The sequence below is a fragment of the Heptranchias perlo genome, chromosome 2 (genome assembly GCF_035084215.1).
Source record: "Heptranchias perlo isolate sHepPer1 chromosome 2, sHepPer1.hap1, whole genome shotgun sequence".
NCBI classification, from domain to species: domain Eukaryota; kingdom Metazoa; phylum Chordata; class Chondrichthyes; order Hexanchiformes; family Hexanchidae; genus Heptranchias; species Heptranchias perlo.
The window spans coordinates 101,669,608-101,741,696 of NC_090326.1; positions in this window are offsets into that span (position 1 = coordinate 101,669,608).

Genomic DNA, 72,089 nt, shown 5'->3' on the forward strand with positions numbered 1-72,089 from the left:
GCTCCATTCCCTGTAACCCTTTACCTACCTCTTCTTGCCAGTTTATTTGGGGATAGTTGAAATCTCCCATGATTATTATTCTATGTTCTTTACTCATTTGACATATTTGCTTACACATTTCTTCCTCCACCTCCTTTCCACTATTAGGTGGTCTGTAATATATCCCTATTAGTGTGATCGATCCCTTATCTTTTATTTCAATCTACATGGATTCTGTTTCTATCCTTCTGTTAGTTATGTCCCTTTTTCCTACTCCCATTATGTTATCTCTAATTAGTACAGCTACTCCCCACCCCCTTCTTTCTTCCCTATCCTTTCTGATTATGTTATAACCTGAAATATTTAGTTGTCAGTCCTATTCTTTATGTAGCCATGTTTCAGCTATTCCTAGTCCATCTGGTTCTTCACTATGGATTATTGCCTCCAGTCCCCCTGTTTTATTTTAGACACTGTGTACGTTGCTCAACAGGCAGTTTAATTCATCTTTAATAGTTCCTTTTACTTTATTTTTAACAGTCCATTTATACTTCTGTTTTATAACTGCATTTGTTCCATGACCGTCAATGTTATCTTTATTCCTCACTCTGGTCTAACCTTTACACTCATCTCCTGTTTCTTTTATCTTTAAGCTTTTGTTATTGCTACCAGATCCCTCCCCTCCCTAGTTAAAGCCTGCTAGTTTAAAGCCTTAAGCACCGCCCTATTTATCCTTTCCGCTCGGACTCTGGTCCCATTCCAGTTCAGGTGGAGCCAATCCCAGCAGCACCGCTCCTTCCTGTCCCAGAGGTTGTGTATTTTATATTAATATTTCAGTGGCTAATAGAATGCTGAATTTGTCAGTGATACCTTGAATCCAAACTCTAAACTCTTGCTAAACCATCCTGAAATCTTGTACTTTGTATATAATTCAGTAAAGTGTCAGCCTTGGCTTAGTTGTAGCACTCTCATCTCTGAGTCAGAAAGTCGTGCATTCAGGCACCACTTTAGGGCTTGGAATTATAGAATGATACAGCAGAGAAGAAGGCCATTCGGCCCATCATGCCTATGCTGGCTCTTTGAAAGAGCTATCCAATTCGTCCCTTTCCCCAGCTCTTTCCCCATAGCCCTGCAATCCACTTCAAGTTTTTATTCTATTCCCCTTTGAAAGTTACTATTGAATCTGCTTCCACCACCTTTTCAAGCAGTGCATTCCAGATGATAACAACTCACTGCGTAAAAAGATTTTTCCTCATCTCACCTCTGGTTCTTATGCCAATTATCTTAAATCTGTGTCTTCTAGTTACTGACCCTTCTGCCACTAGAAACAGTTTCTCCTTATCTACTCTATGAAAACCGTTCATGATTTTGAGCACCTCTATCAAATCTCCCCTTAACCTTCTCTACTCTAAGGAGAACAACCCCAGATTCTCTAGTCTCTCCACGTAACTGAAGTCTTTCATCCCTGGTACCATTCTAGTAAATCTCCTCTGCAACCTCTCCAAGGCCTTGACATCCTTTCTAAAGAGTATTAAATTTGATTACGCTTATTTCAACTGTGTCCAGAGAGTTTTCTTCTGATGGTACTGGATAAGGTATTAGCAGGTCAAAGGATTGGTATCCATGGTGATTTAGCTACTACAGAGAACAATGTTGGTAAATGTGTATTGGGTCACTGCATTGTGGACAGGATTATTCAGGCACTTCGGTAAAGGTCTTGTCTATGAAAACCTTGTTTGACTCTTCCTGGTTGCAAAATTGTTTCAAAAGGGATGTCTTCTGGATCTTATCAGGTCTTTTGCTGCCCTTGACTGTAGATAGGCCTCCTCCTTCTCTTCTATTACCTCTCTGGATGGTAAAGTTTTACAACATACAGCAGGCAACGATAACCTTGAAGAGCACAGCTTTGTGGAAAACCCAGTGAGCAATGAATGTATTCTCACACTGGGTAGCACGGTGTTGACTCTTGTCTCTGAATGACACATCTTCAATGGATAATGTTAATTTCCCCATATCCATGAAATGAATGGCTTCATCTGTTTTTTAACTATCCTACTCCAACAGGGATGGATGCAATGGAGCGGGCAACATAGCTTATCAGTAAATAAATCAAGGATGTTGTTTCAGTAATGATTCTGGACTAAGTATATACTCTATCCCTCTGCCAATGCAACCCAATATTTTATTTGCCTTTTCTTTCTACACCTAAGCACGGTTATAACAGCCATATAGATTTATCCACTATAATCCCTGGATCTCTTTTCTGATCAACATGCTGTACCATCATTTTATTTAACACATACTCCCTCTTTTGTTTATTTGTTCCTGGACTAACTTTATGCTTACTGACGAACATTTACCTGACGAAGGAGGAAGCCTCCGAAAGCTTGTAGATTTCAAATAAAAATTGTTGGACTATAACTTGGTGTTGTAAAATTGTTTACAATATGCTTACTGATTCACTTTGAGGGATCCTGATGATTCGGTTACCTTAAAAATCTTGCTAGATTTCCTGCACATTCCTAGTCAATAGGTGTAGAATCTTGTCCCTAAATCCTTCTGAATCTAGTAGTGTTGTTTCTAATTATTTTCTGGTCTCCTATTTTGGTAAGATCTGCAAACTTGGAAACTGTGTTTGCTATTCCCTCATCCAAGTCATTCATAGGTTATGAAATTTCTTTCTAGCATGAAAAATTCTGATTTATGTTTCCCCTCTGTTTCTGTTTTCCATTCAAATTTCTATTCAGCACCATATTTTACATCCTATTCTCAGATCCCTTAACTTAGCCATTAATCACTGATGCAGAAATTTATCAAAATCCAAGTATCAACATCGTTTCCCCTGTTCACCATATCAGTAATGTTTATTTTTAAATCTCTTCAGGTTAGAAAAGCAAGATTTTCCTTGAATCATAGCTAACTGTCCGTTAACAGGTAGTGCTTTTCTAAATGTTCACCCCCTAGATCCCTGAAGATCACTTCAAAGTCATTCCCTACAGCGGATATTAATATATTGGTCTATAGTTTGTAGTTATGTCTCTACCCTTTTTTTAAAAGAAAAGTAATGGGCTGTGTTAAACTCTTTGTAATACACGAGACTCTATCCTGAATTTATCCAAATTACAAAAATGTTAGTTAAAGCTTCAATAATTTCCGTCTCCATCTCCTTTAAGATTAATTGGTACAAGTTGGCTGGAGCAGGCACTTTGTCTTATTTAAGAGCGTTGAACATTTTTCATAACTATATGTATTGTTATTTGCATACTGTCAGGACGCTTCTCTGCTATTCCTGTAGCTAAATACCAGAAGATCAAAGCCACCCTTTGTTTCTCACCAGAAACTCTATGCCCTTACCCCCAATGCTTGCTCAGGCTGAACTCAACTGTGTGCACTTTGGTATCCTCTTCAACCCTAAGCTGAACTTCACCACCACATCTACTCCACCACTGTGACCAGATCCAAAATATTATCCACCTTTGTTCCTCCTTCACTCCCACCACTGTTCTTGGAAACCTAAAATCTGACTTAGGCAACTTTACCTCCTCTTCCTGAGTGAAGACAATATCAAGTAACTTATTTCTTTTTGCCCAGATTCCAGCTTTCCACAATCATTTTTCAATGAATCAATGTTTTTTTTCCACCCTTTGCTTACAGTATGTATTTTTTAAATGTTTTATTTTTAGTTAGCATGCTCTCAGCAATCTTATATCCCATGTTTCACTTGCACATTTTCAAAGACTTCTGGTCTTCTCTAATATTCTTTACCTTCCAGGTTAATATTAGGAGTTTGTACTCTGGATGCAAAGCTTCATACACCAGGTATTCGAGCACATGTCCCCATTATTTTCTGTCCATTAATAAATTAAAAATCATATGGGGTGCGCACTCAGATTCCTGGTGGGCAAAAACTCTCACTTCATGATAGCAGCACGTCCACAATTTTCTGATATGCATAGAATCATAGAAAAATTACGGCTCAGAAGGAGATCATTCGGCCCATCGTGTCCGCACTGGCCAAAAATTAGCCACCCAGCCTAATCCCACTTCCCTGCACTTGGTCCACAGCTGTGTAGGTTATGGCACTTAAGAAGCACATCCAGATACTTTTTAAATGAGTTGAGGGTTTCTGCTTCTACCACCCTTCCAGGCAGTGAGTTCCACCACCCTCTGGGTGAAAACATTTTTCCTCAGCTCCCCTCTAATCCTTCTACCAATTACTTTAAATTTATGCCCCCTGGTTGTTGACATCTCTACTAAGGGAAATAGGTCCTTCCTATCCAATCTATCTAGGCCCCTCATAATTTTGTGCACCTCAATTAAATCATCCCTCGGCCTTCTCTGTTCCAAGGAAAACAACCCCAGCCTGTCCAGTCGTCCCACATAGCATCTCCAGTCCTGGCAACATCCTCATAAATCTCCTCTATACCCTCTCTAATGCATTACATCTTTCCTTAATGTGGTGACCAGAACTGTACGCAGAACTGGGTGGAACAGTGGTGGAACAGTGAGTTCCACCACCCTCTGGGTGAAAACATTTTTCCTCAGCTCCCCTCTAATCCTTCTACCAATTACTTTAAATCTATCCCCCCTGGTTGTTGACATCTCTACTAAGGGAAATAGGTCCTTCCTATCCACTCCATCTAGGCCCCTCAGAATTTTGTGCACCTCAATTAAATCATCCCTTGGCCTCCATATCCTCCCATTTATTGTGTATTCCCTTGCCTCGTTTGCCCCCCCCAAATGCATTACCTCACACTTCTCCGGATTGAATTCCATTTGCCATTTTTCTGCCCACCTGACCAGTCCATTGATATCTTCCTGCAGTCTACAGCTTTCCTCCTCACTATCAACCACACGGCCAATTTTTGTATCATCTGCAAACTTCTTAATCATGCCCCCTACACTTAAGTCCTAATCATTAGTATATACTGAAAAAAGCAAGGGACCTAGTACTGAGCCCTGCGGATCCCCACTGGAAACATCCTCCCAGTCACAAAAACATCCATGGACCATTACCCTTTGCTTCCTGCCACTGAGCCAATTTTGGATCCAACTATCCACTTTCCTTTGGATCCCATGGCCTTGTACTTTTTTGACCAGTCTGCCATGTGGGACCTTTTCAAAAGCCTTGCTAAAATCCATGTAGACTACATCAAATGCACTACCCTCATCTACCCTCCTCGTTACCTCCTCAAAACATTCAATCAAGTTCGTCAGACACGACCTTCCCTTTACAAATCCATGCTGACTGTCCTTGATTAATCTGTGCCTTTCTAAGTGACTGTTTATCCTGTCGCTCAGAATTGATTCCAACAATTTGCCCACTACCGATGTTAGACTGACTAGCCTGTAATTACTCGGTCTATCCCTCGCTCCCTTTTTAAACAACGGTACAAAGTTAGCAGTTCTCCAATCCTCCGGCACCAAGCCTGTATCCAGTGAAGATTGGAAAATGATGCTCAGAGCCTCCGCTATTTCCTCCCTTGTTTCTTTTAACAGCTTGGGGTACATTAGCTGACAGTTGGTAGCATACATTTGTAAATTTTTCTTTTTATACTTTTGTGCAGCTTTTCTGTTTTTCAGCTTATAACATATCAGAATTTTGATTTATTACACTTTGAAACTGAATATTGGCATTGTAAGCATCTTGCTGCTTCTGCTGTTCCAGTACATGTGCTATCAGGATGTGTTCCCTGATCTCACCAACCCGCTCTTCATCATGTACCTGACATCTGTTACACCTCTGATCTAACACGTTTCTCTTCAATTCGCATTTATGGTGTTACTTCCTCAATGCCGGGTGAGTGGAAATGATATGTTGTATTGTATAGGTCCAGATGCCTGAATCTGTATAACAGTGTGATGCAAAGTGGTGCTTGGGCTGAGTGACGTGTAATCTATAAAATGTATTGTCACTCCAAATAGCTTAGATTCACCTGTAGAGAGCAGAAGATATATATTAGGACGATGACAAGACCCTCTCAACTTTTATAGCACTTTTCCTGCAAAGGAAGATGTCTCAAAAGCTTTACATTCAGGATAAATTCAGGATAGTCTCAAGATAAGGGGTTGGCCATTTAGGACCGAGATGAGGAAAAATTTCTTCACCTCATCTTGCGAATCTTTGGAATTCTCTACCCCAGAGGGCTGTGGATCTCAGTCACTGAGTATATTCAAGACTGAGATCGATGGATATTTGGACACTAAGGGAATCGATGGATAGGGCAGGAAAGTGGAGTTGAGGTAGAAGATCAGCCATAGTATTGAATGGCAGAGCAGGCTCAAAGGGCCTTATGGCCTACTCCTCCTCCTATTTCTTATGTTCTTATGTTCTTAGGGTGAAAAACAATGGCACTGACAAAGAGGGAATCAGGGAAAATGGAAACGGTTGGGCGCAGTAAAGCACAAACTTGCAGGGTATTGAGGAGGTTTATGAAAGTAGGGACTTAAATGGCACAGCAGAGAGATTCAGTGAGGAAATTCCAGAGAGCTGTGGCTTCCAGTGGTGGAGCAGAAAGTGTGAGGAACAAGAAGTACCTCAGTTTCAGAGAAACTGAGTGTGCATGCAGGGATGGCAGGAGGAGATCGCTAAGGTAGGGTGCGATGGGACCATGGAGGAATTTGAAAACAAGGACAAGGATCTTGAAGTCAGTTCATTGGAGTATAGGAATCTAGTGAATCTTGAAAAGGATGGGAATGTAGGGATTTGTGCAGGTGAGGTTGCACGCCCCAGCATTCGGAATAAATTGTTATTTGTGGTTAATGAAGGCCGCCTTCAGATGAGCACCAAGGTGATAATGGCATAAAGTAGGATTTCAGCAGTGGTGGGAGAAAAGTAGGGCAGAGGCGGGTACTATTACAGAGGTGAATAAAGTGCTCTCAGTAATGAAAGAGATGTGAGGGAGACTGTTCAGCTCAAACAGTATTGGAGCAATTATTCGAGGTGCATCACCTCTTAAATTAGCCTGAATTGGTAGCCAGGGTGTTGGTGGAGTCAAGGCCAGAAGTAATTAAGTACTGGCAGGAGCCAAGAGGACTTTGCATGAATGAAATTAGGTATGCCCACCCTGTGGTACGCCACCTAAAAGCATCTTCCTAACCTCTACAGCTGCATTACATCAACAACAACAATTTGCACTGATATTGCTGCCCCAGGAAGCTGTGGAAGCTACATCATTAAATAAATTTAAAACAGAAATAGACAGTTTCCTAGAAGTAAAGGGAATTAGGGTTTACGGGGAGCGGGCAGGAAATTGGACATGAATTTAGATTTGAGGTTAGGATCAGATCAGCCATGATCTTATTGAATGGCAGAGCAGGCTCGAGGGGCTGATTGGCCTACTCCTGCTCCTATTTCTTATGTTCTTATGTTCTTATATAGCACCTTTAACTTAGTAAAATGTCCCAAGGTGCTACACGGTGTCATAATAATTGTGTTTTTGCACTCGAGTTCTGCATGATTGGTCACTTACATAAGTGGACCTAGTGTCCCCTATGATCCAGAGTGCACCCTTTATTTCTCAGCATCTAGCTGATTGGTAGCATGACCTGACGATTGTAACATAGAACCCTTACTGTGTATAATGGCTACTGTTAATACTGCAGGTGCTACCACGCGCATTCATAGTATCGTAGTAGGTGCCACACAGGAGGAGGCCATTCAGCCATTCGGACAAAGCAGGACAAAGCAGCCCGCTTGAATGGCACCCCATCCACCACCCTAAACATTCACTCCCTTCACCACCGGCGCACAGTGGCTGCACTGTGTACCATCCACAGGATGCACTGCAGCAACTTGCTAAGGATTCTTCAACAGCACCTCCAAAACCCGTGACCTCTACCACCTAGAAGGACAAGGACAGCAGGCACATGCGAACAACACCACCTGCACGTTCCCCTCCAAGTCACACACCATCCTGACTTGGAAATATATCGCCGTTCCTTCATTGTTGCTGGATCAAAATCCTGGAACTCCCTCCCTAACAGCACTGTGGGAGAACCTTCACCACATGATGTGGAGATGCCGGTGATGGACTGGGGTGGACAAATGTAAGGAGTCTTACAACACCAGGATATAGTCCAACAGCTTTATTTAAAATCACAAGCTTTCGGAGGCTTCCTCCTTCGTCACCTGACGAAGGAGGAAGCCTCCGAAAGCTTGTGATTTTAAATAAAGCTGTTGGACTATAACCTGGTGTTGTAAGACTCCTTACATTTCTTCACCACATGGACTACAGCGGCTCAGAAGGCGGCTCACCACCACCTTCTCAAGGGCAATTAGGGATGGGCAATAATTGCTGGCCTTGCCAGTGACGCCCACATCCAATGAACAAATAAAAAAAAAGCCCATTGTGCCTGTGCTGGTTCTTTGAAAGAGCTATCCAATTACTCCTATTCCCCTGCTCTTTCCCCATAGCCCTGTAAATTTTTTCTCTTCAAGTATTTATTCAATTCCTTTTTTAAAGTTACTATTGAACCTGCTTTCACCAGCCTTTCAGGCAGTGCATTCCAAATCATTACCACTTGCTGCGTAAAAAAAAGTTTCCTCATGTCGCCTCTGGCTCTTTTGCCAATCACCTTAAATCTGTGTCCTCTGGTTACCGACCCTTCTGCCACTGGAAACAGCTTCTCCTTATTTTCTCTGTCAAAACCCTGATTTTGAACACCTCTATCAAATCTCCCCTTAACCTTCTATGTTTGAAGGAGAACAACTCCAGCTTCTCCACTCTCTCCACATAACTGAAGTCCCTCATCTCTGGCACCATTGTAGTAAATCTCTTCAGCACCCTCTCTAAGGCTTGACATCCTTCCTAAAGTGTGGTGCCCAGAATGAGCTACAATATGGCCTATTCAATGTTTTATAAAGGTTTGGCATATCTTCCTTGCTTTTGTACTCTATGCCTCTATTAGTAAAACCCAGGATTCCATATGCTTTTTAACAGCCTCCGCAACTTGTCCTGCCACCTTCAAAGATTTGTGTATGTGCACCCCCAGGTCTCTCTGTTCCTGCACCCCCTTTAAAATTGCACCATTTAGTTTATATTGCCTCTCCTCATTCTTCCTACTAAAATGCATCACTTCACACTTCTCTGCGTTAAATTTAATCTGCCATGTGTCTGCCCATTTCACCAGTCTGTCTATGGCCTCCTGAAGTCTGTTACTATCCTCCACATTGTTTACTACATTTCTGAGTTTTGTGTCATCTGCAAACTTTGAAATTACCCCTCTATACCCAAATCCAGGTAATTAATATGTATCAAAAAGAGCAGTGGTCTTAATACTGATCCCTGGGGAACATTACAGTATATTTCCCTCCAGTCTGAAAAACAACAGTTCACCACTACTCTCTGCTTTCTGACCCCTAGCCAATTTTGTATCCACACTACCATTGTCCCTTTAATCCCACGTGCTTTAATTTTGCTAAGAAGTCTATTATCAAATGCCTTTTGAAAGATCATATACATAACATCAACTGCGCTACCCTCATCAACCCTCTCCGTTACTTCATCAAAGAACTCAATCAAGTTAGTCAAATGCGATTTTCCTTTAACAAACCTGTGCTGACTTTCATTTATTAGCCCATACTTTTCCAAGTGCCAATTTATTTTGTCCTGGATTATTGTCTCTAAAAGTTTCTCCACCAGACGTTAGGCTGACTGGCCTGTAGTTGCTGGGTTTATCCCTCTCCCCTTTTTTGAACAGGGGTGTAACATTTACAATCCTCCAGTCCTCCGGCACCATCCCCATATCTCAGGAGGATTGGAAGATTGTGGCCAGAGCCTCCGCAATTTTCACCCTTACTTTCCTCAGAAACCTAGGATGCATCCCATCTGGATCAGGTGACTTTTCTACTAACTGGCAACCTTTTAAGTACCTCCTCTTTATTTTTATCCTGTCCAATATTGCTTCTACCTCTCCTTTACTGCTACAATGGCAGCATCCTCTTCTCTATTGAAGATGGATGCGAAGTATTCATTTAGTGCCTCAGCCATGCCCTCTGCCTCCACAAGAAGATCTTTTTTGTCCCTAATTGGTCCCACACTTCCTTTGACTACCCTTTTACTAATTATATGTTTATAAAAGACTTTGGGTTACCTTTTATGTTAGCCTCCAATCTATTCTCATACCCTCTCTTTGCCCCTCTTATTCCCCTTTTTAGATCTCCTCTGTAATTTCTGTATTCAGCCTGGTTCTCTACTGTATTATGAACCTTACATTTGTCATAAGCCTCCTCTTTTCTGTTTGGTTTTAATCTCTACATCTTTAGTAATCCAGGGACCTCTAGCTTTGGATGGCTTTCCTTTTCCCTCTCATAAGGATGAGTCTACCCTATACCCAAACCAACTCCTCCCTGAAGGCCTCCCATTGTTCAATTACTGTTTTGCCTACCAATTTTTGATTCCAATCCACTTGGGCAGGATCCCTTTTGAACTCACTGAAATTTGCCCTCCTCCAGTTTAGCATTTTCACATTTGATTGTTCCTTGTTCTTTTGCATAACTATTCTAAATCTCAATTATGGTCACTGTTACCCAAATGTTCCCTTATTACAACATGCTCCACCTGCCCCACTTCATTCCTCAGAACTAGATCCAGCAATGTTTCCTTCCTGGTTGGGCTGGAAACATTTTGTTCCATAAAGTTCTCTTGAACACATTTCAGGAATTCCTCCCCCTCTTTGCCCTCTACACTGTTACCAGCCCAGCCTATATTGGGATAATTGAAATTCCCCATTATCATACTCTATATTTCTTGCATCCTTCTGTAAGTTTACTGCAAATGTTCTCCTCCATCTCCTTCCCACTATTTGGTGGCCTATAGTATACACCCAGTAGCGTAATAGCGCCTATATTGTTTCTTAATTTTAACCAAATAGATTCTGTCTTTGACCCCTCAACTACATCATCCCTTTCCAGTGCTATAATAGTTTCTTTGCTCAATACTGCCACCCCCTCTTCTATCTTTGCTTCCCTATCTTTCCTGAATACCTTGTAGCCAGAAATATTAAGTACCCAATCCTGCCCTTCTTTGGGCCAGGTCTCTGTTATTGCCATTATATCATAGTCCCATTTGGCGATTTGAGCCTGCAGCTCACCAACCTTATTTACCATGCTACGTGCATTTATGCATTTGCACTCCAATCTCATCTTAGACTTCCTTGCATTTGTCTCCTGTCTGATCCCTCCTATTTCTGAACTATTCTTGATCCTGGTGCTACTTGTCCCTCCCAATCCTCTATGCATCTTGTTTCTCCTCGCTAATGTTTTATCCTGGTGCCCATCCCCCTGCCAAATTAGTTTAAACCCTCCCCCCACAGCACTAGTTAACCTGCCCGTGAGGTCTCTGATCCCAGCTCTGTTGAGGTGCAACCCGTCCATCTTGAACAGGTCCCTCCTGCCCCAGAACTGGTCCCAATGCCCCAGGAATCAGAAGCCCTCCTTCCTGCACCATTGCTCCAGCCACGCATTAACCTGTCTTATCCTACTATTCCTATACTCACAATTGCATGGCACTGGGAATAATCCAGAGATTGCTACCTTTCGAGGTTCTGCTTTTTAACTTCCTAACTCCTGAACCTCTGACTGCAGGACCTCAATCCTTTTCCTTCCTACGTCATTGGTTCCACGTGGACCACGACTTCTGGCTGTTCCCCTTTCCCCCTCAAAATGTTCTGCACCTTCTCAGTGATGTCCTTTTACCCTGGCACCAGGGAGGCAACACACCATGTGGGACTCACGTCAACGATTGTAGAAACATCTGTCTATCCCTTGACTATCGAATCCTCTATAACAACTGCATTTCTTTTGCCCCCCCCCTGCAGCTGAGTCTCCCATGGTGCCGTGGATTTGCTCCTGAGTGCACTCCCCCGAGGTATCAACACCCTCACTGGTATTCAACACTGAATGCCACACTCCCAGGGGACTCCAGCACTGCCTGCTTGTTCCTCCTAGTCTGTTTGGTGGTCACCCACTCCCTCTCCACCTGAACTCTCTGTAGCTGTGGGGTGACCAACTCCTGAAACGTGCGTTCTACTCTATTTTTAAGGTGAACTGAAAACTATTCTATTGAGATGAGGCATGACTACAAAGCAACAAACTGGTTTATTTTACATAATGTGTATGAATGAACAGAATAGTTTTCACAGTAAGAACAGTCAATTTGGTATGCTCCTTAGATTATGAAGAATAACAAAGATGCAACCTTGCTGTTGACCTAAGTGCAGGCCACTTTCAAGTTAAGCTATTCCAAAGCTAACTAGCCTGCTTTCTGTTATTAGCCGTTGGGTCTCACTCACCCACTTTTCTCTGTGGGTGGGAATTACTCTACCAACTGCCTTATGTCTGTGCAGTTAGAGGTTCAGCCTGCCAAGCTGAAGGCTCCTTATTGGGCCCACTCTTAGAACTATGGACAGACATATCTCTCATTGTTAAATTAACCCAGAATAGATAGCTATTAAGATTGAATGAAAACAATCTATGTTGATAGCGTAAGATGCTTGTCAAAGAGGCTAAAATGTTTGTTTTATTGTGACTCTCACTGTGCACTCAGCAGCCATGGTCGTTATCTTGATGCTACAAAGAAGATTCTCTGAGATTCCCTAGGAATGTCTACCTAATGATTTTGGGTGACAAGAGCGACAGTGAGAAGAAGGGCCCCAGAAGTTATCATACACTTAAAAAGTGGATGGTGGGCAACTGTGAACTTCAATGAAAGCTTTCTCAAATAAAATATTTTTGGGATTTTTAAAATTCCATTTAATTTTGATATGCATTGAATTTATAAAGGAGTTGATTACGTGGATCAGTGATTATTACTTAGTTCTGGGCACTGTTTACTTACTCTTCCTCTAAATATTCTTTAGCCCATTTCTTTACTTGTAAAAACTTATGGATTCCCTGGGACTAACTGGTCATGGTCACCTTTCTGTTGAATCTCTTTGAAGACGCTGATTGGCACCCCTCCAAACTTTATGGGGATCCCAGTGACCTTGATAGCGCGCAAGTGCATAAGAATTAAACCCCGAATGATTATAAAGTAATTTCAGCCAGCAGTGAAATCAATCTTTTCGCCAGACACTGTACGAACAGCACAAAAGGCGACCAAAAAAGCTGATATATGCTCCAAAAACTGACAGTAGGCAACTATGTTTGTAGGTTACATGAAGTACAAGCAATTGCCCAGTAACAGTAAATTAGCCTTTGTTAGTCCTATGACAGTGACTGTATTGTTGTTACTGGGATAACGACTGAACCCCTGAATTATTAGTGCGACAGTGTATTAGTCCCCTCTGTTAGTACTTTTGCAGTAATTTAATTCTTGTAACTTACTTTTGCAAATAACACAAGTTGTTACAACTGTGACGGTGAGTGAGTGGCTAAGCTACGTGCCTTGAATTTCCTCTGTATTTGCGGCATGAGACACACATAACCTGGTCGCAAACAAATTACGTGGCTTAAAAGATCATGGAATTTTGGGCATAAGTGAGTTACGTGTCTAACAATACACCCAAATCTCCTCAACCTTTCACCGCCCTCTAGCAATCCCTCCCCCCGAACTCATCTCTGCCCATAAAACTGGCCATGCCCACAAGTTAGAATCTCATATACAAGTTTCCTGCAATTGCGCTTGCTCAGAGGCTTTCTTAAAATTACGACCAAATTTTTTAGCTTTTAAAAAAAATTATCCTCACTGAGACCTGCACTTTTAATTCTGTTACTTTTAATGCATTTTTACGGCATAAGTCACCATAAATGAAAAGCTTTCCTGATTGCAGGTTCTTAAACATGTGTGCCTAATGTGCACGAATGATGATTAAATGAGTTGAAACTTTAATTTTCAATCTTAAATAAGGAATATATGATGTGAGCATGGCGCTTTTCTTCAGCCCGGATTGCTTATGCTGATTTACGCCCATTTCACGTTTGGGCGTATTCTAATTAGATTGGCAGGGAATTCCATCTTATTTTGAGATGGGCGGAATGGGCGCATTTTCAGGTCCAACTTTCGGGAGGGGCCCACGCAGGAAATTCAAAGCCATGGTGTTGCTGTTATTCCTGTGTTATTACTACTAAGACAAAAAAAATTACTCCCTGTGGCGCTATTATGACTGAGCATGCGTTTGATGTATGATTACCGCCACAAGCACTGATTGGTACTATTAACTGACCGGCTCCCACTCACTCATACGGCTGACTGTAAAGAAGCGCGTGCGTGACAGCCGTTGGGTGGCACGCCAGCTGTCCTTGGTGACAGGCGGGTAGGTGGGGTGGTGATGCGGTTGGTTGGCGAGCGGGCAGCAGGGAGGGCAGATCGCGGTATCCCTCCGCCAATGACACTGCGCTCTGACAAAAGTGATTCAATGCGAGGCGGTTATTGAAGAGCGCATTGCGCGTGTGCGGAGAGCTCGAGCGCCGAGCCCAGTCAGCTCAGAGACAACGAGTGGCGTAAACGCCACACTTACTGACTGACTCTCCCTCCATCCATCCCTCCCTCCATCCATCTATTTAAATCTAAACTGGAAGCAGACGTCGGACACCGAGCAGTCACAAGAAGAGAGAGGGAGAGAGAACGGACCCGGTTCATCTTGTATCGGTCTTCATATATGTAGAGGGGAGAAAAAAGAACGAATCAGAAGAGGAGCCGCGAGTGAAAGATTTGTGTGTTACCTGTGCGATTACTGACTTGTACCCTTATTAAAATCCCTGATTTTCCCCCCTTCGCTTCCCTCCAGTCCGAACCCTGTCTTGTATATAATTATCATATCTCCGCACCCTCCTCTCTCACCCTCTACGTTTGCATCCCCCAAAAACCCTCCTCTGTATTCTCGTCCAGGTGAGTTTGTCTTTTCATCACTTCCTTTTTTTTTGTAAAACCGTGTAGAGTTGTGTTTTTTTTAAAAGAGCTTTGATTGTGTTCCCATTCGAAGTAAACAGCAGCTTTCTTTCGTGCAGCCTCAGCATCATCCAAATCTGCCTCATCATTCCGGGATGCAGTTTTTAGAGAAAGTCAGCAGCAAGAGTGCATGGTGTGTGTGGGGAAGGACATGAGAGTTACAGCAGCATTTTTTTTTGTTATTAATGCAACTTTTGGGATCGTCGAAGAAAGCGAAGGGAAAGGAGATAATTGCGCTTTTGAAATGGTACAAGTTCGTAAAATTTCCAATAAAAGCTGACCGTGAATCTGTCGCGTTCAGTGAACTTTACAGATTTTAGTTACTTAAATGTTTATCATGGGCGCTTACTTAATAGCTGAATTCAATAGCAAGCTGAAGAGAAATTTCCACGAAAGACCAACAGCTTTGTTAGATTGTCAGTTTTGATTTGCAAAATGAAAAAATCCTGTTGTATTAGTATTAAGTAATTGTTTTTAGTCCGATTCTATGCATTTTATTAAGGACTTGCTACTGACTGTTCTGTCGAGTAGACGCGTAGATCAATCGGCAGGCTTTGAATCTGCTTATAATTGCACAACCGTTTTTTTAAGTGCCCTTGAGTTTTTAGTTGATCATTCTTTAATTTTCTTCACCTCAAATGCGTGAATAATTGGCGTGATTTGCACCAAAATAACAATAATGCAACTTTGCTCTGTATAACTAGAAGAAATAATTTTATTGAATGGTTTCTTGCGCTAAAATATCATAGATTCATTAAAACTAAGCATCCTGTTAACAGTTTTACTTCAAGCATCGTTATAATCTGAAGAGGGGATTCTAATGTTACTAAATGCCGAAAGGGGATAACATTGAGCATTTCTAGTGATATTGTGTAATGTTACTATTCGTATTTTAAAGGATAAATTCCTTACGTGTGTTAATTTTATTTCACTCTGATCTAGCGAAGCTATGCGGTTTGGTAACAAAAGGATGTGCAGCCTTGTTTCTTCCAGTTTCTCGGTGTTTAGGGTAGCCCTCGACACGTACAATTTAATTGTTTTTCTTTAATTAAAGCTTTGATCCAGAACCTTGCTTCAAAAGAAATGTAGATATACGTGTTCTCTCCCTCCCCCTCTCACATGCAGAAAATTTCAAATAATATTTTAATACAGTTCTGAAAATTTATATTTTTAAACTAAGAAAAATTGTGATGTTAAGAAGGGACAGATATATCATACCATTAACTTAATAGCACATTTTAATAATTATATTTTTGATGCAGGGTAACATTTTGCATTTAATATCCTTGGTGATTCAGAATTCTTGCTTGCCAGCATCATTTTATTGCAGCTTTGCTTTCAGCAGTACTTTAATAATTGATGTAGCTACTTTTGAGACCTAATAGAGACCAGGGTGATTGGCTGCCAGAGCTGAAATTTGGTGGTAGTATAGTGTCTGCACAAAGATAGACTAGTGCATTCTGTTGCCAGGTTGGGTGCTAATTCGGAATGGAAAAGGAGGGGGTGTCGCCCTGATAATAAAGGATGACATAAGGACAGTAGTGAGAAAAGATCTTGGCTCTGAGGATCAGGAAGTAGAATCAGCATGGGTGGACATAAGAAATAACAAGGGGCAGAAAATACTGGTGGGAGTAGTTTAGAAGCTTGTAACAAAGGTAATGCAGGGGGGACTTTAATCTACATGTAGACCGGGCAAATCAAATTGGCAAAGGTAGTTTGGAAGACGAGTTCATGGAATGTATTTGAGACGGTTTCCTAGAGCAATACATCATGGAACCAACCAGGGAACAGGCTATTTTAGATCTTATATTGTGTGTTGAGATAGGGTTAATTAGTAATCTCACAGTAAAAGAACCTCTGGGGAAGAGCGATCGTAATATGGTAGAATTTCACATTGAGTTGGAAAGTAAGGTACTTAAGTCAGAAACTAGAGTCTTAAACTTAAGTGAAGCCAATTATATAGTTATGAGGGGTGAGTTGTCAAAATAGATTGGGAAATTAAATTAAAGGGTTTGACAGTTGAACAGCAATGGCAAACATTTAAAGAAATATTTCAAAATTCTCAACAAATATACATTCCATTGAGAAATATAAACTCCACGGGAAGATTGATCCACCCGTGGCTAACTAAAGAAGTTAACAAGAGTATTAGATTGAAAGAAGAGGCCTATAATGTTGCCAAGAAGAGTAATAAGCCTGGGGATTGGGAGAGTTTTAGAAACCAACAAAGGACGATCAAAAAATTGATAAAAAGGGAGAAAATAGAATATGAAAGTAAACTTGCAAGAAATATAAAAAAGGATTGTAAGAGCTTCAACAAGTATGTAAAAAGGAAGAGAGTAGCAAAACTAAACGGTCCCTTAGAGGCTGAGACAGGAGAAATTATAATGGGGAATCAGGAAATCGCAGATGTGTTAAACAAATATTTTGTATCTATCTTCACAGTAGAAGACACAAAAAGCATACCAAAAATAGTGGGGAACCAAGGGGTAAATGAGAGGGAGGAACTTAAAACAATTAATATCACTAGAGAAAAAGTACTGGACAAACTAATGGGACTAAAAGTCGACAAATCCCCAAGACCTAATGGCCTACATCTGAGGGTTCTAAAAGAGGTGGCTGCAGAGATAGTGGATGCATTGGTTGTGATCTTCCAGAATTCCCTAGATTCTGGAATGGTCCCAGTGGATTGGAAGGTAGCAAATGTTGCCCCGCTATTCAAGAAGGGAGGGAGAGAGAAAACAGGGAAGTACAGGCCAGTTAGCCTGACATCAGTCATCGGGAAAATGCTGGAATCCATTGTCAAGGTAGTGGTAACGGCACTTAGAAAATAATAATATGATTAGGCAGAGTCAACAAGGTTATATGAAAGGGAAATCGTGTTTTACAAATTTATTCCAGTGTTTTGAGGATGTAACTAGCAGGATAGATAAAGGGGAACCAGTGGATGTCATATTTGGATTTTCAAAAGGCATTCGATAAGGTGCCACATAAAAGGTTGTTACACAAGGTAAGGGCTCATGGGGTTGGGGGTAATATATTAGCATGGATAGAGGATTGGTTAAAGGACAGAAAACAGAGAGTAGGGATAAACAGGTCATTTTCAGGTTGGCACGCTGTAACTAGTGGGGTACTGCAAGGATCGGTGCTTGGGCTTCAGCTATTTACAATCTGTATTAATGACTTAGATGAAGTGACCAAGTGTAATGTATCCAAGTTTGCTGACGATACAAAGCTAGGTGGGAAAGTAAGCTGTGAGGAGGACACAGAGTCTGCAAAGGGATATAGACGGGTTAAGTGAGTGGGCAAGAAGGTGGCAGATGGAGTATAATGTGGGGAAATGTGAGGTTATTCACTTTGGCAGGAAGAATAGAACAGGATATTAAATGGTGAGAAACTATTAAATGTTGGTGTTCAGAGAGACTTGGGTGTCTTCGTACAAGAAACACAAAGTTAGTATGCAAGTACAGCAAGCAATTAGGAAAGCAAATGGCACGTGGCCTTTATTGCAAGGGGGTTGGAATACAAGAGTAAGGAAGCCTTACTACAGTCGTACAGAGTATTGGTGAGACCTCGTATGCTTAAAGTTTTGGTCTCCTTATCTCAGGAAGGATATATTTGCCAAAGAGGTGGTGCAACAAAGGTTCACTAGACTAATTCCTGGGGTGAGAGGGTTGTCCTGTGAAGAGAGGTTGAGTAGAATGGGCATATACTCTGGAGTTTAGAAGAATGAGAGGTGATCTCATTGAAACATATAAGATTATGAGGGGAGTTGACAGGGTAGATGCTGAGAGATTGTCTCCCCTGGCTAGAGAGTCTAGAACTAGGGGGCATAATCGCAGGATAAAGGGTCGACCATTCGAGACTGAGATGAGGAGGAATTTCTTCACGCAGAGGGTTGTGAATCTTTGGAATTCTCTACCCCAGAGGGCTGTGGATGCTGAGTCATTGAATATATTCAAGGCTGAGATGGATAGATTTTTGGACTCTAGGGGAATCAAGGGATATGGGGATCGGGCAGGAAAGTGGAGTTGAGGTCGAAGATCAGCCATGATCTGATTAAATGGCGGAGCAGGCCTGAAGGGTCATATGGCCTACTCCTGCTCCTATTTCTTATGTTCTTATAATGCCTAGGGTGCTCATCTAGCAATGACTATAAAAACAGAGATGGCAGGAACTGTCATAACCTAATGATGCCTGCAGATCACTCTTTTAAATCCTGGGATGTTGCTTTTCTGTTAGAAAGGTGTTTTCACCTTTCAGTTTTAAAAAAAGGAGGGAATTGGACACACATCTTTCAAAATGGTGCAAATAAGATACTCTAATTAATGCGAAGACCTCTTGTTCAACTGAATTAATATGATATTGCTTTCTGGTTGCAAAGCAATTCAAAAGTGTTTCTAGAAACATAATTGTTTATTCACATTCCCATAAGATGCTAACTACCTTTACTGTCAGGAGTGGTTCAGTTATACAATATCTATAATAAGGAACGATAACTGGTTTTGGGGCTTTGGTTCATAAGAAAATGTTTCCTGTATTAACTATAAAACAAAGTGCAATGGAATAATGAATTAAACTGGGAGACTACAACAAAAAGCCAGCACTTTTTAAGTGATGCTATATATTTTATAGACTTGTGAAATATACGTATTTCAAAATTATAAAAGTGGAAATCTGCATTCTTACTGGCATTTCAAACAATTCCATGTAAAAATATTATTTTTGAATGGTCTGGCATTCTTACGCAATCAATACGGTATTTTTCATACCTTGCTATACTGTCTTCAAATTAGTTTCTTTGAATTTTTGATAATGAAAGTATAACATTTGCTTGTGAGTCAAAGGTCAGTCCACATGGTGTCTTGAGTCTTGATAATGAATGGATTAGACTAATATGAAATGGATGCAGACAAATTCAAATAGATTTTTCTCTGATTACTTAAGTGTATAAGTTTGGGAGAAATATAACAAGCATGAATAAATATTCTTTGACAAAATAATCTGAACTGCTCTTATAATTCATTTTCTTTTAAAATTAGTTATTAATTAACTTTTCAAATTAAAAGTAGGTAGCTGGCAAACTTTCAGCAGTATTTCCTCCTTTCAATGCATAAACTTGTCCTTTTTTACCTAAATCCATCTTGGTGTTTTTACTCCATTAAAAGAAATGAACAAAAACTCTATTGTGTAGCAGTGTGTCTCCCTAATCGATCAAGTGGTATGTGTGCCTTCATAAGCAGTTCTTAAGATATTTTTAACATGTTATAGCTGGTTCTCAACTACATAGAATTTTGTAATCATCAGTTTTTTCTATTTAAAATATACATTGCTATTTCCATTTCTATACTGCAAGTGTGTAACACTGAGGTGCATATAGAAGTGAGCGAGAGAGAGAGAGAGAGAGAGAGTGTAGGATGGCTAGCAGTTCCTTTTTTTTTCTGAGTGGAATTTCCCTCTGGAATTGTAGGGAAGGCTTAGATGACATGCTGTAGCTCTAATAAACTGAATGTTTTATAAAGGTGTTTCTGAGGCTGAGGGAGATTATTGTTCTTTCCTTTGGCTGTAATTTTCTCTCTCCCTGATGCCATCACCATCTGGATTGAGTTCTGTCCTGCCATCCATTAGTCACTAATGCTGCGTTAGTGTGGGCTGGCTGAATTTGATTTCCCCCTCCACCCCCCCCCCCATTGTATGATCCTAGTTCCCTTGGCATGTGTTAGAAAACCAGCTTGGTGTCCCCATGGTCCTCTCATTCACCCTTAATGTACTCCCCTACCCCACCTACTCTTTCTAATCAATGCTCTCAGTTGTCACATTAATCCAACCACATAATGACAGAAGAATTGAGGATATGAAATATTGAACGTGCTGGCTCCTGCAGGGATGGAAGCAAACTGTTACAGACTCTGAAGGCTGATATCCAGGATGCACCTACCAACAGAACTGTAAACCCAATACATTCATATTATAATTGGATGCAGTTTTTCAAGTGGGAAGAGTGGTTATCAGCAGAAAATAATATGGCCTAACTTTTGTTGTAGTCCAGCATACTGAAGAACACATCATCAAGCATCGACAGTATCAGATTTCTGAAACAGTAATTCTGTATAATGCAATTACATTTGAAGTTTGAAGTTACTCGCCAGTATTTCTGCAAAGAGATTATTCTGGTTCTCTCGATGGTATAAAGAAAGACCTTGGATTTGTTTGAATGCTAATGGATTCCTATGGCTTCAACATCTCTTCTTCAGATGTGAAATTTGAAGAAAGAAATATGACACTTACCAGTTGACAGAAAAAAAAGCATTGTTTATCTGTATCTTCTCAATCTAGGCAACATTTATTCAGACTGTCTCCATGCTGAAGCAGGTGTCCATTGTAGTGGAAGACTTTGCAGCTGCCTTTGTGTGACTGGATGGTTTGCATTGTTAAATTCTCTGTCTCTCAGAATGTCAGTTCGTTGAGGCAATGTATTGTGCACAACAAAAGGCCAGCTCCCCAGGGCTATGGAGATAAAAGAACAGATGGTACAATCCTTCAACAGTTCTCTAATTGTGGAGTTTGCTGTTAGATTAATGCAAAATGGGAGATTTATGTACACAACACTCGTGTCAGGAAAATAAACATAAAATGTTGCTCGTTACACCAAACAAAGCAATATTATAAATTTAATATGCAGTTTAATTGATGAGATCAGATGTAAGATTTACATTTTAAATGAAAATCATCTGTAAATATAAAATATGATGTTTTGATGGTTGCTGTGAATAGCATAAACAGTCAAAAACCTTATTTGAAATGGATATCCTGATCATTTTTTACATGTAATGTTCTTGGGGAAAAGATGTGGAGCTTGGCTATAAACATCTGAAAAAGGATCTTCGAAGCAACAGAAGAGATTGGTACTCAGTGATATTTAAATTCAGTGCAGTTCTTCAAATCTCTTATTTTTAGTATAAATCACATTGCAGTTCAGGTTTTTATGGGCTGCAAACCTGGAGATTCAACTTGCACACCTGCATGAGTGATGTTTGGTTGGCTGCTACAGAAGTAGGACATGCAACGTTTACTCCTGTGTTTATGAGACTGAACCTATTATAAAATATTTATTTGTGTAAAAGTTGATTTGGCATTCTCAATTAACTTTTTGTATACCAATTTTTTTTTTAAAAGATGGCAGATGGTGCTGTGAATTGCATTGCCAGTGTGTGGTACCACAGAGTGGATCATTGAGGAAATCACTGAATACTGAAATGGTACCAGTAGGTTGGAAACAGGCCAATTTAGCACCCATAGTCTAAAAGATGGTCAAAACAGTTACAGGAATTCACAGATCCATTATGTATGAATAATGGAGTTGATTATCTGCGGGTTATCTGTACAATAATCTAGAACATAGCAGTCAACATGGATTCAGAAGGAGCAGATCCTTCCATTTCTTTGAGGAAGTAACTCAAGTGGACTGTGAAAAGCTCTGATGAAGTGTACCTAGACTTGCAAAAGGCTTATGATGAAGTTCCACTTAAAAGGTTATTAGTTAAATTCAAATCTGTGGGGATTCAGGGTTAACCTTTGGAATGGATAAGGAAGTGGTTGAAGGGGGAAAGCAACGAATAGTCTTTAGAGGAGTTATGTTGGAATGAGTGGGAATTGCTGAAGGTGCCTCTGGGCTTGGTGTTGGGTCCATTTCTAATTTGCACAAATGACTTGGATGCAAAGTGCTCAAATTTGTGGATGGTACAACATTAGAAAGGACAGTGGCAGAGGCAGCTCAGAAATCACAGAATGAGTTAGACGTATATAGTAGACAGAACAATGGCAGATGAAATTCAATGCAGACAACTGTAAACCACTGCACAGGAAGGAAAAAGAGATGACACAATTAATTCTTGAATGGTGTTGAAATAGCTACGGGTGAAGCTAAAAGAGTCAGGAGTCTTGGTACACTCAACATGTCCAACTAAATGCAGAACAGTAATCAATGAAGCCAGCAGGATGTTGGCAAAATGATAAACAGTAGACTATAAGTCATAGGATGTTGTGACCAAACTGTATAGTGCTGTGTTCAGAGCACACCTTGTGTACTACATTCAGTTCTGGTTGCTGAGGAATGAAGCAGACATACCAGCGCTGGAGGCAGTGCAAAGAAAAGCCACTAGTATTAAATGTCTGAGCTATGAGGAAAGTCTGGAGAAACTGCGGCTTTTCAGCCTGGAAAGGAGGCATCTGAGAGATGATCTTATTGAGGTTATATAAGTTGGTTACGGGAATGGAAAAGGTAACTCCAGAATATTACTTTAAACTAAATTGAGAGGTGGGCAAAGGTTCCAGCTAGTAAAAAGTAAATTTTAGGTTTGAAATCAGGAAATTCTTCTTGATCACTCAACATAATGAATAGAATTCCATGTAGATCAGTGGAACTGAAAACCCTGGAATCATTTTAAGGAACAATTGGACACTGAAATGGGGGGACTTTCAGATCTTTCTGGATGGATGTTTTAACACCGGTTGTAATGGTCTGTCTTAGCTGTAACTATTTTGTTATCTTGGTGAATTGCTCCAACTGCCTGAACTGTGCTGCTTTCGGAAAGTGCTTGTCCATTGTAAAAGAGGGAAAATCGTCAGGAGAATCTTCCCCATTCCGCTGATGTACACATGCTAGCAGCAAATTCAGAGGAGTAGTGGTAGAGGCCACTTGCCCCCTTGTTGCAAGTAGACAAGGGAAGAAAATTAAAGGATGGTTTAACTTAATTGTAATCTGATTACTTTTTAATATTTTTTATTTCAAGATTAAAACCTCGTTTTGTTCTGTAAATGTTTTTGTTTCTAATTTGATTTTAATTAGTTTTAGAAATTTGCAATAAATCACTTATACATGCTATATGAAGGAGAAATGTACATAATTATAAAGCTGAAGAGTTACTTTTGTGCTCAAGAAATTAACTGTGATAAACTTTGAAATGTCAAACTGAAAGCTGTGTGAGATTGACAAAACTCCAGGAATGGAAATATTTTTCAGAGCTACCATTGAAGCATAATGTTATATTTCACCATATTGTACACTAGTTTCTTTAGATGAAATTTGATTTTACAAAAGCTATTTGAAATGCTGTTAACTTTTAACCACTTGGCTCCTGATTTTTTTTTTAGGAATTCTGCCGTTTTGTCATGCTCGTTCTTTTCCCACTCTAAATTGTGATTTCTGAAATTGTGGATGTGACATTTTTAACTTGAGAAATTTCAGATTTCAACAAAACACACAAATCCGTGTATTGGGTAAGTTGTGATCATGTTAATTGTTGATATGCAACAATCTAGCTGACAGATTTAGAAAAATTTGTTATAATCACAAAAGAGCGCAATTCACAAAATTTGTGATATTGTAAGTGCATTTATTATTTGTGTTTTTGTCGCAAATCCACTTTATAATTTCACTGTTAATTTGGACAGAGACTAGAAGAGACACTTTCAGAAAGTGAGGAAATCTTATAAATATTCCATTTCAGACTTGCACCTAATATTTTGCAACAAATTCTTTAGAGTTTCAATTTATCTTGAGATATACCTGGTGTATATAAGTTGTTGAAAGGCTTCTTTAGCTGTGTTACTATGACTTTTACTTCAGTGGACTTGATGGGGTTTGCTTGACCTCTTCATTATTTAAAAATGGATGGAAAAGTTTCTTTGGACAAGTGAGATAATCTAATTAAAGTTTTCAACATTATGAAGGATATTAACATTTTAATCTAGGCAAACTTCAGGGATTAAATATCAGGAGACAGGAGTTTAAAAATTAAGAATCGAACTGAAAAAGTAAGAGTTGTGGAATTGATTACCATTGAAGCAGAGAGTATTTGAGACAACAACAACTTGCATCTATGTAGCACCTTTAACGTAGTAAAAAGTCCAAGACGCTTCACAGGAGCGTTATCAAACAAAATTTGACACCGATCCACATAAGGGGATATTAGGACAAGTGACCAAAAGCTTGGGCAAAGAAATAGATTTTACGGAGTGCCTTTAAAGGAGGAGAGAGAGGCACAGAGGTTTAGGGAGGGAATTCCACAGCTTAGGGCCCAGGCAGCTGAAGGCATGGTTGCCAATGGTGGAGCGGTGAAAATCGGTGATACGCAAGAGGTGAGAATTGGAAGAGTGCAGCAATCTTGGAGGGTTGTAGGGCTGGAGAAGGTTATAGGGATTGGGAGGAGTGAGGCCATGCAGGGTTTTGAAAACAAGGATGAGAATTTTAAAATCTAGGCATTGTCAGACCGGGAGCCAATGTAGGTCAGCGAGCATAGGGGTGATGGGTGAACAGGATTTGATGCGATTTAGGATACGCGCAGCAGAGTTTTGGATGAGCTTATGTAGGGAGAATTGATCTGTTTCTGGAGAGAAGGGGTGTGATCGGAAGATGGGTTTGATCTCTGAAGAAGGCATGAGCATGTTGGGCCTAAAAAGTCTATGTTCTTACGTCTGTTCCAGGAATTGTCTAAATTCTTCAGGCTGTCAAGCATCTTTCAAATCATAGAATCATACAGCACAGAAGTAGGCCATTTGTCCCATCATGTCTGTGCTGGCTCATTGAAAGAGCGATCCAATTAGTCCCACTCTGCTGCTCTTTCCCCATAGCCCTGCAAATTTTTCCTCTTCAAGTATTTATCAAATTATCTTTTGGAAAGTTGTTATTGAAATTGCTTCCACCACCCTTCCAGACAGTGCATTCCAGATCATAACAACTTGCTACGTAAATATTTTTTTCCCTCATGTTGCCTCTAGTTCTTTTGCCAATTACCTTAAATCTGTGTCCTCTGGTTACCGACCTTTCTGCCAATGGAAACCGTTTCTCCTTATGTACACTGTTCAAAACCCTTCATGATTTTGAATACCTCTATCAAATCTTCCCTTAACCATCTCAGCTCTAAGGAGAACAACCCCAGTTTCTCTAGTCTCTCCATGTAACTGAAGTCTTTCATCCCTGACACTATTCTAGTAAATCTCCTCTGCACCCTCCCCAAGGCCTTGATATCCTTCCTAAAGTGTGGTGCCCAGAATTGGACACAATACTCCAGCTGGGGCCTAAACAGTGTTTTATAAAGGTTTAGCATAACGTCCTTGTTTTTGTACTCTATGCCTCTACTTATAAAGCCAAGGATTTTTTTTTTAATAGCCTTCTCAACTTGTCCTGCCATCTTCAAAGACTTGCGTACGTACGCCCCCAGGTCTCTGTTCCTCCACCGCCTTTAAAATTGTACCGTTTAGTTTAAATTGCCTCTTCCCATTCTTCCTACCAAAATTAATCATGTCACACTTCTCTGTGTTAAATTTCATCTGCCATGTTTTTGCCACTTTCACCTGAAGAAAGTCTGTCTTCCTGAAGTCTGTTACTATCCTCCACATTGTTTGCTACATTTGAGTTTCATGTCATCTGCAAACTTTGAAATTACACCCTCTACCCAAGTCCAGGTCATTAATATATATCAAAAAGAGCAGTGGTCCCAACACCGAACCTTGGGGGACACCACTGCACACTTCCCTCCAGTCTGAAAACAATTGTTCACCACTATTTGCTTTCTGTCCCTTAGCCAGTTTCGTATCCATGCAACTACTGCCCCTTTAATCCCATGGACTTCAATTTTGCTAACAAATCTATTATGTGATACTTTATCAAATGTGCAAGAACAACTAATAAATCATTTTGAGGGTTTATAAATTAGTTTTTCTTCATCTCAGTATCTTGTATAGTAAGGAGACAACCTGTGCATTGAATATTTGCTTGCAAAAGCCTCTTTGCAAAATGTAACCACCACAAAAAAGCTTTGCTCTGTTACTATTCAGTTGTATTGAGATAGTGTTTTTGTTTTGAGAAAAGCAATAATGCAAAAGAAAACTGGTCCAGTTGTACTTGAAGAATGGAGTTAGAAATCAGAATTTCTTTGTCTCAGTACCCTTGATCCACTACATTAAGAAAATGCATATCAATAAAAGTAAAACAAAAGCTGCTGAAGTTTGTTTGTTGAGGTCCTCATAAAATAAAATGTAGTCTAGTTAAATTTTCCTGAACCCTACACACCCATAAAATAGATGAATATAGTACACAGGAATTTCTGACTATAAAACTGGACAGATTGGCTAGTATCAAAGACACTAGCAGAATGAAAAGCATGACCACTACAAATGCTGGAAATCTGAAATAAAAACAGAATGCTAGAAACACTCAGAAGGTCAGGCAGCATCTGTGGAGAGATAAGCTGTGGTTAATGTTTCAGGTCATATCATCTTTTCATTCTGACAAAGGGTCATAAGACCTGAAATGTTAACCTTCCCCTCTCCACAGATGCTGCCTGACCTGAGTGTTTCCTGCATTTTCTGTTTTTATTTATGCTAGCAGAATGCCTCACTACTAAGTGACTGTCTATTGGTCAGTCACTCTGTGAATACCAAAGCTTAATTCTTTCATCATTAGTTACATTATTTAACATGAAAACTTATGTACATAGTTTTAAAAAGCTAAATGTTTATTTCCTTCTATAGAAGTCTTTTACTGTATTTGATGCAAAGTTTTTTCACTTTTTAAAAAAAACTGTGGACAATTACAGATGTTTCACTTCCCCTAGCAACTATTAATCCTGTTATTGTGCGCTTGTGAAGACCAGAAAAGTAGTTTTTCGTATCAAAAGCTTACCTTACCAAAGCTTAAATTCTGACTTGAAGGGAAGCTTTGGAGAAGAGCAACTACGTTGCAGTGTGGTGTTACTATCACTTTTATAGAAAAAAGTTGATAGACTTAATCAATACAAACTGCCTGCCTAGAAGGCTAAACCACAAATAACCAATATTTCTTGTACACTCTTTCAGCTCATACATTCTCTTTCAACTTTGTTAGTAAAAAGAAATGTTGGTATTGATTTTTGGCAGCTTTTAATCTTTTGCATTGATTTTAAAAAGTATCATTTAAAATTTATGTAAAATAATGCATTGAGACCAGTGGCTGCAACTCAACAGCTTTGTTTGTGAATACTTTCAAGTCCTATAGGCAAGAACATAGGATAGAGCGAGGAGGGTCCCAAGATATCTGGAATTTGCAGTGACAATTCTTAAACTTAGAAAAAAAAAGTTTTTCTGAAGTGTGTAAACATACAAATTGTTAGAATATAGTGAAGTTAAGCAAGTAGAGGTGCTCAGTGTCACCCTTTCCCTTTAGACAGGTTGTCTATGGGCAAATCAAAATTGGAAAATGATAGAACCAGTAAATTGATTTTAAACTGGAGAGAAAGATGATGAATAAAAAAGGGAAAATGGCCAGGAGCAGGAGATAATAAAGTGTTAGAAAAGTTGACAACAAATGAACTGGAAACAGAAGACATTGTATGAGTGAGTGTGAATGAGAAGAAGAAATAGTGGTTGTCATTTAGACTTCTGGGCAATCAATTTGTATTGATTAAGTCTTATCATTTTTTATAGAAAAAAGTTGATTAAGTCACACCTCATTGCTACAAATTTACTCTCTTCCAAAGCTGGCCTTCAGGTCAGAGAATTTAAGCTTTTGTAAGGTGAGCCTTTGATAATGAGAATTACTTTTCTGGTCTGCACAGACACGTAATAACAGGCTGTAACTAGAATTGATGATTAATAGTTGATTGTGGAAGTAAAATATCCAATTAGTTATATTTGTTTTTCTTAATGAAACAAACTTTGCTTAAAGTACAGCAAAAGACATCCATAGAAATGAAGTGGGACAAGGAAACATTTAGCTTTTTAAAAACTATTTACATAAATAACATTTATACACACAATGGAATAATTTAAACCACTTTTACAGTTTAACAGTAAATAAATTTGTACGACTTATCATTAAAGAAAACAAGTCAGCCACAAATCAGATACAGTGAAATAATTCCTAATTATATTTCTTAGACTGACCCAGCAAAATCACTGAAGGATTTATGTAGTGAAAGACGGGAGTATATGATCAAGGTTAGCTACCATAAATGTTGAAACAAATTACTGTTAACGTTTTTAGGGAAGCTAGTGCCCAGAACTGATGTCAGAAAAGTAACATGACTTGAGCATTTCATCAAACCTTAACTATAAAGCAGTGTTTTGAATCTGAAAGTTGAAATCTCCTATTTAAAACTTCATAGATTGTGAAATAATAAAAATGAAAGACTTAATTTGCTTGCTAATGACTTATCTTATATGTGAAATACAAAAATGGCAGACAGATAAAACCAACTGATCTCTTAAGCCTGCCCCATATGTTCTATATCCCAGTGTCTTGAGGTTAATTTTATGATACCACAGGGCTGGTGGAGAACCTCACCTGCCCCAACACATATTTGTATATCTTAGTTCTTTGTCACCAGCACGTACTTGGGGAAATTACTACATATGTCTACGCAGTGAAAATACTTAAAATATGAAATGCAGATCTAAGCATCTGAAAGCTTACATCTTATAAGACTGTATCCTTTGGGTCACTGAGCTACCAAAAATATTACATTTATTTGTAAACCACTTGTAAATTCACATGGATTTAGAGAAGTGATTTGTTTCTGGGACATTTTCTATATGCCAACTTTAAGTTTTCTACTGAATTGTCACATGATCTTAAATGACATGAAGGAAAATATTTAATTGCTGTAATGTTTTTGGATGCCCTTTTCTTAATGTTTTATAGTTTAAAACCGCAAGAGTGAGGGAATCTAAGAGTGGCCACTCTGTGCAGAATTCATCCTAATGTCACTTCATGAGCTTCTGTTCCAATAACACAAATGGGAACTGTTACTCTGTTCACATTACCACTTGAGTGGATGCTTATGTTAAATCATGGGTAGCTGTGCAAAAAATATCTCTGCTCATACTGTCTCCATTCAGCATTTTCAAAATCATAAGATATTACAGCAACGGGTGTAGAATAACATTCAGTTGAATCCCCTTTTGAGATATTCTGAATATAACTACCATCATTACAGTGTCAATTGTTTACAACAGTTAAAGACCTGCACACTAGAGCAGTGGATTATACTGAAATATTCATATTCAGTTTTATATATCATAATTTTAATTTCTGTTTTAGCTGTTCTTGAAGAAAATGTAACTAGGAAAATGTGGCCGAGGGCTAGGTGTATTAGAGAATGGAATATTTTAAGTTTTTCACTCAGCGTTAAACTCTCTGGTTTAGTTAGTTACGAAGCAGCCTGAAGCAAGCAGTTGTTTCTGTTGCATCGGATAATGAGCCTGTGAGGAGGATAAAATATGTCAGCCAATGAGGCAGATCATAACTAAGGTAGGTAATCTAATTTACTTTTTGCAGTTTTTCTGTAAATAGCCATTTGTGTAGTTTTGTTGAGGGGGGAGGGGTGGAATATAACTTATAGAAAACCTCGTCTGAGCAGATCTACAGGAGCTTTGTAACTGGGTCACAGTAATGCATAGACAAATAGTAGATTATGATACTGAATCCTACGGGGCCTCATTTGACTATGTCCAGCTCTCGTGTGGAATTTTAGGTTAGAAACTTTGACCAGTGAAGTTCACATACAAAAGCTTAATGTGCATGTACCACATTCCTGTGTGCTGTTTTTACACAGGTCTTAACGTTATCATACACGTTCTACAAATAGGTTATGTATTCAAATGTGAACTTTTCAAACCAGAATTTTTCTTTTTCTTTTAGCCAGAAAATTGTAGTATAGTACAATACTATTTTAGTATTTATACTTCCCAGTGCCTCAAACACTGTCAGTTCAGCAAATAAGTTAGAACGTATAATTCTGTGACACTTAGGTGTTGGGGGGGGGGAGAAATTATTCTTGTCCATGATTGTACTAAAAAAGTTGCCGTGAATGACTTTTTTTCAGTGAAATTATTAACAGGAGGAATTTCACCTCCTTTATAGAGAAATAGCCTTTTCTGTTTCCTAGTGCTAACAATAATTTCCTTCTGCATCATTGAATAGTGACATTTAGGATTCTAGTCCAAATCGATTGGTGCCACTTATACTGAAGATTTTTGGCCTCAATTTTAATTGCATTCATAGAAATCCATTGTACTTGTAACATAATTTTAATGTAAAAGTATTGTAATTAAGTACACTTTTAGACAACTAGAAATGCAAAAAAAGGTGTATTGTCATTTATCTCTTTATCACTTGTGGATCCAGTATTTCTTTTCCTCGAACCAGCTTGTGTTAATATTTCATAAGCAGAAAAATCTAGCACAATACTAGTTCCTCCTGTGTTTACAGTTTCTGAAATTTTCTAATGCACTTTTTTTTATTCTCTGGGAGCTTTGATATATTTATGGAGAAGGTGTCTTGGATTGTGTCATTGTAAAATTCATCTTTGAAATCAGAGATAATAAGTTTGCAAATGTCTGCTTGATCCCTGGATAATTTGAGTGAAACTCCAGGATATCAATCTAATAACACAATTATTCAACCTAACTGCTTGTATTCCACAGATGACCGTTTCAAGGTCAGAGGGGAAATGGAGCTATTCTTACTTAGATATTCATCTGGCTGTTCTTTTAAAGGAGTTAATTAACATACATTAATTGTCTAGATGACTATTCCACTTGTCAACTGTTCTATTAATCTGTAATCCTGCTTCAGGCTATCTGGTTTTGTACTTGTATTCTCAGCTTCCGCAATTTATACAATTACAGTTTAAATTAATCTACTTATATAATTTATGCCCTTCAGCATTTACAGTCTTGGATCAAGTTCTTTCTCTGACTTTTCTGAAAATATGTTCAATTTGGTGAACTTCTCATTGAAATTTTGCTGTGATATTTATGAACACATTTGAATGATACTCCTTTATTTATTTATCTATTTATTACTTAAAACAAATGGGTTATCAACATTGTTAAAGTGAGTTAATGAATAGAGAACAGACGTTTCACACAAACTTGTTAACTAATACATTACATATATTGCACAACAAAATTTCAACCTTTTTTATAATTTTAAACCGCCAGAACATCCTTGTTACTTCTATCGGAATTCCCTGGATTTTTTTTTTAAAAGTCCAAAGTTGCACACAGAAGCAGCACTGATTGTTCCAACTTCCACTTTTAGAAATCATCAGGAATTTAAATACTGTGCGAGGCTGCATCGGTGCATACTTTTTCTTTGAATTTAAGTTCGATCAGTTTCTTCAACATCTAAAGAAATTCAGACTTTTAATTTGCCTTGCTGTGGTAGTCAGGAAGGTGGGGTGAGGCTGCATCAGTGGCAGTTGTAGGCACCCACCAGGTAAGCAGTGTCTTTTCACAATTGTTTTCTACCAGTCCAGATGATCCTTGCCTGAATTGCACTTGCACTGATCTGCCATTTCAAATTAAGGTGTTCAGAACACCCCATTGCCTCCTAGCCTCTCGCGTGTTGTATAACTGATGTAACTGACGCTTGGTGTTCAATAATTGTGCAGGAATTGAATGTGTTTTGAAGCATAACATTGAGGATGTTGATCCCATGAAAGGAACTAGTGCCAGGCAAAAGAAATATGATCCTACTTGAGATTCACATTTACAGGTTTGGTGAAAATCATCATCTGCAATGTGTTTTGTGCAGAGGATAGCGTGAAACCAAACAAACTAAAACTCCAGTTGGAGACCAAACATTCTGCCCTGAAAGATAAACCACAAGATTTTTTCAAACGAAAGCTCTTTCAACTGAAAGGATAGATGAAGGTAACAGAAGAAGTTTGATGGCTGTCTCATGGTTTTGGCAAGAATCTGGAAGCTCAGGGAGGAGTGCCACATTTTTTGATCGACTCTGAATCACCACTTCATCATTTCCTCGACCAGCGCTTCCTGGTTTTGCTGGGCATTTTGGCCAAATAACAGGTTCAATGAACTTAACCTTTCTTTGCAAGGTAAGAACTGTAACATTTTCATCATGCATGAAAAAGTACAGAGCTTTGTCAAAATCTTCTGCTATGGAGTAGTTATGTGCTGCAAGACAATGTAACTACATTCCTGACTTTGTCTTCTATTATTGTCGACTGCGAAACGTTGGTCCTAGCAATTAAAGATGTAGTCTCAGCTTTGCACAAAATTTACTGAGTATTTTCATGAGAATTGCAGGATTCCTATATACCAGCCCAGGTCTCCCTGTCCTCATCACTGCTCACCTTGTGCCCTACCATGTTGATCCACGGTTCGCCTGGGACAGGTTTCCTCTTTGTCAGCCCCTGCCTGCCCAATGTCTTACTCATTGTCTCCCATACCGCCTGCAGGTCTCCTATGTGATCTTTGCCAGTGAACCAGCACTTCAGATTTGTAAGCGCACGAAGGAGGCCTGATTGCTTGGTTCTTTTAATGGCTCAATTCTCTATTTTATTTAACACATGGTCTAGATTTCTGTTGACTATGTATAAATTTTCAATATCTCCATTCTTCAGGACTTGAATGCATAATCTAGGCTAACACTTAGTGAGGGAGTGCAGCATTGCTGGAGGTGCAATCTTTTGTATGATGCATTAAACTGAGGCCCTGTCTGCCTGTTCAAGTGTACATAAAAGATCCCACGGCACTAATTGAGGAGGAGCAGGGGCACTCTCCTTGTGCCCTGGCCAACATTTATCCCTTACCCTACACCACCAAAACAGATTAGCTAGTCATTTATCTCGCTGCTTTTTGTTGGATCTCGCTATGTGCAAATTAACAGCAGTGTTTGCCTACATAACAACAGTGACTACACTTCAAAAAGTAAATAATTGGCTGTAAAGCAGTTTGGAATGTCCTGAAGTTGTGTAAGTGCTGCAAAATGCAAGTTCTTTTTTTCACTCATTCTATCTATTAATCCATCCGTATGTATTCAACCATGCTATCTTCCAGTAGCCAAAATAATTTTCATCCTCAAAGGCCTCTCCCCACTCAGGGGCTTTGAGCTTATCTTCTGCTCCCTTCTTGGAGTTTGGATTGTTCAGCTGGGCCTTGTGTCTCAATTTTATTTTTAGCCTCTGCATGCATCCTTCACTGGCCTCATTGATTTTGAGTCTTCTGCTCTCCCACACATGTGTAAGCGTTTAAAGGGGGGGACTTCTGTCATCACGTGTATGCAAAACCTAGTGCACCTCATGGACATGTGGCATGGCTCCTCCTTCCATTATAATGAGCCTCACCTGCTACCTCCAATTGCTGCTTTCTTCCCTCCTTCACCTTAACTTGAAGGTTTTATTTTCACTTTTTCCAGAAAGTGTCATAGCAAAATGGCAGCAGAAAAAAGCAATGTGGAGAAAAATTGAGATAAGAAGCCTTTTGCTGTTTCCTGAGTTTCTATACTTCCTTCTCTCCCCTGGTCTAAGCTTCCCCTCTCTTTCCATTCCAGCCATTTGCATCTGACCACAGTGTCACCAACTATGCAGAACCATGCACTCCACCTCTTCCCTAGGGGCTTTTCTCCAGCCTGGTTTAATAGAAACAGAAACATCGAAAATAGGTGCAGGAGTAGGCCATTCACTATGATCAGGGCTGATCCTCTATCTCAATACCATATTCTCGCTCTCTTCCCATACTCCTTGATGCCTTCTGTGTCTAGAAATCTATCTATCTCCTTCTTACATATATTCAGTGACTTTTAAATATATTTAGTGACAATGCATTACCTGTAATCACTCTGCGACTCCCGAGAGTGAGAACCACACACCTTGCCATCAGAACTGCCACAGGACATCCATCAATTAGTTCTTAGCAGAAGAAAGACTGTTTGCTATTGCACAGATGTAGCAAACTATAATAAAAGTGGAGATTGGCACCTGTCCAAACTAGTAGCAAGTATCAGCTGCAGTTTTGACATTATAACAGACAGAATTAAAACCTCACTACATTTTCTATCCCATCGTAAAAAAGGAAGTAGGCGCTTCAAAGTCCAAGAGGAACTCAATTTCCAAGTAATTTATGCAGTAAAAGCCTAATAATATAATTCAATAACCAGAAATATATTCTGAGAATCACATCAAGGAATACTTCTTATCAAATCAATCTAAATGGTATTTTTTTTGTGCTATATTATCAGCAATAACTTACAATTAATACTAAGTTATGCTCAGGATTTACTACAGTGTGGAAACTTTAGATCCATAGCACACTAAATGTAGATTTTTTTTTTTTCCAGGACATCCCAGCACTGGAGTTCTTGAATTCCATACTAGAAATCAGTGTGAATATTTGTGTTTTTTTACTTGATGTTATGTGCTCATCAAGTTGTCTGCTGGGATTGGAACACCTTGTTTTGAATACACAGGTTGGATGGAGAATAACGCAGTCTCTAATCTGTCCCAGCAGTGTTTCTCAACCAGAACCTCAATGTCACCTTTTGCAATGTGACATTTTTCCATTTCTCACACTAGTTCCGTTGTCACCTCTGTGAAATTAGGGCCGGTCAATGAGGGACTGTCACTAGGTTGGATATGAACCCAGGTTGCAGATGTAAAAAGGTTAACCTTAGATTTTCTCTGCCCCTAAATAGGCGTAAAAAACAGTTTTGAGGCAGATGCTAGCAGGAATTGTGACAGGGAGCTGTTCCACTGGTTCCTCTCTTGACTGCCACTACTTCCATAATTTTTCACCAGAGGTGACAGCAGATGTTGAATACACCACCTGCTTTATAACATAATAACTGGAAAATGTCATCAACATATTTCCCATTATTAACATATTGCATTCTTGACACACTAAGGAGGGGGGAGGGTTACAAAATAAAATGCAATCAATCAAAGAAGCAACGCAGGCGACTTAATATGATTTTTTTTAAAGTTTAATTTTTTTTCAGCTGGCATTGTCAGCCACACTATGCTGTGGTACAAGCCGCAGCTATTTCCCCTTCCTCCTGCAGCGAGCTCCCAAAAGAGAGCGTTAAGTGTTGGGAGCCCAGGCTAAATACCTTAATTAGGCTGACATAGGGAAAAATCACAAGGGTCATACTAGCGTGTGGGACTCCTACCTCAACACGCTTCCATCGGAGATTTTGGCCTAGACAAAAATGTAGGCCCTTGTGTAACCCACTTCACCACGCAGCCCCCAAGGATGAACATTTGAACTTAATTATACCTAAATTAATGAATATTGTTGGTTTTCAGCTGAACTTTTGCACTGGCAAATTTTGCTATTCAGGAGGTAGGAACTTTGCCTGAAGGTCTGTCCTACCCTGCAAAGCAGCACTGATTTGCATCAATGCTACATTTTAGCTTACACCATCCTGCCATTTCCAACTGAAAGAGGACATAGAGACTGGAACACTGGAAATCAAGGACATAAAGAAATTAGCATAAGATAGTGGAGGTAAAATAAATCAGTCAAACCAGCTGTATTACTCACTGTCCAATTTATTTTTCAATAAACTACAAAGCTTGAACCACGTATTTGTCTTTTTTTAAAAGGAGAATTATAATTGATATAACACATGAAAATATTTTGATGGCAAAACTCATTTATTGCTGAGGTACTTTTCAAGTACAACGTTTTGTGGTTCTATGATGTGATATTGACTGAGTGCAGGAGCCACATCATTAGTATTGAGTAAGCTAAGTTGCGCACGTCAAGGCTTGCTTGAAGATGTAATTTATCCTGTAATCTGTTCATGGTGATGACTGGTGCTGAAAATCACTCCATTTTATTTCCATAGGTAATATCTTCTCTCCACAATATGTTCCAACCTTTTGTGAATAAGTTCCAAGTTCCAACCTTTGTGAAAAGTAGCTAAACAAGAATGTGCAGACCAATAGAAAATTTGATAATAGCCCCAACTTGTTTTTTTTCTGTTGATTAATGTGGGCATTTCCTTTTCAGTGGTGTGATTTGTTTTTTATGTGCAAAGTGAAGTCATCCACAAAGTTTTTTTTTATTACTGGTTGTGTGATTGATGTTGAGTATGTATTTTAAATTTGATTCAACTTGTAACATGGGCCTTGTTAAATAAGGAGCTGAAGCAATTGCTATTTTTTTTGCTTGAGTTTCTTCTGGCAGTGTGTAGCATTTACTTGTGAAATGGATGTTTCTGTTGCTGAATATTTGAGGTTTCTCTGTTGGATTTCATTTTGTTTCCTTTATGTGCTCATATGCTTTATATATGTTTTGTTATCTTAGTGCAGCACCAACTCAAATTATTCAAGTTGACCACTGAGGTTCTGCACCATAAGTGATTTGTATGCCCTGTATTTCCATCTGAAATAGCTAGTGTAAGTCATATTGCATGAAGTTGATGTCATTCTAGATGAAAATCCTGTAATAATTTATTCTTGTATGTAAAAGGTTATTTGCAAACTGCATCTTTTATTCTTTAATAGGGTGCATTTTATGTTTTGTTGGTGTATCTTTATAAAATGATAACTTCATGCTGAACTGGCCAGGAAACCACGTAACCTGGGCAGGTGGGCTATTCTTCAGGTATATTTTCTGTTGTTTGTATCCTAACAATGCTGAATATGAGATGCCTTGCGTTCCAGGTGTCCAACATTGCTAAAGGTCGGGGAGGGGGGGTGTTGGAATTTACTGAAATCAACATTCAATATCTTGGGACACTTTAAAATGTTTTTGCAATGTTATGTTGTGGCAAGATGAAGCATGTCCCAAGCTGCAGTTCAAATGGCACCCATTCCTGACCAAAATACTTAAAATGCCTCTGACCCCATCAAAAGGACCGGGGTCATGGAAGAAGGCGAAGGGCTATTTCATCCTGTAGAAAATCAGCCTCAGGACTGCTTCTGTGGTATTTTGGCCCCTTGTGTTTTGTGTTAAGTATTTTAATTTTATATTGGTTGTGATCATAGCCTCCTATTTGTCTTAATGAAAAAAATATTTTGCAAACCTATTTCTGTGCTTGCAAACAAAACCACATAATGACATAATTTGTATAATTATAATTTCATACTTTACAGACATCATATGCTTTTAGGCACTGTTCTGATTTTGATTTTGCTCCTACCGGTTATAGAGGGCCCAGTTTTTACAAATTTCTTTATGCAGAGATTTCCTCAGCAAGGCAAAAAATCAAAAATATAAAATTTGTTTTTCAAGTTATTTCCATTAATGAATTGCACCTCTTCGCAGTGCAGCATAATTCTTCTATACTTAGATTTTAATTTGGAATAGCTCCCCACACAAATTTCTGCCCGGCCTGCCCAAATTACGCTGGTTTCCTGGAAAGTTCATCCTTAAGGTATAATACTATTTTAATTTTGTTGACGTTACAAGATTCATATGAATGAGGAAGGCTATTTGACCATCCTTCCCAAAAGACACAATGGATCCCAATCCCAATCACAGCATCCGACTGTATCTTAAACCATTTCAAGGTTTTGGCCTCTTGCTGTACCAGCCTTTCCGGGAAGGGGGGAGTGGCGGTCAGGGGGTAGGCCATAGTGCCAGCTTTTCTGGGCATGCCCCAGCAGCTTTTCCCAATGGAAAATGAGGTAGGAGGTTGGAAATGCTCCCTCCAGACTCATTTTGCTTAGACTTACATCAAATCTACAGCTCAGAAGCATGCCATTCACCCAACTGGTCAGTGCCAGTGTTTATATTCCACCTTCCTCTATTTATCCTTCTATTCTCTTCTCAATCATGGATACTTTATTCCCATCTCTATCATGGATACATCAAGCCTCCCCTTAAATGCATTAAAGCTATCTACTTCAACCACTCCATGTGGCAGCAAATTTCACATTCTCACCACTCAAATTCCTCCTAAATTCTTTATTTGAGCTGTTAGTGGATATTTTGTATTTATGCCCCCTTGTTCTGGACTCACCCATAAGTGGAAACAGCTTTTTTTCATCCACCCTATCGAACCCCATCAAAATTTTGTAGACCTCTCTCAGTTCGCCTGTTAATTTTCTCTTTTTCCAGAGGAAAGAGCCCCAGCCTGCTCAATCTTTCCTGATAAGTGCATCCTCTTAATTCTGGTGACATCCTTGTAAATCTTTTGAATACTTTTTTGCTTGAATATTCTTTTTGTAGTATGGAGACCAGAACTCTAAGTATAGTCTAACCAAGATTCTATATGAAGTTAACATTACCTCCCTGCTTTTGTATTCTACTCTTCTTGAAATGAACTCTAGTACTTTGTTAGCACTCTTTAAAAGTAGCAACACAAGTTGATACATAATGATTTATGAATGTGTTCCCAGATTTATTTGCTACTCTACCCCATTTAGTTTCTTCCAAGGAATATGTGGTCTCCTACCAAAATGAATCACCTCACACTTTACTACATTGAATTTCATTTGCCATTTGTTCACCCACTCTGCAAGCCTGTTTATCTCTCTGTATTTTGGTGCAGTCCTCCACATTTTTAACTATTACCCCCCCCCCCCAAAATTTGGTATCATTTGCAAATTTTGACAACATACCTCCAATTTCTGAGTCCAGATTACTTATGTATTTAGTGAACAACAGTAGTCTAGCACTGATCTCTGTGGAATAACACTCTCTACCAATCTGAGAAACTTCCCTTTAACTCCTCTGTGTTCTGTTTTGAAGCCTATTTGTTCATCTCTGTGCTTTACCCCCTTTGTTCTCATTGCCACTCTACTTCTTTGATCTCCCCATTCCCTTTTTCCTATTTACTAACGTGGAGCTGGTGAAGAGGTTTTTTCTTTTTTTTAAAAAGTATTTAAAGGGGCTATTTTGTAATTTCACAGGATAAGTACTTAAGCATTTTAAAAGAGGAAATTGTCAGTTCTTTTTAGGACATCAGTAGAACAGGATCAAGGGTTTCCCTATAGCTGAAGCTTGAGTTAGTGGTGGCAGGAGAAGTGATGGCCTGAGGCCCAGTGGGGGAAAAAGTACAATTATAAACACACAATTGTTATCAGAATCTATACTTTAGACTAAAATAGTATAATTTTGATCAGAAACCACTTGCACCGTGCAATTTATACACAACACAGAAAACATGAGTGATCTGATATTATACGTAGGGCTGAATTTTTAGGCCTCCTGTTCAGTGAATATGGGGCAATAGCAATCTAAAAATGGAGTGTAAGAATTTACCACCATGTAACTGCTATCGCGGTAGCTGTTGCTATTTTTCTGGGATTCTCCGAGCAGGCAGCCCAAACAGCCACCCGAAGAGGGTGGCCCAACTGATTTTAAATATTTAAATCAAGGTTCTATGACTTTAATAGGATCTGATGACATTTTTGGGCTGAACAGAGCAGAGATTGCACTGTGCATGCTGTAAACAGTAGACCTCATAATTTGTACATTGCCTGTAATCTATTGTAGACATTCCCACAAAATAATATTTGCGCTTGGTTATAATATGGAGAAAAAAAGTTAAAAATGAGATCAAAAGCAAGCATCAGAATTAAAACTACGTGTGCAATAAAATGAACAAAAAAACTCACTAAATATAAATGAATTGCACTGAACACAAACCAATTTTGCTAACATTTAAGCTATGAAAAATATAAAAGAAATCTACATGTGCCAGTTTTTTTTCTCTCAAGGTGCCAACACTATTTTGCTGCAAAAAATGCAGCTATAAAATTCTCTTCCTTGCCTTAGGAAAGTGAACATCACAAACTAATCAATGTGGGATAAAGAGGAGGCAGTGAAGATTTAGGATTATTGCAGCTTTACCATTCCTGGTAATCAGTACAGAAAGGAAAAGAAGTTACAAACAGGAAAATGAATGGAGTGCTCCCTCTTACACTCACTGACACATTTTCTGATTTTAAAAATGCTGCATTCACACTGGAAACCAATTACCATTTTGTTACAAAACCTGCAGTCATAGGGTCCAAAAGATTAGAGTGTTAAATACGTGGCTCACAGAGTGGTGTGGGAGACAGGGGTTTTGACGCGTGGGGCACTGGCACCAGTACTGGGGAAAGAGGGAGCTGTTTCGTTGGGTCGAGTTCCACTTAAACCGGGCTAGGACCAGTGTCCTGGCGAATCGAATAACTAGGTCTGTAGATAGGGCTTTAAACTAAAAAGGTGGGGGGAGGGTTCAGGTGAGTGGAAATTTATAAATCTAAAGAGGAAAGTCAAGGCCATAGAGCAGTGTAGCGATTTGGGTAAAGATAAGCAGTGTGTGACAGGAAGGGACAGTGTGTTTCACTGTAATAGTGCATCAGTGAATAAGGTCAATTCAGGGAAAAATAGTAAAAAGTTAAAATTAAGGTGCTTTATCTGAATGCATGAAGCATTCTAACAAGATAGACGAATTAGTAGCACAAATATAAATATGGGTTTGATTTAGTAGTGATACTGAGACATGGTTGCAAGGTGAACAAGGTTGGGAACTAAATATTCTAGGCTACTTTTCAAAAAGACATACAAAATGGATAAGGGGGGGGGGGGGGGGGAGGTGGCAGGGGGTTGCCCTGATGATAAAGGATGACATAAGGAGAGCAGTGAGAACAGATCTTTGCTCGGAAGATCAGGAAGTAGAATCAGTATGGGTGGAGATGAGAAATAACAAGGGCACAAAACACTGGTGGGAGTAGTTTATAAGCCCCCTAACAGTAGTTATACTGTTAGACAGAGTATTAATCAAGAAATAAGAGGAGCTTGTAACAAAGGTAATGCAATAATCATGGGGGACTTTAAGCTTCATACAAATTGGGCAAATCAAATTGGCAAAAGTAGTTTGGAGGATGAATTCATGGAATGCATTGGAGACAGTTTCCTAAAACAATACATCATGGAACCAACCAGAGAGCAGGCTATTTTAGATCTTGTTTTGTGTATTGAGACAGGGTTAATTAGTAATCTCATAGTAAGGGATCCTCTGGGGAAGAATGATCATAATTTCATAGAATTTCACATTGAGTTTGGGAGTGACATGGCTAAGTCTGAAACTAGAGTCTTAAACTTAAAGCCAATTACATAGGTATGAGGGGCAAGTTGGCTAAGATTGATTGATTGATTGGGAAATTAGATTAAAGGATATGATGGTAGATAAGCAATGGCAAACATTCAAAGATATTTCATAATTCTCAATGAATATGCATTCCATTGAGAAATAAAAACTCCACAGGAAAAGTGATCCATCTGTGGTTAACTAGAGAAGTTAAGGATAGTATTAGATTAAAAGAAGAGGCTTATAATGTTGCCAAGAAGAGTAGTAAGCCTGAGTATTGGGAAAGTTTTAGAAATCAGCAAATCAGCAAAGGATAACCAAGAAATTGGTAGAGGGAGAAAATTGAATATGAGAGTAAACTAGTGAGAAATATAAAAACAGACTGTAAGAGCTACAAGTGTGTAAAAGGAAGAGATTAGCAAAAGTAAACATAGGTCCCTTAGAGGCTGAGACAGGAGAAATTATAATGGGGAATAAGGAAATGGCAGAGACTTTAAACAAATATTTTGTATCTGTCTTCACAGTAGGAGACACAAAACATACCAGAAATGGTGGGAGACTAGGGGTCTAATGAGAATGGAACTTAAAGCAATTAAGATTAGTAAAGAAAAAGTGCTGGAGAAATTAACTGGACTAAAAGCTGACAAATCCCTTGGACCTGATGGCTTACTTCCTAGGGTTCTAAAAGAGGTGGCTGCAGAGATAGTGGATGCATTGGTTGTGATCTTCCAAAATTCCCTCGATTCTCGAACGGTCTCAGTTGATTGGAAGGTAGCAAATGTAACCCCGCTATTCAAGAAAGGAGGGAGGGAGAAAACAGTGAACTTATAGGCCAGTTAGCCTGAAATCAGTCGTAGGGAAAATGCTAGAATCTATTAAGCATGTAGTAATAGGGCGCTTAGAAAATCATGTTAGGCAGAGTCAACATGGTTTTATGAAAGGGAAATAGTGTTTGACAAATCTATTCATTTTTTTGAGGGTGTAACTAGCAGGGTAGATACGAGGGAACCAGTGGATGTAGTATATTTGGATTTTGAAAAGGCATTCGATAAGGTGCCACACAAGAGGTTGTTACACAAGATCAGGGCTCATGGGATTGGGGGTAATATAGCATGGATTGAGGATTGGTTGATGGACAGAAAACGTAATAGCGATCATAATATGATTGAGTTCAACGTTTTGTTTGGAAGGGAGAAACCCGTATCAGCTACTAAAATTCTAAATTTAGTTAAGGCCGACTTCAGCGGGATGAGACAGAGACTGTCCACAGTAAACTCGGCAAATCTGTTAATGGGTAAAACGACAGAAGATCAGTGGGAAGTATTCAAAAAATAATTTATCGTGATACAGAACCAGTTTATACCCCTAAGGGGCAAGTGCTCCACTTGCCAAAAAAAAGCAGCCATGGACAACAAGAGGTAAAGGACAACGTGAAACTAAAAGAAAAATCATACAAAAATGCAAAAAATAGCACAAATGCTGGCGACTGGGAGAGATGCAAAGGGAGACAAAACAGATTGTAAGAGTTGCAAAAAGGAGTATGAAAAGAAACTTGCAAGGAATATCAAAATCAACACATTTTTACAATTATATTTGGAAAAAGAGGGTGGTCAAAAGCAATGTGGGCCCCCTAAAAACTGATGCTGATGTTGTAAATGAAAATAAGAAAATGGCAGACATGTTAAATAATCACCTTGTGTCAGCATTTACAGTAGAGGAAGAGGATAGTGTGACGGACACCCCAAGCACACTAATTTTGAATCAGGGACGGGGACTCACCATAATTAATGTAAGCTAATTAACACTAATGAAGAAAATAATGGCACTCGAGTGACAAATCCCCAGGACCAGATGGTTTCCATCCCAGTGGTTTAAAGGAAGTAAGTGAGAACATTGCAGATGCCCTAACTTTAATCTTCCAAAGTTCTCTCTACTCAGGAACCGTTCCTTTTAGATTGGAAAATTGCACGTCACTCCGCTATTTATGAAAGGAGGGAAACCAGGGAATTATAGACCAGTTAGCTTAACATCTGTTGGGAAATTACTAGAGTCTATAATTAAGGATAGAGTGACTGAACACCTTGAAAATTTTCAGCTGATCAGAGAGTGGCAGCGTGGATTTGTAAAGAGTAGGTCATGCCTGATGAACCTGATTGAATTTTATGGAGGTGACTAAAGTAGTGGACAGAGGAATGTCTATGGATGTTGCTTATATGGACTTCCAGAAGGCATTTGATAAAGTACCTCAAAAGAGACGTTAGCTAAAGTTGAAGCTCGTGGAAGCTGAGGGCAAATTATTGAGCTAGTTAGGAAATTGGCTGAGCGGCAGAAGATAACGGGCAGGTACTCAAATTGGTAGGATGTGACTAGTGGTGTCCCACGGATCCGTGTTGGGGCCTCAACTATTCAGTAACGATTTAACTGACCGGATAGAGAGCCATATATCCAAGTTTGCCGATGACACAAAGGTAGATAGCCTTGTAAGCAGTGTAGATGGAAACACAAAATTACAGGGAAATATTAACAGATTAAGCGAATGGGAAAAACTGTGACAAATGGATTTCAATGTAGGCAAGTATGAGGTCATCCACTTTGGACCTAAAATGGATAGATCAGAGTACTTCCTAAATGGTGAAAAGCTTGAAACAGTGGAGGTCCAAAGAAACTTAGGGGTCCATGTACATAGATCATTAAAATGTCATGGACAGGTACAGAAAATAATCAAAAAGGCTAGTGGAATGCTGACCTTTATGTGTAGAGGACTAGAGTACAAGGGGGCAGAAGTTATGCTGCAGCTATACAAAACCCTGGTTAGACCGCACCTGCAGTACTGTGTTGAGTTCAGGGCACCGCACCTTCGGAAGGACAAATTGGCCTTGGAGGGAGTGCAGCGTAGATTTACTAGAATGATACCTGGACTGCAAGGGTTAAATTAGGAGGAGAGATTACACAAACTAGGGTTGTAGTCCCTGGAATTTAGAAGATTAAGGGATGATTTGATCGAAATTTTCAAGATATTAAGGGGAACTGATAATTTTTCCCTATTTCCACTGGTTGGGGAGTCTAGGACTAGGGGCATAGCCTAAAAATTAAAGCCAGGACTTTCAGGAGTGAAGTTAGGAAACACTTTACACACAAAGGGTGGTAGAAGTTTGGAACTCTTTTGCAAACTGCAGTTGATGCTAGCTTAATTGTTAATTTTAAATCTGAGATTGACAGATTTTTGTTGGCCCCATATCCCTTAATACCTTTGGTTAAGGTGGGTATATGGAGTTAGGTCACAGATCAGCCATGATCTCACTGAATGGCGGAACAGGTTCTGTGAGAGTAGGAATAAACTGATCATTTTCTGTTGGCAGGTTGTAACAAGTGGGGTGCCGTAAAGATCAGTGCTTGGGCCTCAGCTATTTATAATTTATATCAATGACTTAGATGAGGGGACTGAGTGTAACGTATCTAATTTTGCTGACAATACAAATCTAGGTGGGAAAGTAAGCTGTGAGGAGGACACAGTCTGCAAAGGAATATAGACAGGTTAAGTGATTGGGCAAGAAGGTGGCAGATGGAGTATATAGTGGGGAAATGTGAGGTTATTCACTTTTTGGTGGGAAGAATAGAAAAGCAGAATATTTTTTAAAAAGGTGACAGCGTAGTAAATGTTTGTATTCAGAAGGATTTGGGAGTCCTTGTACACGAATCAAAAAGTTAACATGCAGGTGCAGCAAGCAATTAGGAAAGCAAATGGTATGTTGGCCTTTATTGCATGCGGTTTGGAGTACAAGAGTAAGGAAGTCTTGCTGCAATTATATAGGGCTTTGGTGAGTCCATACCTGGAGTACTGTGTACTGTTTTGGTCTCCTTCCTAAGGAAGGATATACTTGCCTTAGAGAGGGGGGGTCCAATGAAGGTATATTGGATTGATTCCTGGGATGAGCGTGTTGTCCTATGAGGAGAGATTGAATAAAATAGGCCTATATTCTCTGGAGTTTAGAAAAATGAGAGGTTCTGTCATTGAAACATATAAAATTCTTAGAGGGCTTGACAGGATAGAGGCTGTTTCCCCTGGATGGAGAGTCTAGGACCAGAGGCCTTAATCTCAGGATAAGGGGTTGGCCATTTACGATTGAGATGAGGATACATTTCATCACTCAGAGGATTGTGAATCTTTGGAATTCTCTACCCCAGAGGTCTGTGGATGCTCAGTCATTGAGTATATTCAAAACTGAGATCGATAGATTTTTGGACACTAAGGGAATCCAGGGATATGGGGATAGGGTGGGAAAGTGGAGATGAGGTAGAAAATTAGCCATGATCTTATTGAATGGAAGAGTAGGCTGGAGGGACCATATGGTGCACTGCTGCTCCTATTTCTTATGTTCTTATTTCATTTCTGTTTATGGGACCCCATTTGTGCCAATTGGCTGCCGCATTTCCTACATTACAAGTGACTACACTTCAAAAGTACTTCACTGGCTGTAATGCACATTGGGACGTCCAGAGGTTGTGAAAGACGCTATATAAATGCAAGTCTTTTCTTTCATTTTACTTGTAAGTGTACTATTTTTAACCAAAGCACTGACTTGGCAATGGAGTCTTTTTTTTCTAGATCCATGCCAGCATTTCAATACCACAAAATACAGTTTTCTACCTTGAATGTTTTGTAATTGCTTTCTAAGCTGCTGGTTCTAAGATCTTTTTGATTATTAAAAAAACTAGTGCAATGCTACTAGTTTACATTTTTAAAAAAAGAACTCGTATCCTGAAGGCTACAAGAATTTGACTTTAAAAATCTCTCTCTTAAAAACTGATCATTCCTCCTAAAGCTTGTCATTAAATGGCAGAGCATCAACATCTAAGTGAAATCTTGGTTAATTGTTTTCCAGGGTATCATGCTGTAAAATTAATAGCTTCAAGTTTCCATTGGTTGTGTTCACAAATATTTCTAATTGGTACAATTTTGAAGGGGATGCAGGAACAAGGAGACCTGGGGTGTATGTACACCAATCTTTGACTGTGGCAGGACAAGAGGCCTACGGGATCCTTGGCTTTATAAATAGAGGCATCGAGTACAAAATCAAGGAAGTTATGTTAAAGCTTTATAAAACACTGGATATGCCCCAGCTTGAGTATTGAAGCCAATTTTGGGCACTACACTTTAGGAAGAATGTCAAGGAGTGTGTGCAGAGGAGATTTACTAGAATGGTTCCAGGGATGAGGGAGTTCAGTTACATTGATAGACTGGAGAAGCTGGGGTTGTTCTCCTTAGAGCAGAGAAGATTAAGGAGAGATTTGATAGAGGTGTTCAAAATCATGAATGATATTGACAGAGTAAATAAGGAGAAACTGTTTCCAGTGGCAGAAGGGTCGATAACCAGATTTAAGGTAATTGGTAAAAGAACCAGAGGTGAGATGAAGAAACATTTTTTTAATGCAGTGAGTTGTAATGCACTGTCTGAAAGGGTGGTGGAAGCATATTTAATAGTAACTTACAAAAGAGAACTGGATAAATAATTGAAGAGGAAAAATTTGCAGGGCTGTGAGGAAAGAGAAGGGGAGTGGGACTAATTGGTTAGGTCTTTCACAGAGTCGGTACAGGCATGATGGGCCGAATGGCTTCCTTTTTGTTGTATCATTCTATGATTAGCTAGTTGTATGAATAGCATTGAATACAGTAAGAATTCTTTACTTGCAATTTGTTATAAAAATATCTGGAGCACTAATCAGATAATGAATAAATGATTCCTTTAGCATAATTTCATACCATTCTATGATTTGCAATTTTTCTCCATGCAATATAGTTTCTAAAACTGCAACAGAACTGGAATATCTCAAAAGCGTAAGTACCAAATAACAGTTGAAATGCATCTATATTGAGCAATAATAATACATAGTTGATTTCATGTGGCAATGTCTCAAAGTGCTTCACAGAATTATTTTTGAGGTATAATGATTGTTGTTATGTTGAGCTTCATTAAATAGTTTACTACCTGAAAAAGAAACCTTTTAAAACCTTGAGGGTAATTTTCAACTCTGCGCTGCCACAATTCTGATCTAGTCTTTAGGTCACTAAAAACAAGGGGTAAATATAGGAGATTACACCGCCATTGGGGAGCCTCACCTGCCAACATCACATACCAGAAACTCGGGCATGTGCTGTCATGATTTTCTGACTATGGCAAGACCAGTTACGTACCAATTGAAAATGTTTCTGTGCAGCCCTCTACATTTTTTTATTATTAGAAATGGCACCAGTTGTTCTCTGCACATTTTTTATGATGCTTTATAAAGAGCAGCAGCAGTTAGCTTGATTGTTTTTGACAGTAATCATATTCCAATCATTGTCTTATTTTTGGTGCATAGTTGCTGAGGATTAGGGCTCAAAGGGAAAGAAGATTGCACAGAAGACCATACAGCTCTGGCATCAAACATGCACAAAGTCAGGACAGACTACTGGGCACCCACAGAAAACCAGTGGATGCAGCAGCTCTAAACCTCTAAATCTTGAGGCCTGCCAGGCTGCCATAGGAGGCCTGATAGGAAGTCAATCGTTCTCCTGTACAATATTGCATCCACAGGATCACTAAGGCTCTCCTCACGGCATGTCCATTTGTACGTCCAATTTGTGCAATGAGCAGCAGCCAGGCATCAGGGATTCTATGAAATTTTGAACTTTAAGGTTACGGGGAGTCACAGATTCCTCCCATGTATCCATTCGGGTTCAATTCATTAAAGCTATCTCTCCCTTAACTATAGAGGATTTCACTTGCTCCAGATGCCGATGGTGTGCAACCATAAACTATCTTGCATGTTAATGCCAGATTTCCCAGCAACAACCATCCTGGAACAATGCAACATCACAATTTTTCCATGGAGACAGAAAACTGGACAATGATACTGGATGACTGTGGTTATACATTGCAACTGTGACTGTTATCTGTCTGTAGTCCATATATGAAGGTAGAGTATCTTTACACAGATTGCCATGCAAGGACTAGGGTGCACCTTGAGTGAACGCTTCACATCCTTCAGCAATGATCTTGATCACTTGGGATGCATTACAATAGGCCTGAGAAGGTTTCCAAGATTGTTATGGTGTGTTGCATGATTCATAATATAGCCATCTGATGAATTCCAGCCATCAGTAGATGAGCAGGAGAAGGATGCAGATGAACTACCATCCTGAGGATGTGTTGCTGCTTCCAGGGAAGGCAACAGAGTTAGAATTACTTGATGCATTGTTCAACTGATCTGTAACTTGCGTTATTGCAATGTACTATGAGTGATGACATCCATCCCTTCTCCTTTATACTCTGTAGTATTGACCCTGTCCCCCAGCTAACATGCAAGGTGCAATCTTTCTCCAGAAATGATGGCTAGGTCATTCTTCCTAACAATACAAGGCAGAAATGATTTTGTGATAGTATAGTTGTCATTTTAGGATATATTTGAATTACCAAAATCTTTCAGTTAATAAGGCCAACATGGAACTAAAGGATAAGTACAGCACTCCCATGCTCCCAGGAGGAAACAATGCTCAGAGAGTATGGGTCAGGGAATCTCGGCTATAGTGTTGTAGCCCTATCCCCCTTAAGTATGTATCCCTGGAAACCATCGTGTGTACAGTATATAGTGGCTTATAAGGAAATGTACATGCTTGTGAGTATTGAAGAGGTAAACACCTAAGAACCGTTATGTGATGTTGCCCTTCCCTTCTTAGAACAGTGTACTCGTACATTGTTTTGTCTCTGCATATCTCTGCTCCCTGGCTCAAGACTGTCCAAGAAGAAGAGACCATTGTTATTCCAACCTGAAGGGATGGAAAAGATATGTTGCTTCATGTGGCACGAAACTTGATGGCCCTGGATAACTAATGTTTCACTCGTCTTGAATGGTTAACGTTGCAGCTGCACTTGATCACAATGTAGGATTTCCACTAACCGGAGTGTCAACTGGAATGAACTGTGAACTGGTACTACCATAAATATGAAAGTACTTGCTCAGAAAATGCTCCAATGTGCATCTGTTGAGATGTGTACATGTGGATGAGCTCCTGCCTTCCCTCCCTAAGAGTCCTCTCCACTTTTTGATTCATCCAATTTAAGTCACTAAAGATGGCTTAGTGAATTCTGTGTTCCAATCTATCCAGGGCATCTGTGGGAGCAAGTGTTTGTCTTTCACACATTACAGCTACACTGCCAGGCATTGTGGAAGTTGAAACTGCAGTCATATATACTGATAGTTGCTGAATGTCAGAATATATTTGACTCAATCTTTGATACGCACAGCTAACCAGTTTATTTTGTATTGGGACTATATAATACTTTGGAATATATCTTGTCAATTACAATGCCTATTTTATTCGATTATGTGGGCACTACTATATATTACTGAATCATTGTGATATATTTTGCTTCATGAATGCAAACCCTTTGTGCTTCTTGCATATAGTCCAGCATCTTTTGTTCCAACAAATCAGCATTAGGGTTATCAGCTTTTGTCCTCAATGGATTGGTGGCAGGCAAGATAACTCTCATTAAAGGACCCTCTGGTATAGGTATTGAAGTCCACTAGATCCACCTCACACACTATGTGCAGTCATAATGCCCTCTTTCTCTTTATTTTAGGGGCTTGTAGTAATGCTGGTGCTCAATGATATTGAGTGCAAATGAACTTGGTGTAGCCAAGGGCTTGTTCACCTCTTAGTTTCATCATGACGATGTTTGTCTTGACTTGTGCAGCAGACGCAAGAGAACAAAATAGTTATGGGATAATCTTCGTGCTTGCATTGCATGACATTTGCTGCACACACCAATGTTGATGACAAATTGCATATGTTTGACAGACACCGCAGCAGCACATATCTCTGTGTTTGGGTAACTCTATTTTATGGGTCGCTATTGCAAGAATTAGTTCCCTGACAGTATGGACATGATGTTATCCTTCCAGGGCTGCAACTGTTTCTGGGTGTTACATTCTCCGTGTGTTCCTGCCTGTACACGGGCATTGTAAACCACCTTGCCCCAGTGACAAAAATAAAAGCATGCTGCTGATATAGATACTTTTAAAATCAGTTCTTTTATCAACTTTCAACCAGTATAATTCTTGATTTTTCTTGGTGGATCAGTTTTTAAAAAAAAGATTTCCACTTGATTCTGACTTGCAAAAAGATGAATTATCTCTGCTCTTAGTGGAACCCGTGATGTGTGCGCATCACAGTAGTGATGTGTTGCATGATTTTGTACATACACAAAGTGTGCAACAATGTTTCCAGCAAGTTGCATGGGCATCGCAGGACCCAACTTTCCTTTCAGTGTCAAGAAACAAATCAGTGTATATGTGATTTTATCAGTAGAGTGCTTCATTTGAAAAGTAAGACTGCATTTGCACCTTTTTAGTATATTTTTGTTAATTGATTTAATAGGCATAACTCTTTTACTATGTTCTGGTGACATTATCAAGGAGTGTGAAGCTTTCTCACTTATCTTTACAGATTTTTATATATAGAAATCCATGTTTTTACAGCTTATAGAGACAAGCTGTAGTTCTCATTGTAAAATGAGAATATATTGCCACATGAATAACTTTATAATAGCATTATGGTGGAACAATACCCATGATGGTAGTTGTTAGCATGCATAATGGGTTTGATGTTGTACCACATGAATTTTGAATTTTACTACTTTGTACATAATTTTGACACAAAGTAATAACTAAGTAAAATAAGTTTTACATATCTACAAATAATAAATTGCCAGCATGCTTTAATTTAACAGTCTAGATTATAAACAGAGAATATATTTCCAGGTGGACTTGTTTTTCATATCTTCCCATTCCTCCCCACTGTTGGTTTGTAAATAATTGTGGGTTGTGGTTAAAACTTAACTGCCTTGTTAGTTTTTTGCTTGTTTTCTTGAGGTTTCTTATTCAAAATAAAAACTGATTTTTGCTGATTTTCTCCAAATTTACCCTTTTTTGAGCTGTAGTTTTTTTTCCTACTTGATTTTTCTCTTTTTTTTGAAGCTAAAAAGTAAAACTAAATAACCTGAGATTTTAAATCATCAATAAAAATGAAAGCACCTTATGCTTATTATGCTTTTACACATACACTGATACACTGCATATTTAATACAGGGGCAATTTTATGAATCTGTGCTCCCAGTATGAAGCTTTGCCTGCCAGAGTACATATTGAGAATTCAGGTCAGTGGACCCGAAAGCATTTTATGCTCATTATGTATGGAAAATCCTAAAGGGTCTTTTGACCTCTGATCCAAATTTCAAATGTGTATTTTTGGCGGGTGAAGCTGAGCTGGGATTGCAAATTTGTTTGAGCAACCCATATGTTTTTTTCATTATGACCATTGTGTAAGATGTATTCCAAAGTATGATGTAGTTCCAATACAATATTTCTGATGCTAATAAAGCCCTTTGAAACATTATTGCACAGATGCAGTAACAAATTTGCAAATTGAAATGGAGTGCCTATTAAAACATGTATTAAGCTGAGCAAATCCTTTGCAAGAAGCTGTGTAGCTTGTGCAGTTCATTAGTCAATTTCAAAGTTCACAAAATATGTATTGTTCTGCAAAGCACCTTTCTAACACAACTCAGAACACAGCCTGCTTCCAATGAGTCTATATGTAGAAGGAAAAATTAGCACAATGTTACAAATGTGTTTCTCAACTTATTTCATTCACCATTTTAAAACATTCATGTCCATTCTTTGTGAAATAAATTGCAGTGGTTTTTGTCATAGTGTATGATATTGAGAATTTCTGCCTCTGTAAAACATCAACTTTATTTTCAATGTTGTTATTTGGTGATGTCCATTTTGCCTTATGGATGCCTTTATGGCTAAAAGGGGTGCCTCCTAGAACTACGTCAACTCAACTGGTCTGTTATATGAATCTTTCAGTATTTTCATTTCTCATACCTATCCCCTGTGTTCTCAAAATTTCAAACACATTCTCATTTGAGGATCCGAATTGGACATTCAAGTTTCCTATCACAATCGGGATACCCTGCAGTGGAACTTGGCCAATTATGTCCTGCTGTGCATGATAGAAGCTATCTTTAACTTCATTGCTGTGTTCGTTTGTGGGTGCATAGCACAGCACAATAGTCATTTTGAAGTAATGCGTCTGGAACCTTAACATAGCAGACATAGCAGTCTGCCATTAATGGATTCCCAATCCAGAAAGGCATGTTGAGCCGCCTTACCAAAGATGAGTGCAACACCTTCCTTGCCACCTTCTGGTGTCTGAGTACAGTATGATTTTTATGAAGTTTACTCCTGGCCAAAGACATTCACTAACACCCAATATGGCAATAGAGTAGTTGTTTATCTCATTGATAACATGTGGCAATTTACCAGCTTGAAGCACAGTTTGCACATTCCAGTAACCAATCCAAAGCTTTAAATGAACCCTGAGTAGAGGGTTTTTCAGGAGAGCAGCTTCCTGCTGTTACAGGGTTTGGCTGTTGTTCATCATACAGTCCTTTAGGGAACTCACAGTAACTCTAGGGTTCTGCTGTTAAGATTGGTGTCTTCTAATTTCTGTGTCTGTAGCAAGTAAGGTTTTATATGGCAGGGTTGCTAGACCTGCACACAACCCTCCTGCTTTATCCAGGCTTGGGACCTGCAGTGTGGGTTGGTGTTAACATTACACACACAATTCATATCATCTTTATGCAATGTTCGGGCTTTTTGTGGCGCTGATGTTGCCAGTGATTGCCAATTGTGCATTGCTACTATACAAATCAAATTTAAGAAGGTAGCAGCACAGAGAATTGACATAGCTGCAGTTTTTCAATCTAGCAATGAAATAGGTTCAAATACTTTGGCAGAAATGGTAATTTTGACTTTTTTTGTATATGGAGCGTGCCTTAACACACACCATAGTTGGTCACGTTACAATGCTGGGCCAATCGGCTTTGGTACTAGCTCTTGCGGCGCGGTAGGGGAAACCCTAGATTTTTCTTTATGGTCTCAGGCAGCTGGACCTTCTGAGCAGAAGGCATGTTTCTGTAGCTACTCGCCATTTTTGTTATGTACTTCAATTTATTGTTTATGATGCCATCTTCATTTAAAGCTCTCCAATGAAACTTACATTTGAATGAGTGATTATTTACATTAGTTAAGTTCTTATTCACTCCTCAGTAACTTGTTTGAAAATGTGGAAGATGCATGGATTGCCATTAAGAAAATTTACATTGAGAGCGCTGACTTAGTACTAGGCTATACCAGAGACAAAATCAAGGAATGGCTTAGTACTAACACTTGGAGTGATGATGGATGTATAATACTTTCCTTTGACTGTAACCGAAGCACAAACAATTGCATACAATATCCAAATAAGAGTTTATTAGGAATTTAAAGAGCACATACTGCAAAAACCTGAATCACTTGCTTTTTTGAGTCTTTCATTTCCAAATTTTTTTCTGTCAGTCCTTGGGAGTACGAAGGATTTTTGAAGATAGTGTGCATCCTCTGGGCCGCTAGTTGCTAAATATGCTTGTGGTGAGCTTTTGTGGTGATAAAGCCAGTAGCACCAAAGAGTTCACTGTGCTTTCCTTTGGTTTCTTTCAGCCATTGCAGAATGACATCTGCTAAGAACAGCTCAGTCTGCACTGGCCGCTTTTTCTCATTTCTGCCTGGTTGTCATGCTACGTGAAGTGTGTTTTTAAAAAGTCAAAAATAAGCAAGCTCACTATTGTCTCAGTTTTGCTTATAACAATAGTGGCTACATGTGGTAATTAATGCTTCAGTGGAGAGCATAGGCTGCAAATTATTTTTTTGAATGTTAAGAGCTATTAATGACACTAAAATAGGAGTCATGATGTGGAGATGCCGGTGATGGACTGGGGTTGACAATTGTAAACAATTTTACAACACCAAGTTATAGTCCAGCAATTTTATTTTAAATTCACAAGCTTTCGGAGGCTACCTCCTTCGTCAGGTGAACGATGTGAATTTTTTTTTTTTCACATCGTTCACCTGACGAAGGAGGTAGCCTCCGAAAGCTTGTGAATTTAAAATAAAATTGCTGGACTATAACTTGGTGTTGTAAAATTGTTTACTAAAATAGGAGACATAGCAGCCAGGTACAGAATGGGTTAGATGCAGTGTAACCCCCCAACCTCCCTCCCACCAATATGGGTTAACTATCAACCTCGCAGAGCACTGTGTAATCCATTGGTAACAATTTTACAACACCAAGTTATAGTCCAGCAATTTTATTTGAAATTCACAAGCTTTCGGAGGCTTCCTCCTTCCTCAGGTGATTCACCTGAGGAAGGAGGAAGCCTCCGAAAGCTTGGGAATTTCAAATAAAATTGCTGGACTATAACTTGGTGTTGTAAAATTGTTTACAATTGTCAACCCCAGTCCATCACCGGCATCTCCACATCATAATCCATTGGTGTGATTTTTTTCAATTTTATACACTTGTCATCTTTTGTCTTTGTTTATCATTCTGAGTGAGTTTGCCTATTTGTGGTCACTTTGTTCTTTGGAACTCGAACTAGATTGCGACAGCCCCAACTCATTTCACATAGGACTGTTATGGGCAACAGAGGGAAGATACTTTCATTCCATTAGTCTGGGCTGATTTGAACTTGGGGCCTGAGGGGCATCATGCTAAGTCACTCTGAATTCTCTTTACAATATTTTCTCTATATGAAATAATTCACCATGCTTAACCAACTGCATTTGTCACATTCTTAAAATACAAGCACAATATAGAGAAACATATACATTTATATAGTGAAATTCATACATCAATTATAGAAATATCCAGCCATGAAGAAAATTGCTTGGACAAGTTGCTCTAAATTCTTAATTCAACTGATTATTCTGACTTAATTCATCAAAAGGGCCATCAAATTGACCTAGTGCAAATGAGAATCTGAGGACTCCAGTCATCCAACATTACTGCCCTGTGTCTTGTTATGATTAATGCAAACAGACTTTTAAATATCAGCATTACCTGTCTGACTTGAGTGAATCCACAAGACCATATAGTTTTGTTCAAAGTACCAATGAAGTTTTCCTCCTTTGAAACTATTGACTACTGAAACATTAAGGTTGACATGAATTTCATCATTACCAATGAAGGCCAACATACCATTTGCCTTCCTAACTGCTTGCTGCACCTGCATGTTTGCTTTCAGTGACTGGTGTACAAGGATACCCAGGTCCCTTTGTACATCAACATTTCCCAATCTATCACTATTTAAATAATACTCTGCCTTTCTGTCTTTCCTTCCGAAATGGATAACGTCACATTTATCCACATTATACTGCATCTGCCATGTATTTGCCTACTCACTCAACTTGTCTAAATCGCCTTGAAGCATCTTTGCATCCTCCTCACAACTCACGATCCGACCTAGTTTTGTGTCGTCAGCAAACTTGGAAATATTACATTTGGTTCCCTCATCCAAATCATTGATATATATATATATATTGTGAATAGCTGGGGCCCAAGCACTGATCCCTGCAGTACCCCACTAGTCACTGCCTGCCACCCTAAAAAAAAGACCCATTTATTTCTACTCTGTTTCCTGTCTGTTAACCAATTTTCAATCTATGCCAGTATATTACCCCCAATCCCATGTGCTTTAATTTTGCACACTAACCTCTTATGTGGGACTTTATCAGAGGCCTTCTGAAAATCCAAATACACCACATCCACTGGTTCTCCCTTATCTATTCTACCAGTTACATCCTCAAAAAACTCCAGTAGGTTTGTCAAACATGATTTCCCTTTCATAAATCCATGTTGACTTTGTCTAATTCCGTTGATATTTTCTGAATGTCCTGTTATCACATCCTTTTATAATAGACTCTAGCATTTTCCCCACTACTGATGTTAGGCTAACTGGTCTGTAATTCCCTGTTTTCTCTCTCCCTCCTTTTTTAAATAGTGGGGTTATATTTGCCACCCTCCAATCTGCAGGAACTGTTCCATAATCTTTAGAATTTTGGAAGGAGACAACTAATGCATCCACTATTTCCATAGCTACCTCTTTTTGTACACTGATGTAGATTATCAGGCCCTGGGGATTTATTGGTTTTCGGTCCCATTAATTTCTCCAGCACTATTTTTTTACTAATACTAATTTCCTTTAATTCCTCCTTCTCACTAATCCCTTGGTTCCCTAGCATTTCTGGGAAGTTATTTGTGTCCTTTTCCATGAAGACAGAACCAAATTATTTGTTTAATTGCTCTGTCACTTCCTTGTTCCCCATTATAAATTCTCCCGTTTCTGACAGTAAGGGACCTACATTTCTCTTCACTAATCTTTTTTCTTTTTACATACTTATAGAGTTGATCTGTTATGAGGTGCTCGACTTAGTCATGAATATATAACCCAACACCATTCTGCATTCTTAAGCGTCAGCTTTTTCAGTTTTTCTCACACCACTGAGCTTAGGCAAAAATTTAGTGAGATAAATAATAAAAGCAATGAATCTTTGAATTCCTGTGACATTCATAGGCTTGGCTATCTCCCAAAACTGATCTGAGCCTCCCTGGATCTGGTTTAAGACTTTGGGATATAATGAGATATTGTATGAATGGAACCGCTTGCAGATTTGGTTTGGCCCTTTGTCTGCAGAGGCAGAGCAGTTCGCTTAATTGGTGGCCCTGGCACTGGACTTGATATTCATCCCGTCCACCAGCAGTGCACTGTGGCTGCAGTACTTATGATCTATAAAATGTGCTGCAGCAATTCGCCATTGTTATTTCGAAGCATCCCCCTCCCCTGCGACCTCTACCACCAAGAAGAACAACAGCAGCAATATTGTCGGAATACCATTCCCCTCCAATTTCCCCTCCAAGTTACGCACCATCCTGACTTGGACATACGTTACCATTGCTTCATCGCTGCTGAGTTGTAATCCTGGAATTCCCTACCTGAATACCATTGTGGGAGCACATCATCACAAGGACTGCAGCAGTTCAAGGAGAAGGCCTGCCACGTTCTTGGGTCAAGTAGGGATAGACAATAATTGTGGCCTTGGACATGTCACCCACATTCCAAGAACAAATAAAAAAAATCAAATGTGGAGGGGCTGTCTGTGATTACTGCAAATTCTTTGTGTTGGTACTTGTCATACTTGAGGTCCACTTTGCAGCATATCAGTGGCTTCACAGTAGCCTTGCAACCTTGCCTGTCGCTTCAAGGTGAGCTGTATTCAGATCTTCTAGCTGCTTGGCTGTGATTGCAGCTTGCACTGGAATCTAACTTGTACTTAACTGAACTGCTATTGTACACAGTGACATAAATCTGGTGGCTGTCACCAATAGCATTCACCTGTTCTTTTCTGTAACAGGGTTACTGACTTGATCACTAGATCTTGCTCACTGAACAATTGTGCTATATGAACTTTGGCCTTTCTCAGGTTCTTGGCATAACATTTGTGAGTAAAAATGATTGTTTTTGCATTCATGCACATCTGAGCACGTGGGATATTTTTCTTTTCACTGTTTGTGCTTCTTCTGGCTGTACTGACACCTCCTGTATTGGTAATTGGCAGTTGCTGCAGCAGTAGCTACTTAAATGGTTGCATCTGGGTGTTGGTTTTGCCTCTTGCTTAAGGGCATTCAATCACAGTTCATACTCTATGAGCCTAAGGAGTTCTCTAGAGGAGTCAACTCCTTTTGGATGCTTGCAGACAGTTAAGTCTAAGTGTATTTCACTAAGGAGCCTTTCCCTCAAATGTGCGGCTGATTCCACATATCTCCCAAAAACCATACAATTGCCTTACATTGCAAGTACCTGTTAAAATTTTCAGATTTGGGACCTACTTTCCAGTAATACTGCATAGTATTCACCTGTTTTGTTTTTCTGAGAATTGTAGTGTTTTATCAATTGGTTGCATAACTTTTGTGTATCTGGGATTTTGGTAAACTGCATGGTATCGTATAACTCTCAAGTTGTAGGGATCAACTGGCTTCTAGTACTTTCATTATGCTTACTACAGAACTGCTTTTTTCTTACTGAATTTCTTCAGCTTTTAGTGGTTAAGAAATTAACATTTTGAGTGCTCTCTGCAGCTGAAGACAACAGAATTACAATTTTCAAGAGCTTCATTGTAAGTTAGTAGATATCATTTGATTTCCAGACTGAGAATAGAAAGTTTTCTTCTTTCAGCCTTTCTTCTTCCTGACCTTGTGCAGTATCTCTATACATCTAGACCAAGTTTTACCTTTCTGGTTCATTCAGAGGAAACATGGACTCTTTGATTTACGAGAGCCCTTGCTGACTCATCCATTGCTCTTCAGCTCTCACTATTGCTAGTGCTGTATACACACAGACACAGGTATTTGCTCAACCTGTACCCTGGATGGCTTTGTTCTCAGACTCTATATTTAACCTAAGAGCTATTTCAGCTTTGCAATTCACATCACTGAAGTTATTAGTTACCTAGGCAACTGAGTGTTGTGATCTTTTACTTCTATGACCTGAAGGTAAAAGCTAGATTTGTTGGTTTTGAAATATAGCAAGAGACAGGAATGTTAAGCTATTGATAACAAAAGAAGTCCAAAAATATATCTAAATTTGAGAAAAATGTATTGATTCCAAGGAGTTTACAAGTAAGGAAAAAGTTCTCTCCAGACAGAGCCACAGCAATGACTAGCATCAATATTGGCAAAATTATTAGATAAATAAATCTAGCTGTGGGCAGAGAAGAATTCTGATATTACTTACAAGAGAAATATTTGTGTTCATGTGTGCTTGGCATTCTGAGACAACTAGTAAGAGACAACATGTAAACATTAACCTAATGAGAGCTGAGTCTAGCTGAGAATGCTTACTGATCTGAGGAAATCTACTTTGTCAATACCAATTTAATAACAAACAATGCCACAATAAATTTTACAGGCCAAGACAGAACTAAACAGGGGATGGAGGCCCTCAACCTCTATTTTAAGAATTTTGGGTACTTCCTGCTGTCACCAGGTGGTTCCAGAGGTTGACAGGCAGGAGGCAACTGGGGTGGGAGGTTGCACCCCACCCTTTCACTCCCCTCCCCCCAACTGCTGGCATTTACATTTGGTGGGGGGGGGAGGGGAAGGAGCCAGATAGTGCAGTTCCATTGGGGTCAGCAGGGAAATAGAGGACAGGATTGTGAGGTGGTGGTAGACCTCACTGCTCCATTATCTTGCCTTTTCCAGTGATCCTGCCCAATTTCAGGTAGGATTGTGGAGGAAATTCTAGCCATTATATTGGCAACTCGATGTTTGTTTGCCATAATGGGTCAAAAGGCAAATGCATTGCAATTGCAGAAAAACATAGTGCCTTGGTAACAAAGGAAAATAAGAAATAGGGGCAGGAGTAGGCCATATGGCCCCTTGAGCCTGCTCCGCCATTCAATAAGATCATGGCTGATCTTCGACCTCAACTCCACTTTCCCACCTGATCCCCATATCCCTTGATTCCCTTAGAGTCCAAAAATCTATCTATATCTTAGTCTTGAATATACTCAATGACTGAGCATCCATAGCCCTCTGGGGTAGAGAATTCCAAATATTCATGACCCTCTGAGTGAAGAAATTTCCCCTCATCTCAGTCCTAAATGTCTGACCACTAATCCTGAGACTATGTCCCCTAGTTCTAGACTCTCCAACCAGGGGAACCGACCTCTCAGCATCTACCCTGTCAAGCCCTCTTAGAATTTTATGTTTCAATGAGATCACCTCTCATTCTTCTAAGCTCCAGAGAGTATAGACCCATTCTACTCAATCTTTCCTCATAGGACAACCCTCTCATCCCAGGAATCAATCTTCGTTGCACCCTCTCTAAGGAAAGTCCATCCTTCCTTAGGTAAGAACACCAAAACTGCACACAGTGCTCTAGGTGTGGTCTCATCAGAGCCCTATACAAATGCAGCAAGACTTCCTTACTCTTGTACTCTAACCCCCTTGCAATAAAGGCCAACATACCATTTGCCTTCCTAATTGCTTGCTGTACCTGTATGTTAACTTTGTGTTTCTTGTACAAGGACACCCAAATCTGTCTGAACACCAACATTTAATAGTTTCCCACCATTTAAAAAATATTCTGTTTTTCTATTTTTCCTACCAAAGTGAATAACATCACATTTCCCCACATTATACTCCATCTGCCACCTTCTTGCCCACTCACTTATCTTGTAGATATCCCTTTGCAGAATCTTTGTGTCCTCCTCACAGCTTACTTTCCCACCTAGTTTTGTATTGTCAGCAAACTTGGATACATTACACTCTGTCCCTTCATCTAAGTCATTAATATAGATTGTGAATAGCTGAGGCCCAAGCACTGATCCTTGCAGCACCTCACTTGTTACAACCTGCCAACCTGAAAATGACCCAATTATTCCTACTGTTTTCTGTCAGTTAACCAATCTTCAATCCATGCTACTATATTACCCCCAGTCCCATAAGCCCTAATCTTGTGTAACAACCTCTTACGTGACACCTTATCGAATACCTTTTGAAAATTCAAATATACGACGTCCACTGGTTCCCTCTTATCTACCCTGCTAGTTACATCCTCAAAAAAACTCTAATAAATTTGTCAAACACTATTTCCCTTTCATAAAACTATGTTGACTCTGCCTAATCATATTATGATTTTCTAAGTACTCTGCTACTACGTCCTTTAATAATAGATTCTAGCATTTTCCCTACTTCTGATGTCAAGCTAACTGGCCTGCAGTTCCCTGTTTTCTCTTTCCCCCCTTTCTTGAATAGAGGGATTACATTTGTTATCGTCCAATCCATGGGGACCATTCTAGAATCTAGGGAATTCTGGAAGATCACAACCAATGCATCCACTATCTCTGCAGCCACCTCTTTTAGAACCCTAGGATGTAAGCCATCAAATACAGGGGATTTGTTGGCTTTTATTCCTGTTAATTTTTTCTTTACTAATCTTAATTACTTTTAAGTTCCTCCCTCTCATTAGGCCCTTGGTTCCCCAGTATTTCCGGTATGATTTTTTTTGTGACTTCTACTGTGAACAGATACAAAATATTTGTTTAACATCCCTGCCATTTCCTTATTCCCCATTATAATTTCTCCTGTCTCTGCCTCTAAGGGACCCATATTTAGTTTTGCTAATCTCTTTATATACTTGTAGAAGCTCTTATAATCTGTTTTTATATTACTTGCTAGTTTGCTCTCATATTCAATTTTCTCCCTCTTTATCAATTTCTTGGTTATCCTTTGCTGATTTCTAAAACCCACCCAATCCTCAGGCTTACTACTCTTCTTGGCAGCATTGTAAGCCACTTTTTAAAAAAAAAATTATTTCATGGGATGTGGGCATTGCTGGCAAGGCCAGCATTTATTGTCCATCCCTAATTGCCCTTCACAAGGTGCTGGTGAGCCACCACCTTGAACCGCTGCAGTCCATGTGGTGAAGGTACTCTCAGTGCTGTTAGGTAGGTAGTTCCAGCATTTTGACCCAGAGATGATGAAGGAACGGCGATATATTTCCAAGTTGGGATGGTGTGTGACTTTGAGGGGAATGTGCAGGTGGTGGTGTTCCCATGCGCCTGCTGCCCATGTCCTTTTAGGTGGTAGAAGTCGCGGGTTTGGGAGGTGCTGTCGAAAAAGCCTTGTAGATGGTTCGCACTGCAGCCGCAGTGTGCCGGTGGTGGAGGGAGTGAATGTTTAAGGTGGTGGATGAAGTGCCAGTCAAGCACGCTGCTTTGTTCTGGACGGTGCCGAGCTTCTTGAGTGTTGTTGGAGCTGTACTCATCCAGGCAAGTGGAGAGTATTCCATCACACTCCTGACTTATGCCTTGTAGATGGTGGAAAGGCTTTGGAGAGTCAGGAGGTGAGTCACTCGCCACAGAATACCCAGCCTCTGACCTGCTTTTGTAGCCATAGTGTTTACGTGGCTGGTCCAGTTAAGTTTCTGTTCAATGGTGACCCCCAGGGTGTTAATGGTGGGGGATTCGGTGATGGTAATATTGTTAAATGTCAAGGGAAGGTGGTTAGACTCTCTCTTGCTGGAAATGATCATTGCCTGGCACTTGTCTGGTGTGAATGTTACTTGCCACTTTTCAACCCAAGGGTTCTTTTAATCTAATACTATCCTTAACTTCTGTAGTTAGTCATGGTTGGATCACTTTTCCTGTGGAATTTCTATTCCTCAAGGGTATGTACATTCATTGGGAATTATGAATTATTTCTTTAAATGTTCCCCATTGCTTATCTACCGTCATTTTTAAATCTAATTTCCCAATTTACCTTAGCCAACTCACCCCTCATACCTACATAATTGGCCTTGTTTAAATTTAAGTCCCTAGTTTCGGACTTAACTACAACACTCTCAAACTCTATGAAATTCTCTCATTATGATCGTTCTTCCCCAGAGGATCCTTTATTATTATTAATAATTAATCCTGTCTCATTACGCAATACTAGATCTAAAATAGCCTGTTCGCTAGTTGGCTGCTTGACATATTGTTCTAGAAAACTGTTGCTGATGCATTCCATGAACTCCAAACTACTTTTGCCAATTTGGTTTGCCCAGTCTATATGAAGATTATAGTTCCCCATGATTATTGCATTACCCTTGTTACATGCTCATCTAATTTGCTAATTTGTACTCTGTCCAACACCGCAACTACCATTGGGGGCCTGTAAACTACTCCCTCCAGTGTTTTCTTCAGAAAATCAGGATGTAGAATCTGTATGTGTGGAGCTAAGATCCTTTCTCACTTCATCTTTATATCATCTTTCATTATCAGGGCTACCCCCCCCCCCGCCCCCTCCACCCTCCTCTTCCATTTTGTCTATCTTTTCTAAAAGTCAAGCACCCTGGAATATTAAGTTCCCAACCATGTCTCTGCAATGGCTACTAGATCAAACCCATTTATCTCTTTGTGCCATTAATTCATCTATCTTGTTACGAATGCTTCGTGCATTCAGATATAGCACCTTTAATTTTAAACTTTTTACTCTTTATCCCTGATGTGACCTTAGTCACTAATGCTCTATTACCTTTGTTAAACTCTCTGTCCTTTCCTGACACATTCTGCTTGTTTTTGCTCGAATTGCTACTCTACCCTACAGCCTTGACTTTTCTTTTTAGACTGGTAAAATTAAATTTACCCTTACCTGAATCCTCCCCACCCCCTTATTAGTTTAAAACCCTAACTACCGCCCTAGTTATTTGATTCGCCAGGACACTGGTCCCAGCCCATTTTAAGTGGAGCCCAGAACAGTTCCCTCTTCCCCCAGTACTGGTGCCAGTGCCCCATGAATTGAAACCCCTGCTTCCCACACCAGTCTTTCAGCCACGCGTTTAACCATCTAATCTGTTTGTCCCTATGCCAATTTGTGCATAGCTCAGGTAGTGATCCAGTGATTATTACCTTTTGAGATTCCGCTTTTTAATTTGATCCCTAGCTCTTCAAACTCCCTCAGCAGAACCTCATTCCTAGTTCTATCTATGACATTGGTTCCTATGTTGACCACAAGTGGATCCTCCCCCTTCTGCTTCAACTTCTTCTCCAGCCACGAGGAGATGTCCTTAACCCTTAAACATGACCATGCCTGTGTATTTGGAAAGCATATGAACAGTTGCTAGAGTGTTCTGTATTCTCCATCGATGAATTTCCACCAAGCTTATAGGGAAGTGCTGTTAACATGCTTTGTAAGGCAACGTTATAAAAATTAAGCTAAATGTGAGTACACACTTCTTGGCAACCTTCCTGAGACCAGCAAATTTCTTCCACAGCAACTCCCAGGTTTGGTGAAGAGGTGAGATACATTTACTCTTTCTGCTGCCTCTATCCAGGCTGCTGTGGTGTTACCTTTCACTGGACAGTGGAAAAAAATACACCCCTATTTGAAGGACCTCCAAAACTGCTTCACTGAATGGAGTAATTCTCATGCATACCCATGCTTTTGACAATCCTCTCCCTTTTCAGTGCAGTTGCTTTAAGGGTGATCAGCAGCCCAGTAAGAGATGCTGGTGTCAGATAATTCACCCCTGACCTTGGTGCACTCAGTACTTCATGCGCTATGTTGATGAACTGACTGAATTAAAGCATGAGGTGAACTCTGTGCTACAGGTCCACACAGTGTCCAAAGAGCAGTGAGTTGTCTTTGTAATGCATCCTTGGCTCAGTGGTAGCACTCTCACCTCTGAGTCAGAAGGTTGTGAGTTCAAGCCCCAGACCAGACACTTGAGCACATAATCTAGGCTGATACTTCAGTGCAGTATTCAGGGCTGCTGCACTGCCAAAGGTGCTGTCTTTCAGATAAGACATTAAACCCAGGCTCCATCTGCCCCCCCCAGGCGAACATGAAAGGTCCCACAGCAATATTCAAAGAAGAGCAGGGAGTTCTTCCGATGTTCTGGCTAACATTTATCTTTCAATCAAAGTCACTAAAAATAGATTATCTGGTCATTTATCATTGTTATTTGTGGGATCTTGTTTTATGCAAATTGGCTGCCATCTTTTTTGAAATTACAACAATGACTACAGTTCAAAAGTATTTAATTGGCTGCAAAGTGCTTTGGGACATGCTGAGGTCATAAAAGATGTTATGTGAATGCTGTTTCTTTCTTTGTGCTAGTATTGCATTATTGGCCACAATATCTACCACCAAAGCACTCTGATGCAGATCTGATTATGTAACCTAAATTCCAACCTTAAAATTGTCACCTGAACAATCTGCAGCCGGTAATAATACTAAATACTTATTGCATCAGTCTGTATGCAAGCTGTATCATAGCTCTAAAACCGTGCTTCTAATGCACTGCTCTGCATTTCTTTTTTTACACTTTCTACTCAGCCCTCAGATAAAACTGACAGAACAATCTTACAACTTGTTCTTGCAAGTGACTTTTTTGTTGTCAGCTGTGACCCATTAACATTAGAGTAGACTACACACCAGATAAAACTGGTAATTTGTATCAGGAGCGCTCTAACTCGTGTTTGTGTAAGTTAGTGTCAGATGCTGCCTGTAAACGGAACAAATTATATGTTTATCACAGCAGAGAAGCCTAATATCTGAGAGTAAGAAAAACTGACTTAAGTACAACCAATGTAGAAATGGCATACATATCCCTTGTGATATGTATGTGTTACATGTTGTCAGTCAGCATCTCCCATTGTGGATTGTTTGAATAATCTGATCAATTTTCTAATGAAATATATCACTGTAAAAATGTAGTCATCTTTTGATTAAGACTCCTTCAAATATTTTAACTTTGAATAACATGTACAAAAAAGCTGTTATTAGTATAATTTAATATTGTGAAAATAGCATGCTATATAATTCATCAATTCAGTTACTTTCAAAATTACAGTTTTAATTGAAAGTTGTAACTTTGATGCTTGCTAGTGCATCTATTTGGTTTTATTTTCATTGAGTAATTGTGCATTTTATTTGAGTTATAAGCTCTATTGAAATCTCAATTTCTTTTTTTAAAAAAGCAAGCTTATACAGAACGGCTATTAAATTATATTCTCTGAAGCTAGTTATAGCTTGAACTCTCAAAGGGCTGATATTGACTCTCTGGTGTTTTATGGATGTTTATTTTTACGTGGAATGACACAATCCTGTAGCTTGAGCTTCAGCTAGTTTACTGAAACATCATTCTTTACTATGCCTTTGGCTCAGAGATCATTGTTATTTGTACTCTGACAGGAAGCAAATTCTTTAGGACCTGAAAATTATTTTCAGCGTCATTTAAAAGTAAAAGTCTGATTCAGTGACTGCATTATAAGTCAATATCACGCCGCTGTCAGGCCACCAGCGCAATTATTTTTTACGTTTAAGTGGCAGCCGATGAAAACTGGTTTATGTGCAGGAAAATGGCGATTACCATTGATTTCAATGGTGGAAGCGGAGTTATGATAAATACCTTCTAACTCTTTTTGGTGAGGGTAACAACAGTGTGGTGCAAAAATCCCAAGAAAATATGGAGTGGCACAATTAATGGCACTTATTCTATGATTTCCTCTTTCTTTATATTTGTCTGCATTACATTTCATTTGCCGTTGTTTGGCCCACTCATGTAATGGTCTCAACACTGAGCACTTGGGGCATCCTTCAGTACTTTTTTCCACCCCAACATTTATCCTCTAACCAGTAGCCATTGTTTTCTACCTTCAGCCAATTTCTTATCTGTTCCCAAGTTTGATCCTGAATCCCCACACCTTTTGAACTTAACTAGTAGCCTTTTGTGTGGAACTCTTATTAAATGCTTTTGGGAGTCTAGGTACACAATGTTGTAGCATTTAACACAGTCCATTTTGGTTGTTACCCAAAGAATACAAGGAGGTTGGTTAGGTCAGATTTTCCCCAATTAAAGTTGTGTTAATTGCTGTTTACTAAGTTGTTATTGTACAGATAATCCTCAAGTTTACCTCTGACCATCAATTCCATTATTTTACATGGAATTGTTGTAAGATTGAATAGATCTGTAGTTGCCTGTGTCTATTTTGTCACCCTTTTTGAATATGAGCAGCACAGTGACCTGTTTCCAGTCTACTGGTTACCTCCCAAGCGCCCATTTGCTCCCTCATAATATTTAATATGTTAAATACCTTTGAATCCTAGGATTTATTTATTTAAAATGATTTCAGCTTATTTAGGACTTCCATCTCTTTTTTACATCAAAGTTCTAAATTTTGCCTTGGTATTCTTTTATTGTTTGTCTTCCTTTGTGAACACTTTAAGGAAGTAATCATTCAGAATATTTACTATTTCATGCTTATCCTTTGTTTCAAGCTTATTTGCATATATTAATGTTCTCACTTCTTCTTAGTCAGCTCTCTTAATATTGCAGTACCAAAATATTTTTTGCTGTTACATCTTTTCTGTCTTTCTTTGTCTCTCAGATCAACCTTTGAGTATTTCTGAGTGAATTACTGCATCTGTTTAGAACTGGGGAAATACCAAACAATCTGGATCTTTTTCGGGAAGGCTACATAACACAATCCCTCCCAACAATAGGGAATAGATCATCTCATGAGAGATGAGAAAGCAGCACCCTGCCTTAAGTCCTGCAAAGGTCAGCAATCCACCCCAGTGCCAGGATAATGTGCAAGACCCCTGCAGCAACAACTTGCATTTATGCAATGCCTTTAGTATAGAAAATGTTCAAGTTGCTTCACAGAAGTGAGCTGGACAGTGAGCTTTAGTATGAGAATGAGCATGAGCAAAAGCAAGGTTGAAAAAACAATTTGTATATGCTTTTAAATATGGAGAGAGAAGCTGCAGTGCAGAAAGGTTTAGGGAAGGAGTTCCAGAGAGTAAGGCTAAGAAGGCTATACCACTGATGGTGTGTCAAAAAGAGGGGGAGATACACAGGAGTCTGTTGTCAGAGGACTGACTGGATGATGTAGGACTAGAGGAAGTTGCAGTGGAAGATAGGATGAGGCCATGGAGGGGTTTGTAAGTGAGGACAATGATTTTAAATGTGAAATGTTGCGACCATTGGAGGTCACCAAGGACATTGGTGATAGGCAAGCGGGACTTAGTATGGGTCAGGATCTGGGTGGTGTAGTTTTGCATGAATTGAAGTTTGTGTAGGATAGATTATGCTGGGCTCTCCTTGAGGCCATTGCCAGTCGACTATTCCAACACCTCCCAACATGCAATGTCATCCAAATACGTATAACTAAGAACATAAGAACATAAGAACATAAGAAATTGGAGCAGGAGTAGGCCAATCGGCCCCTCGAGCCTGCTCCGCCATTCAATAAGATCATGGCTGATCTGATCCCAACCACAAATCTAAAGAACACGAGAAGTCGGAGCAGGACCCGGCCACACAGCCCCTGGGCCCTCTCCGCCACCCACAGGGCATTGACCGATCCGAACTCAGCTTCATGTCCAATTTCCTGCCCGCTCCCCATAGCCCCTAATTCCCTTTACTTCTAGGAAACGGTCTATTTCTGTTTTAAATTTATCTAATGATGTAGCTTCCACAGCTTCCTGGGGCAGCAAATTCCACAGACCTACCACCCTCTGAGTGAAGAAGTTTCTCCTCATCTCAGTTTTGAAAGAGCAGCCCCTTATTCTAAGATTATGCCCCCTAGTTCTAGTTTCACCCATCTTTGGGAACATCCTTACTGCATCCACCCGATCAAGACCCTTCACAATCTTATATGTTTCAATAAGATCGCCTCTCATTCTTCTGAACTCCAATGAGTAGAGTCCCAATCTACTCAACCTCTCCTCATATGTCCGCCCCCTCATCCCCGGGATTAACCGAGTGAACCTTCTTTGTACTGCCTCGAGAGCAAGTATGTCTTTTCTTAAGTATGGAGACCAAAACTGTATGCAGTATTCCAGGTGCGGTCTCACCAATACCTTATATAACTGCAGCAATACCTCCTTGTTTTTATATTCTATCCCCCTAGCAATAAAAGCCAACATTCCGTTGGCTTTCTTGATCACCTGCTGCACCTGCATACCAACTTTTTGATTTTCTTGCACTAGGACCCCCAGATCCCTTTGTACTGCAGTACTTTCCAGTCTCTCGCCATTAAGAAAATAACTTGCTCTCTGATTTTTCCTGCCAAAGTGCATAACCTCACATTTTCCAATATTATATTGCATCTGCCAAATCTCCGCCCACTCACCCAGCCTGTCTATATCCCCTTGCAGGTTTTTTATGTCCTCCTCACTCTCTACTTTCCCTCCCATCTTTGTATCATCTGCAAATTTTGATATGTTGCACTCGGTCCCCTCCTCCAAATCGTTAATATAGATTGTAAAGAGTTGGGGACCCAGCACCGACCCCTGTGGAACACCACTGGTTACTGGTTGCCAGTCCGAAAATGAACCATTTATCCCAACTCTCTGCTTCCTGTTCGATAACCAATCCTCCACCCATGCCAGAATATTACCCCCAATCCCGTGATTTTTTATCTTAAGTAATAATCTTTTATGTGGCACCTTGTCGAATGCCTTCTGGAAGTCTAAATACACTATGTCCACTGGTTCCCCTTTATCCACCCTATACGTTATATCCTCGAAGAACTCAAGCACTACTGAACAAACATGACCACTGTCCACATTTTATGCTGCCAGCCAGTGTTGTGGGGGCCTGGTTCACATTCGTGGTCAAAAATCAGTGTGGACCCGGTCCTTTCCCCTCAGTGCCAGTCCAATATGAGTCCTCTTGCTATTTGAAGTGATTTTAGCTACTGTGTAATGTGGGCAGAAATTCTCGTGACAATAGGCGTTCCTGCATATAGTGATTGGAATTACTTCAAGTAGCAATTTGAATAGAGTTGGGGGAAGGGGCTAAATGGATGACAGAGAAATTGGAGAAAATAAGGAGCAACAGGGAAATGAAGGGGTGGGATGAGGGGAAATGAGGAGAAGAGGGAAGAGGTAAATGAACTGGAGAAGGAATCGAAGAAATTAAAAAGGAAGAGGGTAGAGGATGGGAATGGCACTTTGAGGGAAGAAGGGGAGAGCCAGGAGTGGTGTTTTGGGAGGTAGAAGTTGGGAATGGAACAGCACATCTTAGGGTGGTGGGAGGAAAGAGAGTGCCAACATTAACTGAGGGTGTGGAGAGGGAGAATGTGAGGAACAATTGATGGACCAAAGAATGCCAACTTGAACTGAAATGGTTTGGAAAGGAGAAAAAGTGCCAATTTGAACAGGAGAAAAGAAGAGTGCCTTGAAGCAGACGTGGAGGGAGTATATCAGCTGGCTTGGAGGAGAAGGTGTCAGAATGAAAGTTGGTTGACAGACAGGAAACAGTTAGGGTGTTGCTTGGACTGGAGAAGGGTGGGAGGTGGTGTACCCTAGGGATCAGTATTGAGTCCACTTTGCTCTCTGTGTATGTATAGCTGACTATATAAAAGCAAGAGGTTTTGCAAACAGTGAGTAGGACTTAGAAAACTTCAGGAAGACATACAGTTTAGCAGAATGGCAGATGAAATTTAATATAGCTAAGTGTAAGGTAACACGTTTTGGGGGGAAGAAAATAGGGAATAGGAGTATGCAACTTAGGGAATAGGGGAGCGTGCAGCATAGATTCGCATGTATAATATATATATATAGATAGATATAAACCATCTATATATGTTTTCATATTTCACATTTATTTTAACTACCATTCTCTTCATAACTTTCCAATAAACTGTTTCATTGCATGTTCCCATTAATTAAATTATTTTCATTTCAATTTCTACACAATTTCTCTGCCATTTAATTTATTTTACATTGATTATTTTTAACCAACATTAATTTTATTCTCAACAACACTTAAAATATGTCAGCACATAATACATTCTCCATTTTACTGTATAAAACAACATAATGCTGATTGTAGTGTATTCATTTTAAATGTGTTACCATTAACATTATGCATTATGATTGGAAAACCTAGGCCTTAACACACAAACTTACACATAATCATGGAATTTAAACCTGAAAATACCACAATACTCAAAACAAAACCAACCTGTTTGATTTATCCAATTACCCTAAATCACTGGCCCTCATAATATATTTCATATTATTTGGGAAAACATACCATTTGACTCACTGCAAGCAACACTATAGGGGATCTGTTAATATGTAGGTGTTACTGTGCACAGATCACTCAAGGTTCATAACCAATGCAGAGAAACTGTAGCTAAAGCTAACCGGATATTGGGTTGTATTAATTGAACCATTTAGTACAAATTAAAGCACACTAGTCTGTCTTTATTCAGGTCATTGGTTAGACTGCATTTGGTGTACTGTGAACAATGTTGGTCCTCACACATGGTGGGTGATATAGAGGCCTTGGAAAGCTTGAGAGCTACGAGAATGATTACTAGCTTAAAGAACTGTAGTTACTCAGATCAGCTTAAAGAGTTGGGCCTATTTATTCTCGAGCAGCGTAGACTTAAAGGCGACCTGATAGAGGTTTGTAAAATAATGAAAGGGCTGGATTGCGTGCCTATTGATAGATTATTCCAATTTGATAGATTGGGGTGGACCGGGGACCATAAGACCATAAGAGATAGGAGCAGGGGTAGGCCATTCGGCCCCTCGAGCCTGGTCCGCCATTTAGTGAGATCATGGCTGATCTGATTTTTACCTCAACTCCACTTTTCCGCCCTTTCCCCATATCCTTTGATCCCGTTGCTGATCAAAAATTTGTATAACTCAGCCATGAATGTATTCAATGACTCAGCCCCCACAGCTTTTTGGGGTAAAGAATTCCAAAGATTCACGACCCTCTGGGAGAAGAAATTCCTCCTCATTTCCGTCTTAAACGGGCGATCCCTTATTCTGAGACTATTCCCTCTAGATTTAAATTCCCCCATGAGGGGTAACATCCTCTCAGCATCTACCCTATCGAGTCCCCTCAGAATCTTGTATGTTTCAATAAGGTCTCTCATTCTTCTAAACTCCAATGAGTATAGACCCAACC